Genomic DNA, 72,089 nt, shown 5'->3' on the forward strand with positions numbered 1-72,089 from the left:
CCCTCAAGATCTGGCGTCACTATTTGTATGGGGTTCGGTGTACCATATACACGGACCACAAGAGTTTGAAGTATCTGATGGATCAGCCCAACCTGAATATGCGCCAGAGGAGATGGTTGGATGTGGTAAAGGATTACGATTGTGAGATCCTGTATCACCCGGGGAAAGCTAATGTTGTAGCTGATGCGCTGAGTCGTAGGGCGGAGAGTGCCCCGATTCGAGGCACTTGTATGAGATTGACAGTGATGACTCCGGTGTTGGACACCATCCGGGAGGCCCAGGCAGAGGCCGTGAGACCGGAGAGCTGCAAGAGGGAGCGGGTGATTGGACAGGTACCTGAGTTCGTTACCGATAGCCGAGGGTTAATGACCTTTCAAGGTCGGATTTGGGTGTCGTATGCAGGCGGGGCACGTACCATTCTGCTGGAGGAGGCGCACAGATCGAGGTTCTCGATCCATCCCGGGGCCACTAAGATGTATTTGTTGGGTTTTGAGCATTCTAACACTCCTATGGTGTACATGCAACCCTATAAACCTTGGATCTATGTTTTCTCTATTATACATGCAAATATTAACTATTCCAAGGTTTCATCCTAACTAGCATATTATGAAGCACCTATACTACAAAGTTCTAGTTAGATGACATACCTTTTGATGTAGCTTGATGTCTTCAAGCTTTAAGAGCTTAGCCCCAATAGTGTGGAAGCCTCAAATGGAATCACAAATCACCAAAACATCTTGGAAGAACTTGAGAGAATATGTATGCACACTAAAATCGACCCACTCTTATTTTCACACACTTGTGCCAATTTTGTGAGCCAAGGACCCCTTTATATATTATGGAGGATTAGGGTTACATCCATGTAAACCCTAATACCCATGACCTTTCATTTACATAGGATCCATGGGTTAAAAGCTCCATGGACCATCCATGAAAGCTTAGCCCAACCTAAATGAACTTGGCCCATTCCATATATATAAGAATCCATATTTAATTAGTTCTTTTTGATCACTTAATTAATTCTAAATTAATTCTTGATCAATACTAATTAAATAATATGATTCCATATTAATATATTAGAACTTATAATATATTAATATAAATCATAAATATACTATTCTCAAAAGAGTATCCATATAAATTGTGCCGGTGAAGTGCAACCCAAATGGACCATGCCGGGTCGGGTCAAGTACATACCAAATATAGTTATGGACTTAGACATTAATCCAACAGTCTCCCACTTGGATAAGTCTAAAACTATTATTGAGTATGACTTCAAAACCTAACTGGCAATCGTAGCTCTTAAAGTCGCGGTCGAACTCTGACCTTGTCAATGACTTGTCCATTAGATAAGGGATCATATATTCCTCCATTCTAGATATCATATGGACTGAGACATGGATTATAATCATTCTCTCTGTCCATTTGTTGTTTCCCGATTTCCGATTTATGATGACTGACTGATTGAACAAATCAAATCAGTCCTGGCTTGGCCAAGCACTCACATGTGTCATCGCTAAATCATCGAGGGGCCCACAGATATCGCTTTTATCCCGAAGGTAAAAGGAATGGATAAACTTCGACTCATATGGCTTGTTCTACTACTTGTTGAATCATACACAAAGGCACGTTTTATAACATCGAGTTACAAAATGCGTTTTCGTGCAATCAATGTATAACCAACTCATAGTAACAACTCATATCTCTAGGTTTGAAGAATATAAGATATTATCGTCTCATGATCACTCGTGATAAAATCCATGAAGTGATTCAAATGAGCGCGGGTTGAATCCAATACTCAGAACTTATGAGCACTCATGAGTGTTGTAGCACCACTTTGTCCACCAACTTGGACCTCTACAAACCAACCCATGACAGTCTTGATTCATATCTACTTCCAACATATGACCGACTGTGGATGGTTTGAATAACTTAATCATTCAGGAAGAGCGACTTAGTTATTTTGGAAGTCAAAACATGCAAAGTGAAACACAAGAATAAATGAATCAAATATGGTATCAAACCCTATGAATATAAATAAACACTTTTATTTATCACCATACTGATTACTCATTATTCATTGTTTCGGTTTTATCAACTTTATACTTGAATTAAAAACACTAGTTGTCCCATGCTCCAAGCATGTACACTATGTTTTTCTTAAACAATAGCTTTGCCATACACCAGGTATGCACTCTATGTTTGTGTATGATCCTTACTTTGTGAAATAAAATAATTGAACATAATTTCAATGATTCTAATTTCACACTCCCAAATCCTTATCGAAAAATGTGAGAATTTCAAATTCCTATCATTTATCGAAATCTGTTTAGATTTTAAACTTATATGCACTGACCCTCCTGTAATGAATATGTACAAAGTCACAAAGACTTGTCAACAATCATTATAAGGTATTCCAATGGAGATCAACTCCATGGAAACTAAGTCTCATATTCAAAGTACATTGCTTTGGACATGCTTCTTGCATTAAGTTTTCTAATCTTACACAGATAACTTCCACCTATGGAGACAACTCCATATTCTCATTTTGACTATCACTTCTGAATAAGAGATGCCTCTTTTCAGAATATGTCAATATGGTCCTTCCAAAATTAGCACTATACTTCCAACTGTCCCTGAGCAACCAATCTTTGGTAAACCTCAGATTGTCCTCGACAATTGCTTAATCATTTTAGTCATATCCAATTCTAGACCTTTTCCCTTCTTAATGCCTCTGGGCATTTGGAAAAATTTAGAAATGACAAATATTATAGCACATGCAATCGATCCTGTACCCAAAGCAAATGGTACACGATTCATGATGTCTCACATACAGACATGATTCTAGACCAGTCTTTTGCTACAATATTTTTATTTGCCATGTTTTCAAAATTTGACTATGAAGAGGGATGCCGTAATCATAATCGAATTTTGAGAACGCAATATATAGAATTTCCTTAAGTTGAACCAATCCAACATGAAATTCATATATATATTCTTGACTAAGGATGATTAAGGTCTCAATCTAAGCCTTTAGAACTGAAATGAAGTATATCCTCTCCCTTAATTATAGCAAAACAACTTTTTAAATCCCTGCAGTCTCACGAATTGAAACTTTTGTTTTCTATAATTAACATTGCTAACTTGCAACACTAACAATAATTATCATGCTCCCACTAACATGATGATTATTAGCATAACACTTATGCTCCCACTAGCTTTGACATGTACTTAGAAATCAACTGGACTTCTAGAAATCAATACTTTATTGACTTTCTTACCAAAGTTCAGATTTCTGATACGAGATGCTTTGATAAAACTTTATCAAAATCATACACCTTTCCTTAGATAGCATGCATGTGTATCTAAACAATTTCAGAACTATGAAAAGGGATGCCGTAATCATAGTCTCAATTGTTTAGACCTTTTGCCACCTGCTTCAAATCTACTTGGTGGAAGTGTTTCCTCACCATCATTTTCATGAATCGGAGAGAAACCTTATGACCCTTAGATTTTATGGTGTATGTGTTCTTATCCATGTGAATCGTCAAAACCATAGTCACAAGACAAGGATAATGACAAATCCAAACTCATATGGACTGAACTTATGCAATCTTAACTTCTTGCCACCTGGCAGTACAGGGCCTGCCATTGCTTCCAAGTTGTTATGCAACCAATTGAGAACTTTCAGAACTCCTATGCAAAGCCAACTTTAACTGGAATGGGCACAAAATATGTCAACACGATAGGTTATAAACCTCAAGTCGTGTGCTAGTGAAGAACCTCAGGTTTTATTCTTGATTAGTTCTTGAAATTCTTTTTAGGATCTTTAAGACTCCCACTATCCTCTTGACATATAAGACTATCTTGCCAAATATTCAAGAGATAATGCGGATTCTTTATCAAGACAAACACTTCACACAATTGGCCTTAGTTGGTCTTTGTTTTATCCAAAACATCACAACTTACCAATTTCAAATGTACAAGAGTAGGACACTTTTACTCTTACATTTGACAAGTGTTTTAAACCTTTCTTTAAGATATGTCACTCAAGTTACAATCTTGGAGTATGACTCTAAGAATTGTTTTGGAACGAAGTATGACTCATCTTCCTGATCTAACCATTTCAACAATTCATGACTCCTCTTCTTAGTCATAAGAATGCACTAAGATGACCTTTAGAGGACTAATTGTGATATGATTTCTAAATCATTAAGATGATCACAAACATGATACTAAAGTACTCTCCCATCTTTTCAGATTTGAGAAACTTTTATCTTTCTGCCTAATTTGATTCTTCCCATTCGTTCTGCCATACATTGAGACTTTTCCAATGTTTCAGAATTATACTTAAACTTGTAAGTATAACCATATTTACTAAACTTTAGTAAATAAAATAGTCTTAACGAGCTTTGTGTTGGACATGACCAGTGCACAAGAATGTGTACTCGATCCCTTTAGTCCTTCACTTGACTCACACATCCATGTGAACAAGTAATTAGTCTTGATTTTCCAATGCTTGAAAGTTCTCATTCATCATACTATTCAACTTGCATGATTCCAAGTTTCGGTCCAATTGAAACTTGGGTGATGAGGAACTTTCCTGATTTGGTAAATTTAGACACTACCACAAATGAAAGAATCAAATCCATTTTCCAATATTGCTGTCAGTGGAATCATATAAGCAACAATTTTCCACAAATGCCATTGTAAGGATACTTCAAATAAATAAAATTAAACAATTTTCTTTTATTTTAAAACTTTGCGGAAAAACTTATCCTTACAATCCACATGGAAAATTGTTGTTATCTATTCCTTAGCAATATATCATAACTTCTTAAGCAACTGCTCAAAATTCTGATGCGATCGAAATCCACCTTCGCGATCAGAATCAGCATATACTTCCTTTAAGATTTCTCTCTATTCTTTGATTCTTAAAACATCAACATGTGACCCAGTCACATCATGTAATGAGGATCTCAGAATAGAACTTAACAGAGTTAGATAATGGGCTCTACCTGATGTAGAGTCAAACTTATTGACTTTAACATCCTTAGGTAAATTTGGCAGCTTTGCAATCAACGCCCCTTCCTTTGGCAAAATAAACATATGGACCCTTTGGTAATGAGACTATCTCAGACTTAGCCTTTCTATTTACCATTTGGTCAACCGGGTTGACTATGACCAATCCCTTTCCATTAGGAAGAGAAGGCTTTTCTAGATATCCAATGTTACCATTGTCAATGTCCATGGTAGTTTGGGAAGTTGATCTACTAATCAAATTTGCTCTCCCAGTGCTCCAAATTATTGCTGATTCAGCAGCACCAAGCAAATAGATAAGATCATTAAGGGTCATGTCATAGTCTGTTTCATAGTAGTCCCAAAGGAATTCACTATGTGACTTAGAAAGTGATTGAACCACCAACTTTCTCAAGAGTTTGACACCCAACTCTCCCGGCTTGTCAATATGTGACTTCATCTCTAAGATGCGATCACACATAGACCTTGCTTGCCAATAGGGCTTGAGTGACCTTGAAGTTGTGGATTAGGGAGAATAATTGGAGGAGGTGGAGGAAGTGAAGTTCCAAGAGATTTGGGAGGATCATAGATGTCTGAACCAGACATCTTTTTGGGAGATATTCAAGATAGTTGATCTAAAGTCCTTAATATAACACCCAATATGAAATATTAAAGCCAGGACCCAGCAAACTATTTTATAACTTGGAAGAGGGACGCCGTAATCCAAGCTATAAAATATTTGAAGGTAGGTGAATGACGATTCACCAATTTCCACCAAAATAAACGAAATGTATTATTAGGTTTTAATTGGTTTTGAAACTCCTAGATTCTTTTGAGATTCATTGAACTTTTCAAATGCATGTTTCAATCTCGAGTGTGTCCTTCAGGTTTTGTGAATGGGATGCCGAGGATCACAAAACAAGGTGTGAATAACCATGCAAATATACTTGGTAACCTTAATATTTACCCCTCAATCGATGTGCCGGTTAACCACACACGCTCCACCGATACTATGATAAACATTAAGTTACCCTTTGCCTACCTTGTTAAATCAAGCTAGTGTGCCGGTTAACCACACACGCTCCACTAACTGACTTAAGCAAAGTGCAAAGTGTAATTTCATGGGTTAGCACCAAATTAACATTTTCCTAAGTAACTAAGATTGGGTATTATTAAGAGTTTAGTTACTTAGTATTTATCATTAATACTTTTAATGAAAGGAGAATTATAGTCCTTGTCCTACCCGTTCGGCTAACGACCCTCCACCGGTCAAGGAAGCGGTGGGTGAGAATAGACACCCATTAAACTGCCATTTTATAGGCAGTAACCTTATACCCCCCCCCCCCTTATAGACCGGCTTCATGAATGATGTCTACTATTGGTAAGACGACTTGCTCTTATACATATAATATATTAAACTTTTAATATTATAATAGTATAAGGGTGTATTTTAGACATTTAAAATACTTGGTGGTTTAATCTATTAATTAAACTAAACTTTTAATTTAATTAAACTCTAACCATATCTTTATTTATGGATTTAATAATACTCTTTTAATTAAACACTTTAATTAACTATTAATAAAGTCCATAAGAGTTAATTGAATTATTCAATAAAAACATCATAATTCCAATTATTAAATTCAAAATTAAAACCATTTAATTAATTGTTTAAGTTATGAACCCAAGAGTTTTAGAATTCAATTCTTTTTTTTTTTCATAAAAAGCTTTTTCCAAATTCCAAAATTTGAGGGCAAGTTTTGTAACTCTTGAAAACCTTTGGATTCCATAACTTATGGAGTTAAATACTTGTTTTATGATGAAACTTTTCATGTTCCATAACTTAAGAACAAGTTATGGAATTCTTTAAAACATTAACTCCAAATTTTGTAACTCCATAAAAACTTTAAATCAATTTTTTTTTAAAAAAAAACTTTCATATCCATAACTTATGGAGGTTTCAAAACACTTAAGATCACAACTTTAAAAAAAACTTTTGAGCTCCAAAATTTTATGACAAAATTTGTAACTCCTTAAAACATTTAGATCAAACTTTTAAAAATAATAAAATAATCATATCATTTTATCTTTTACTAAATTTGACCTAATTCAACTCATATAGCAAATGATTCAAATTTTACAAATAATTAGTTTTTCACACAACAAGTAATTATCTTAAAATTTGACAAACGTCATGTTTTTTTTTTCCTTTTTTTTCCATCTTTGAAAATAAAACATTTGCATCAATATAACAGAAAACAACCTGGCTCTGATACCACTGTTGGGTTTTGAGCATTCTAACACTCCTATGGTGTACATGCAACCCTATAAACCTTGGATCTATGTTTTCTCTATTATACATGCAAATATTAACTATTCCAAGGTTTCATCCTAACTAGCATATTATGAAGCACCTATACTACAAAGTTCTAGTTAGATGACATACCTTTTGATGTAGCTTGATGTCTTCAAGCTTTAAGAACTTAGCCCCAATAGTATGGAAGCCTCAAATGGAATCACAAATCACCAAAACACCTTGGAAGAACTTGAGAGAATATGTATGCACACTAAAATCGACCCACTCTTATTTTCACACACTTGTGCCAATTTTGTGAGCCAAGGACCCCTTTATATATTATGGAGGATTAGGGTTACATCCATGTAAACCCTAATACCCATGACCTTTCATTTACATAGGATCCATGGGTTAAAAGCTCCATGGACCATCCATGAAAGCTTAGCCCAACCTAAATGAACTTGGCCCATTCCATATATATAAGAATCCATATTTAATTAGTTCTTTTTGATCACTTAATTAATTCTAAATTAATTCTTGATCAATACTAATTAAATAATATGATTCCATATTAATATATTATAACTTATAATATATTAATATAAATCATAAATATACTATTCTCAAAAGAGTATCCATATAAATTGTGCCGGTGAAGTGCAACCCAAATGGACCATGCCGGGTCGGGTCAAGTACATACCAAATATAGTTATGGACTTAGACATTAATCCAACAGTATTTGGACCTGAAAAGAGAGTATTGGTGGCCCTGTATGAAGAGTGATGTCGCGTGGTTTGTTGAGAGGTGCTTGACCTATCGCAAGGTTAAGGCCGAGCACCAGCGCCCGCATGGCAAGTTGCAGCCACTTGAGGTTCCCTAGTGGAAGTGGGAACAAATTTCTATGGATTTTATCACCAAGTTGCCGAGGACCGCGAGGGGCGTCGATGCAATTTGGGTGATAGTCGACCAGCTGACTAAGAGCGCTCACTTCCTTGCTATCAGTGAGAGCTCTTCTGCTGAGAGGTTGGCAGAGTTGTATGTGAGGGAGGTGGTATCGCGTCATGGAGTACCGGTCTCGATTGTGTCAGATCGAGATGTACGTTTCACTTCCAGGTTCTGGAAGAAGTTCCACGAGGAGTTGGGTACGAGGTTGCATTTCAGTACCGCCTACCACCCCCAGACGGACGGACAGAGTGAGCGGACGATTCAGACGCTCGAGGACATGCTCCGAGCATGTGTGTTGGACTTCGGGGGAAGTTGGGACACGTATCTGCCGTTGGCTGAGTTTTCCTACAACAACAGCCACCATTCGAGTATTGGTATGCCTCCCTTCGAGTTGTTGTATGGGAGGAGGTGTCGGACTCCCATTTGCTGGGGAGAGGTAGGGCAGCGTGTGATGGGTAGCACTGAGATAGTGCTTCAGACGACAGAGCAGATACAGCAGGTTAGACAGAGGTTATTGACAGCTCAGAGTCGTCAGAAGAGTTATGCGGATAGGCGACGATCCGAGCTTGAGTTCCAGGTGGGAGACTTCGTACTCCTGAAGGTATCTCCTTGGAAAGGAGTGATCCGATTCAGGAAGAGGGGCAAGCCGGGGCCCCGGTACATCGGCCCGTTCAGGGTGACTGCGAGGGTGGGTAAGGTAGCTTATCGGTTGGAGCTACCTGAGGAGCTGAGCCAGATTCATGATACATTTCACATGTCTCAGTTGAGGAAGTGTATAGCCGACGAGTCGGCGGTGGTACCGCTGGAGGATATTCAGGTGGATGCGAGCCTGAATTATGCTGAGAGACCAATCGCGATCCGGGATCGGAAGATCAAGGTTCTGAGGAACAAGGAAGTGTCCCTGGTGCAGGTCCAGTGGCAACATCGGAAAGGGTCCGAGCTGACCTGGGAGCCGGAATTGGAGATGCGGGAGCAGCATCCAGAGTTGTTTGCCGAGCGAGACTTCGAGGGCGAAGTCTGATTCTAGTGGGGGAGAATTGTAACATCCGGATTCCCAGGTATCTTATTTTAAGTATTTATATTGAATTTTAGAGAGGGACTCGTCGAGTAGGCACTCAGACTCACCGAGTGGGATCGCGCATTTTTGGTCTGATTTAATGAAGGACTCGACGAGTCGATGCGTGGACTCGGCGAGTCCGCGCTGTTAAGTGAAACCCTAATTCTCGGGGCCTGTGCCCTATTTAAAGGCCTTTATAGCCTCCATTGCGGACACTTCATCCCAGAGAAACCCTAGAGAGAGAGAGAGAACGTTTGTGGTGCAAGAGGAAGGCTAAATCACCATTTCTTGTGTGTTTTAGAAAAGGAGAAGTAGTTTCCAACAAGAGGAGGTCAAGGGAGCTGTGGATCTAGAGTTTTCAAGTTCAGATCTACACTATTGAGGTATCAAATCGAACTTCCCTTCTATTTTGGGTTGAGATCTATGATTTAGGGGTTTCTATAAACCTTTTAAGGCTTGAAAGGTTGAGTTCATGGTCCCTTGCTGGGTTAGACCTCAGATCTGGACCCATAGAGGTCCAGAGAACCTTTCCCATTCTGCTTTATGCTTGTTCATGGAGGATTGGAGACTAGGTTGCCATTTTTAGAGTTATTTCTCCATTTATGACTTGATGTGGGTTGCATGCACGTAAAGGTTTCACCTTTACGTGACCTTTGAGCACTTGAAGGCCAGATCTATAGTTTAGAAAAGCAGATCTGACCTCAGAAGGTCTTTTGAGAGTTGTTATGGGAGCAACTCGCCGAGTCCATAAGTGGACTCGACGAGTCGAGTCGGGGTTGCCCCACGATTCGTGACAGGTGTAACCCGTCGAGTAGAAGGATGACTCGACGAGCCAAGAGAGACTGAAAGGATTCAGAGGACCCGCATGGACTCGCCGAGTCGCCCTTGTGCACTCGACGAGTCGGGTCAAAGTTGACCGTTGACTTTCGTTGAATTTAGGGTTCTGGTCAAGACTGATTCTAGAGAGTTCAGGGAAGGGTAGAATGGCCTTCTACCCAATCTGTAGAGATGTGATCATGGGAGAATATTGATCGGAGATGTTATCTGAATAATAGGAGGAGGCTAAGTCGGGAGGTTGAGCACGAGAGTTTATCCGACTTCATTGAGGTGAGTCTTCTCACTATACTGTACCTGGAAGGGTACCTATGTGTGACCGGAAGGTCTTGTATGCTATGATGTATGTGCTACATGCGGTTATGTGATATGTATGTGCTATGTATGTTATGTATTGTAAGGATCGGAAGGTCAGGATGATATATATATGTATGTGCTTTGTATGTTACGTATGGTAAGGACCGGAAGGTCAGGATGATATGGACCGGAAGGTAAAGAGGTTACGGACCGGAAGGTCGATACGGGTAGGACCGGAAGGTCTACCGGGACTCGGGACGGAAGTCCCCTGAGACACATGGATCGGAAGATCCTACAGAGTTATGGCCTGGAAAGGCGTATGCGTGGGTTGTGGTATTTTGGGGAACTCACTAAGCATTTATGCTTACAGTTGTTATGATATGTGTTTCAGGTACTAGCGAGGATCGCGGGAAGGCGCCGACATGATCCGTACATACTTATGGAGTTTATGTTATTGAGATTTTGGGACATGTTTTGTTATGACATAGTGAATACATTATGTTTTATGATTATCGTGTGATTGAAAGTATGTTTTAAAAATGAAAAATTGTTTTGAAAAATTACGTTGTTACACAGTAGCAGGTAATAAGCTCGACTATGAGATCAAGTGGTGCGACTTCAAGAAATTTTACTTTCTTACTTTTGCGTAACTGATAAAATATGTAAACTATGTAAGTGTGTATTTCGAATGTATGATGTTTGGTTGCTATGTTTCATTCATATTCAATTGTTATGATACTGTACACGAAGTCATCCGCCCCCGGACGTTTCCTCCGTCCAGGTTCGGGGGTGTGACAAAGACGAATGATTATTGAAGACGAAGGAAGAGTGATATGTGCGTATGACGAGCAGAAAACCATCCATGAGACACAACCAATAGAAATTGGTGGTGACGAGTACATGGATATGAGAGCAGAGATACATTGCACTGAAACATTTCATAATCTTCACGTGGACTTGGTGGAACACATTTACGGGATTCAACACATTAACCTCAATTTGGATCTACCGGATGACTCGGAAGACGAGTTCTCGGAGGTCGACTTCATGTAATACGTTTTAGTTATTTTATTTGTGTTTTTTAAGTTATTTTAATCGTTTCATGTGTATTTTTTTATGTTTGTAAGATTTTTTTAATGTCATGTTTGTTTTTTTTTTTTTTTTTTTTTTTTTTTTTAATTTTAAGTAATGCAATGCAATGTATTTTTTTTTGAAGTAATGAAATTTTATGTTTTTTTATTATTATTAAAAGTGGAGTTTTATTTAAACTAAATTATTAAAAATAAGTATGACACAATTTCTTGGGTGTGACAAGGAACCACACTTTTGTGGTAAAAGTTAACGTGTCGCTTATGTGATAGTGAAGGAGTGCGGTTTTTATGACACCACTCCTTCCAGCCTTAGAGTTCAATGACCATGAACATACATATGCCTTACATTCTAGTTTAATATATCTTAAATATAGTACTAACAGTCATGTCCTGTAACATGACAAACCGCAATATAGTCAATACGATTTATTTTACATATATTTTTAATAGGGCTTTTGACATAAAAGTCCTTAAGTTTGTTAGGTTTTGTTGGTTTTGTCCCTATGGCGATTTTTTGTTCGTTAATGTCCAAAATTTGCCAAGTTTTTTTCATTTTTGTCATTTCTATAAATCTTTTATGTTTTTACCCTAAGTATATTTTTCAAATTTGCAAAGAAACCCTTAAGTTTACAAATCTTATATGTTTTTATCCTAATTATGTTTTCCAAATTTGACATGAAAGTCCTTAAGTTTGTTAAATTTTGTCGTTTTTGTCCCTGGACACCTACTATTATAGGTAGCAAGGGCAAAAATGAAAAAAACTTGACAAATTTTGGACATTAATGAACAAAAAATCGTCATAGGGACAAAACCAACAAAACCTAAGAAACTTAAGTACTTTTATGTCAAAAGCCCTTTTTAATATCTCAATATCCCAATCCTTTATTATAATAATATTTCAATACCTTGAAATCCTTGATATTACTTTGTTTTTGTATCACATTGTTGTATTGAGTTGGTACTAAAAAACAATGCACTAATAGAAATAAGTTAGAGTTGAATGTTTGTTATATGAGTTATTGTAACTCTAACCCAACAAACTTTAGTATATTGGTTTAAATGGTCTTTTATAACTTTTTTTTGCATTTGAAGGACATGTACTTGTGTTTTACCGATTAAAAAAAAGTATTTTTACCCATTTTAGTAGGTATGCTTGCTTAGTCACCTGCCAAGTAAGCACTTCCAAAATGCAACCATCGTCTCCACTGTACTCCTCCATTTTTTTTTTCTTTTTGCAAAACATTGAACCTAGAATATATACAAACCCACAAACATAAATTAGCAATGGTAAAGATGAATCGGTTTTTTTGGAAATGAAGCAACCATCGATTTGAGTTTCAAGATGTACTCTTCCATTCACCTTCATTATCGGCGCTCTCCTTCTACCACCAAACCGACACCACCGCTAATATGTTTCTGCCCCAGACCATCTCCTTAGTCATCTACAAATCGATACCACTGACTCCATTACATAGAACTGTTTCTGATTCAGGAAACATTTCACGAATTCTAGCCCTAGTTTTACCAGATCTGAAGGATGGAAACAATGGCGGCGATGGCACAGACAGCAGCAATGGTTGTTGATCCACCACAGACGAAAAAGACGACAGTGATGGTAGTTTTTGTTCCGTCATAGATGGCAGTCTCTAAGAACTTGATCATGGTCATAGGTATTGAAAGTTTAATTTTCGGTTCACCCCTTCTCTTCCAGACAACTATATTATTGGATTAATTTTTGTTATAAATGGTGGTGGTTTGGATTGATGTTTGATTGACAGTGGTTTATTAGATTTTCAAGATGTGTTCACAACGGTTGGTGGATTTCGAGAGATGTAGGTCGAAGGTGGTGGGAGATGTAGGTGTCCAATGGTGGTGGTGACCGGTGACCTTAAATCTTTCAGGTGCAAATTGATTCTGCTACAAATCTTCTGTGTCCTTCCTATAGAACCATTTCCGATTCTAGATTTTGCTGCATATTGATTCCAGTTTGTTGTAGATTGATTCCGGCCGGTTGCTTATACTTTTGAAGAATACGCAATGGTGGTTGTTCAGGCAGTAAAATTCGTTTGTGACCAGAACTCCGTGAAGCATCCTGTGATTTGCAACGAGAGAGGTCGTACCATCGTCTCCCACTATTCAATTCTGATATTCGAGGCAATTTCTTCCAGCAACTACACAGTTCCAACCATGTCCTCTCACGACATCCAACATTTCATCGAGCAGTTCCCTGAGGATTCTCATTCCGACTACAATAACCTGTCACAATTCTCCCCTATCCTTCCAATCCACCGACTTTCCAATCGCCCATCATTTTTTTAAAAGGACTTTTTAGGAAGGGTGACCCCTTCATTTTTTTAAAAGGACTTTTTAAACCCTAAAAACATGAATTGGTACCCGCAAAAATAAGTCATGATGGACCATTTAAACCAATATACGAAACATTGTTGGGCTATAGTGACAATAACCCTTGTTGTATTAGTTATTCATAGTAACATGTTGTCAATTTTTACATTATAACATTGAACTTCTAGTTTTTACATTATAACATTGTACTTCTGATTTTTTTTTTATTAAGGTATTTCTTCCTTTCCCTAACCCTCTGGCTGGATGAAAGAAAGTCAGAAAGTGTGAAGATGACAACATTTGGTGTTTATGGTACCCGAAGATAACCAAAAATGGTAAGTGTTCTAGTGGAAAGAAAAATGCGACGTATAGGGTAGAAATGGTGGACCCACAAAAACGTTAATAGTAATAAATTTGAGTAAAAAATGTATTGCTGGGCCAAATGATATTTTTAGCAAACTTAACATACCAAAATAAATTCTTAATATACGGACCAAATCTGTAATCAAACCGAAGCAAAAGGAATCCTGTAACTTTGAATTTTGAAACATTATAGACAATAGCAAAAAACAACATGACTAAGTTTACAATTTACTAAAAAAACTATACTTTAGACATCACGATATATGATTATATGTCCCATTTAATATAAAACTTTTGCCAAAGACATCTATATCTGAAATTTTCAACCATCATGTTCAGCTACATTTTAAATTTTCAGCTAACCTTCAAACTTTTACTTGACTTCTTTGGCACGCAAACTAAAGTGTTACTATAATCCTTTATCTTTCTTTCTATATTTATAACACAACATAAAATAATTTGGAAAGGATTAAAAAGGTTTCTGTTACTTCGTTTGGTCGATATAGTTTTTTTTTTTTTTTTATATTATTTCAAATTTCTTCTACATGAAGGAAAAATATAAATTGGTGGTGTGGGGTGGGGGTGGGCGAGGTGGGAGTGAGATGTATGGATATGATGTCTTAGAAATGTTGATAATTATTTTGGTTTGGTAATCATGGCCAAATAAGGAGGTGAGAAAACATTTTTTTCTTTATAATTAAACAAAATGAATGTAATCTAAGATCCTTGTTTTTAACTAAAGAATGATCAATTCTTGCACCGAAATTATATATAAGATATTAACAAAATAACCATTTTTTAGACTATTTGTTTTAGACCCATTTTTTGCATTTTACTGAAATGACCTCTGAGTACGAAATGAGGCATTTCAGACTAACTGTTAGAATCAATTTTATGCATCTTTTATGTTAGTTTTTATTAGTGTTTTGTATCATGTTTTATGCTTTTTCATATGCATTAGTTTAAATAATGTTCAACTCATGTTTTTCGTCAGAATTCTCGTACTATTCATGTTTTTATGTCATTTTCAGGTATTTCGAAGGAAGCAGTATTCTGGAAGTTTTTGGAAACAACTTGTATGCATTATAGGAGCTTGATGGAGCTAGAAATCGATGATTGATGTTGAGGAATGATCAGAAGCTGCCTTAATCGAAGAAATAAGTCCATACGCCGCAAAGTATGAAAAACACGATCGTGTTTTCCATTTACACGATCGTGTAAAGGCTTCAAAGAATTTTTATGGACGAATTTATGTAGGGCTAATGTCATACAAACCCTCAAGTTTTCAAGGTTTTGTCGGTTTTGCCCAAAGTTGAATTTTATGTCCGTTTTTACTCTAACATTTTCCAAAGAATGTTCGGTTTTACCCTTTTACCGGTGATAGTGTTTATCGCATGCGGCATTTTTCGACTTGGAAATCCTCGAAGAACTTACATGATCGTGTTTCTCCATAAAGAACAATCGTGTTTTTGGTAAAAATGTCTGAAATAGCAACGTACTTCATTAAACGCAAAAAAATGGGACTTCGAAGAAAAAACACGTTCGTGTTTCTTCATAAAGCACTAACTAATAGTATACAACGTGTTTTTTTTCCTCATTTTGCACCAAACATTTTTAAGTAAAATTATCTCAACTAAAGTTCATTTTGAAGTGTCTAATATTATATGGGTTTTAATAAAATGTTGCATTTTAAGCCCTTATAAGGTATCTATTTCTTTATGTTTCTGTATTTTTTTGTTAGATTTCAGTAAAAAGAACGAAGTTTTTTTCTCAAAATTCCGAAATTAGTCCAATAAAAAGAACGAAGTTTTTTCTCAAAATTCCGAAATCAGTCACTGGACTTTGGATTTTTTCTTGAAATTCTGAAATAATTTTTGTTTTCTGTCCGGAAAAATAACGGTGTGAAATATATGTATACTTTTAATATAATATAAAATTAGTATGAAATGTCCAAAATAACTTACTGCAAACAAACGAGATTACTTTTCCAAAACCCAAAAATAACTTTTTCATTTTAGTTAAATCGTCGAATTCTTAGTTGATCACTTTGTAGATATCCGTTGATATATTGTACTCGTAAAAAACTTTGCTAGAATCCCTCTCTATTTTGACTCCAAACAGAGTTGATCCAAACTCCAAAATAAAAGATAATCTTTATGCACTAATATATGTATTTTAAGCGAAGCCATATATAAATCTTACAAAAAAAATTATACGTCTAATACTTTCGGCTCTAGCCTTCGTATATATATCTTCAATTTTCGGCTAATCTTTTAGCCTTTAATAAAAGTTTTTTTGTCAAACAAACTAAGACATAATTAGCTGTATATTGCTTTCTATTCTTAAAATGCAACAAAAAGAACATGTGCACTTTCTTTCTTTTTAAAAAAAAAAAATAAATAAATAAAGAAAAAACATTAATTTTTTTTTTCGGTTAGTATCATATATTATCATTATCATACATATTGAGTATGAAAACATCCATAATAAATAATTTAATAAAAAAAATTAAACGAAATAACTTATTTAACTCAATAAATTAAGCTCTATTATTACGATGCCATATTACATTCCAATGACTATTACTCTTAAAAAAGTTATTTAATTATTAAATGTCATTTTATAAAATTCAATAAAAATTTCATATAATTAGATAAACTAAATGAAAAGTAAAATAATGATTTATCAATCAGTTTAATGCATTGCCGATTGTCTAAATTTTAGTCTACTACTATTACGATGCCATATTACACCATATTACAGTCCAATGACTATTACTTTTAAAAAAGTTATTTAATTATTAGATATGTCGTAAATTAGATTTTATAAAATTCAATAAGAATTCCATATAATTAGATAAACTAAATGAAAAATAAATAATGATTTATCATTTAATTCATTACCGATTGCCTAAATTTTAGTTTAATAGATGTTAGATGCAATACAAACATAAAGTCATTGACATATCAAATACTATACAAACAATACATTCCAGATTAACTTATAATATCTCAATCCTTTATTATAATAATATTTCAATACCCAACCAAAATAAAGAAAAACCAAGATCCAAACTATTAGTCAAACAAAACAAAAACATAAGAGTTAATATAATCAAAATATATACACCAACACTATTTACTTCCATTTCTTAAACCCTCCTCCAAACTTTCCCTTATGCTTTCCAAACTTTCCATGCTTCCCCTTCCCATGCTTTCCATGCTTAAACTTCCCACCACCATGCTTCCCATGTTTCCCCCCACTGAAATGTCCCATGCCCATGCCTCCCATCATGCCATGTGATGATGATGTATGGCCTCCATGCCCATGAGATGATGTTAGGTGGTGGGCCCCATATGCTGCAGCAGCAGCTGCTGCTCCTCCCGCCAGCATACCCATTCCAGGCTTATGCCCTAAACATATAAAAATGATAATCAAGTAGCGAAAAAAAAAGTAAATAAAAAGTATGAATTATTGTTGACCATGTCAACTTACCTCCTGAGCTATGTGGAGCAGATTGACCAGGGTAACCAGCAGGCGGATAGCCTTGGGGTGGATAACCCTGTTGTGGGGGATATCCACCGCCAGAGGGAGGATATCCTTGGGGTGGATATCCTCCCTGAGGAGGATATCCGCCGCCAGATGGCGGATATCCTCCTTGTGGAGGATATCCTCCACCGTGCTGTTGAGGAGGATACCCTCCATGTTGCTGAGGAGGATAACCACCACTACCACCATGATTGTTGAATGCAGCTCCAGCTGCGTATCCAGCTAGATTAGACATCAACCCTTTGTCTTGATTGTTTTGATGTTCATCTCCTCCACTCATCTTGTTTTAAATTTAGTATTGCTTTCTTTATAACACCTGCAACCATTCATGTTATTTTCAATTTAGCACCAATTGAATGTTACAAGCTATATGCTTAAAAATGGGAAGCTATGGAACATGGGATTTGACTTTTGGGTGATTAGCTATATGGATAATATGCACAAAGAAAATTCACATAATTGTCTGTGGTAGGGCCTACAAAGTGTTTTTTGTTTTGATTAACTATTATGTTTGTTAAATTGTCATTAAGTGTTTAACTTTCCCTTTGCCCATTAAAATTGACTATTCATAATCTGATGAACAATATGATAAGTTCGTTTACCAAATTTAGGTAGGAAGCTAAGACATGGACTTATTCTGATAACTCCAGGAAGAAATAAAGCAAAACAGATGATATATCCTTTTTCACGCATCACAATTCACATGATCTAAACCTAATTTACTTCAAATTCCATAAACAAATCATCAGTATTGCAGAATTTAAGCAAGTTGCCTAAACAATAGCATGATTCATGACGAAGTTAATACAGATACACGTGATTTCATATTCAATTTCACAATTCAGATTCAATTTTATAAAATAGGTGTTTAAAGGGACAAAATTGGGGATCTAAGACATTTCGAATCGTACGTAGTTGAGTGCCATCCTAACATAAACTTATTATAAAACATATAAAATATACACAATCCATGATTCGGAATCGAAGATATGCATTATGCACAAATCGTGTAAAAGAGTAGAGTGATCACGCAATTATAGTCCATCGAGTAACATGTTAACAATAATTAACGCATTCGATCATCAATTTACATAGAATTATAATTTCTGATTCGCAGCAAAGAGATTTAGATAGAAAGAGAAAGGGATTTAAAGGAGCTAACCAGATGCTTTGATTTGAGATTTTGCAGGTTTGAAGTTGAAATGGATGAACGAAGAGGTCTGAAGTAGCGTGAGGATATCAGAATACCAGATAAGTATGCGAGGGGTGACATATATAGACGACGTGCAGTCGACACGTTGTGCAAGGACGCGTTTACTTGGATACGCCCACGCGCTCCTTCTGATGTATTCGCTTGAACGTGTATATGTTTATGGATTTTTGCGAATAATATTGTTTTCTAAATAAAGTCACTTTTATTTAAATTAGGATTTTGTCTGCGTAGGTCTGTTTTATAAGTTATCTTTGACTTTGATGATACAAGTTAGATAACATGTAGATAAAAATAAAAAGTCGGTATCACTTATAAATTACAATATAAACCGTCAAATGAAAAAGTATTATATGTGACAATTTATACGTAAAAAATACATTAAAAAAAAAAGCAAATAAGTTTTTTAAATTTATGTTAGGATGGCACCAAGGTCGGACCTGATATATATTGGGCTTGGGGCGAAAATAAAAAAAGGGTCTCTTAAAACCAAAAATCGAATATATTAATGATGCAAAAGGTATATCATTTACAAAAAGTCATTACAAATATCATCAAAAACACAAATATAGCCATAATATTTAAAAAAACACTAAATTTAAAGGAAAATACTTCAAGCATTTTAGATGCAAAATCAATGTTAAACTGATCAATTCCACATATCTTTTCGTGTATATAATACAACCATTGAATTTTTCTTGTAATATTAATGACCTTAGATAACTTTTCAATAACTTCAGTTTTGAAAAACTCTTAGTTGCGGATAGAAGAACAATATGAATGATTAATAAGATGTTAGACGCAATAAAAATATTTGGGTAGCAATCCACAACATTAACAAAGTCCAAAAAATGAATTAAATTGAAACAAACATCATAATATTTGGAACTTAAAAGTTCTAATTATACAACTACATAGAAAATCTGATAACCTAAACTTTTGATTAACATCTTATCTTATCAAGTCAGAAATCCGATACTTTGAAGACTGAATGAATCAAATTGAAACACACATCAGAATATTTGGTACATAAAAATTCTTATTAACCTGACCGTAATAATCTGAAACCCGATTAACCCAAATCCGACTAAGCTGTACCTTAATAGGGCCGGGTTTCGGGTGAATATTTTTTCTGGAAAAACTCGACTAACCCGATCCGTTTTAACCCGAAACCTGATTGGGTTAACCCGATTAACAACCCTAACTGTAAGGGAAAAGACTATATGGTGATTCAAGCAAGAAACGAGAGTAGATGACAATTCTTGAAGTTGAGTTATGATATCGAGGTAGCATACGTCAGCTTGATGTCAATCACGAGTTCACGCCTGACGTAGATGGCGATTCAATTTTCTATGACGTCCGATTCGATTCGCAAGGCACCCTAATTCCTACTTTGGAGCTTCTTTTGTTCATACTCTTCCCAGACGGGCATTAAGGTAGCATCGATCATCATGCCAATTTGTTATTTTGTTGGGCTTCTGAGTTTGGGCTAAACTGGGATTTAGGCCCCTAAAAAATATGTAAATATTTTTTTGTATATATATAATATATAAATATATAGACTAAAATTTTTGGGCACTTTAGATATATGGGCACTAGGCAACTGCTCGGATTGCCCACCGTCAGGGTCGGCCTTGGGTGGCACTCATTTTTAAGTTTAAAATGTTTTTTTATTTATAGGCAATATGGTCAGATTATATATACTACGTGGATAAACAGAAAAATTACAAAATACATGGGGTGAAAATGATATTTTACAAAATTTAAAATCGAGAAGTCACAGTCATATTTTAAAAATGAGAGGGTTGAAATATAACATTTTATAAAATATTTTAAAAATACGGGTCAAAGTAAATTGTTAAAATATATAGAGGTAAAAAGTGTCATTATACGAAACAGATTTTAAAAAATAAATATTGAAAAGTGTCATGCTTAAAAGTAGAGTTGCAATTGTGGATATAGACATCACCCGCAAATTAATATAGATATAATAAAAGTAGAGGGGTTGCAATTATCATATTATTATATTATTATATATATATATATATATATATATATATATATATATATATATATATATATTAAAGTTATGAAAAGTTTTAACAAGTGACATATTTTTTGTCAATTTTGGTCCTCCAACTTACAACATTGACCCTTCATCTTTATGCTTTTGTTCACAAACAACTCTTTCACTTTGGTTTGAATTTTTCATAACCCTCGTCTTTTATTACATACTGTTGGCAGAAATTATATATATATTAAAGTTATGAAAAGTTTTAAAAGTAAAGTGCCACCTTTTTTCTCAATTTTGGTCCTCCAACTTACAACATTGACCCTTCATCTTTATGTTTTTGTTCACAAACAACCCTTTCACTTTGGTTTGAATTTTTCATAACCCTCGCCTTTTATTACATACTTTTGGCAGAAATGGTCCCTCATCATTATTATTATTATTGTTAGACAAGATTACACGATTGGTCCCTATGGTTTACCAGATTTAACATTCTCTTTTTGGTTTTAAATTAATGTTTTATTTATTAGAAAATACTCACCCAATACCATAAACCCACCCACCATCTGCCATCACCACCACCACCACCACCGCCAAAATTACATAAATGGTCCATATGGTTTACCCATGGTGACAAATTCAGTCCTTACTACCTGAAAAGACCAAATTACCCTCACATTAACGGACAAAAAACAACCAACATGCTACTTTACTTTACAAAGCAATACCTTCCGACCCCGGCAACGCCGGGAAATCTTTTCTAGTATATATTAAAGTTGTGGAAGAAAGGAATAGTAAACTTGGGATACTTTGTCCAAGTTTGGTCCCTTGATTTACATATCCGGTCCCTGTACTTCTTTAATTAATTTATTCATGTCCTTTTGTTTGTGTTCCATTCAACTTCCTATTTTTTTGGCAGAATTGGACCCTGTATTATTGTTGGAAGTTAGGAATACTAAATTTGGATGTTTTTTGGCAACTTTGGTCATTATTCTTTACCCATTTTGACACTTTTGGTCCTTGCAATCAATATTTTTACACTTTTTTGGAACCTTTTAATATTTAAAGTTTGGTCACAAAACTTTAACGTTTTGACAACTTTGATCCCTTTTCTAAAAAGTTGCTAATTCCTACCCCTTTAATTCTTTAGCCATTTTCACACTTCTGGTCCTTGCAGTCAAAACTTTTATATTTTTTGTCCGGGGCAAAGCCCGAACTTTTCATCCTTGCACTTTCTATGTTTGTCATATTTATCAATTCAGAAACAACATTGAAAGCTTCTGGCCCCCCGCTACGCGGGGTAACCTTTCTAGTTTTTAAAAATTGTATTTGCCCAATTTTTGTTAATCATTTTTCATATGTTATAAGTATTTATTTTAAAAATAAATTGACCATATCGCCTATAAATAACAAAACATTTTAAACTTAAAACAAGTTGGACATATATCCCTAACTATCTTAATCCTTTTGTGCATATGATCTCTAGCTCAACGGGGTGATGCACCCATGCTTTCCCCTTATGGGGTTTTCTCCTGGAGGTGGCGGGTTCGAGCCTTGCTCGGACCAAAGTGGTGAATTTAGGTATGTGGAAAAGGCGGTGATTCCAAGCTGCCAAGTCTATCGGACGGCCTGGTCTAATACGCAATTTAATATAACTCCACCGTTTCCAAAAAATAAAAAAAATAAATAAATAAAAAATAATAAAAAAAAAATCTTAATCCTTTTGCAACAAAAAGATGTGAGGAGGTAAATAGTTTTCTTTAAACTAAACAAAGGGGTGTAAATGAAATTTCTGAAAAAACATTCCAAAAGTATAAAGAACTGTCGTGGTGCACACTTTTAACCACAGAACCCGCAGGGGAAGAGATATGGTCTTGCCTCCGTGTTTCAAACCCCTGCCACTGCCATCTCCACCGGGAATTCATCTTCCAATATCACGACGGTTCTCTTGCACCTGCTCCGCCGTCGTTTATCGGGAATCTTCTTCATTATCATCGTCTTCAGTCGCTCAGCGTCCCGCTGTCATTCTTCCTGTAAGTCATATCTCGATTTATGTAAATTTTGCAGCTTTTATCATGTGTTTTCGGTTTGCCTTTCTTCCATGCTTGTGAATTCACTGTAATCGATCCTTAATCGTAAACGCTGATGTTCATTCCGGAGACATTTGGCACTAGCATTTCGCTATCGGAAAATTGCAATAAAGGACTGTAAGCGTATTAGAAGTTCAGATTATTTGGATTTTCGACATTGACAAAATAGGTTATATTTCAACAAAAATCGATAAAAAATTTTATTACCATCAATATTGAAACTTTAAATTCAAGCGAATTGACCTCAATCGCTTCAGTATATACTTGTTTCACTGGAAAACAGTGAGTAAAGAGTTCGATTTTGTTGATTTCTACTCAAATCCTCCAGATATACGACATCTTTTTGTTTAGATGTTAATGAAATTACAGTAACGCCATAAGATCAATGTTTTCCAAACATAAATACTTCAGTTGTATGAACAAAAGCATAAAACTTATATTGATTGTTGACAGGGGTTGGGGAATAATACAGGTGACTATGAGAAATTAGCTTTGACCTTACAAGGATATGGTGTTTCAACTGTGGTTGCTAATGTGTCAAGAATCGATTGGCTGAGAAATGCTGCTGGTTTGGTTGACCCTAATTACTGGCGAGGCACCCTCCAACCTCGCCCTGTTCTTGATTGGTAATTTGGTTTTACTAAGCTTTTTGATGCCACATCATCAAACAAAAATGAATTTAATATTAGCATAATAGTGAACAAGCTCTATGGAAATGAGTTTGGTTTTAGTAGAATAGTGAAAAAGTGGTTGTAAATTTACAAGCAAAAGTGAAAAAGCTCTCGCAATAGCTTTTTTTGACTTTTTGTAAGCTTATTTGACCTAATAAGCTCCTATTGTGGATGCTCTTAGCTTTATGGATTGAGTTTGTTAATTAGTGAATGTCATTAAAGCTAAATATACTGTGGTCAGGTATTTAAATCGGGTTGATGAGGCTGTTAATGAAGCTTTGAAACAATCTCAAGGTCTGTAGTTTCTCTTTCTATTAATCATTGAATATATTAGAAAATTTATGTGCATTATAAATATATTACTTAAAAAATCTATAGAACACAGACGAAATTACAAGAATTATAAAAATGCATCTTTTATATCAGTCATTATAAATTTACAAATGGAATACATAAACATTTATAAAAAATAAAAGACATGGTTAGCATCATAAAGGATGGTTTGAAAAATCAATAACACAACCAGTCTGGATTATACTAGGTCAAAGTAGATAAGCCTTTTGGGGCTATTTTCAAAGGGCATTCACGTCTTTTTCACAAATGAGAGATTGATAGCGAGTCCATGTCCCACCTTTTTAGGCGGGACAAAAAGTTACCATTTTTGTTTCATTGACAATCAGTCATGTCAAATACAGTACAACTTGTTCTGTCATGTCTTGTCCTGCGTAACATCAGTTCAATTGTCTTGCATAACATCAGTTCAATTGTCCTGCATAACATCAGTCCGGTCAAATGCAGTACAACTTGTTATGTCTTGTCTTGTCCTAAGTAACATCAGTCCAGTCAAAAGTCCAGTCAAATGCAGTACAACTTGTTATGTTCTGTCTTGTTCTAAGTAACATCAGTAATGCAGTACAACTTGTTATGTCATGTCTTGTCCTGTGTAACATCAGTCTAGTCAAAATGCAATACAACTTGTTCTCTCCCCTTACACCTTTTTTAAAATTTACATGAATCATCATTTGTATACATCCTTATGATTGTTATTAATTATCCTCATGCACATTTGTAGGTGGTTCGTTGTCTATTATTGGACACTCTGCAGGAGGGTGGTTAGCTCGGGTATACATGGAAGAGTTCACCAATGCAAACATTTCTTTGCTTCTCACTCTTGGATCACCTCTTCAGTATGTATTACCGAATAAAACTTGCTTCAAAGACTAAAAATATAAATATTTTAAACCTTCGTATCTTTTTTATATGTTAATTTTAGGCCACCACCAAAAGGGTTGCCAGGAGTTATTGATCAAACAAGGGGTCTTTTGGATTACGTGGAGAAAAACTGCAAGAAAGCTGTTTATACTCCAGAATTGAGATACGTATGTATCGCAGGCAGGTATACTAAAATCCATAAACAAGGGAAAACTTTTTAGGGCTATTTTTTATGATGAGAATGAGGAGGGTATTCGCGTCATTTACACTAGTAATCAAACATTTGGTAGCTTTGTAGGTATATTCAGGGAAGTCGTTTCTTTGGTAACTCAAATTCTCCAACAACTATTCCTATTGCCATTGAGCAATCTGTTCCTGAGGTTGCTATTGGAAATAATCCAAGCACCTTAACACCAACTGATGCTACATTTCGCACTCGCTTTGTTGGTCAAGGATACAAACAGGTATATATTTTTTACTATGAGGGTATTTTGGTCTTTTGATAAAAAACAAAAGAACGGAATTGAATTCCTTCCTTGATTCCATCCTCTCCTACGAATAGTACGAAAGATGAAAGATTCCAACAAAATTAAGTTTTATTCATTTGGACGCCAAACACACAATGGAACATCGGAATGGAATCACGGATTCCGATTCCGATTCCACCGAAATCAACAAACGAAACACATATTTCTTTGCTTTAGGTGTAATGGTAGTATAATAATATATCAATTTTTAGAGGGTATTTTGGTCTTTAATTAAAAAAAGGAAGAACGAAATTGAATTCCATCCATCCTTCCCTACTGTTGGTGCAATCTATCAGATATAGAATTTGAAGGATTCTGAAGGAATGGAATCGGCAACCAAACACGTCATGGGAATGGAATTGAATCCTAATTCCATCGGATCCTATGAGGACATCTTAGTCTTTTTAATACCATCCTCTCCTACAAATGGTGAAATCCATCAAACATGAAATATGAAAGATTCCAAGAAAATTGAGTTCCAATCGTTTGGAAGGCAACACGCAACGGAACATCGGAATGGAATCATGTATTCCGATTCCGATTCCGACGGAATCAACAAACGAAACACATGTTTTTTTTTGCTTTAGGTGTAACGGTGGTTCTCGTTTTTCATAGGTATGTGGGCAGGCAGATGTATGGGGTGATGGGGTGGTCCCAGAAATATCGGCTCATCTTGAGGGTGCGTTAAATATTAGTTTGGATGGAGTCTACCACTCGCCTGTTGGCTCAGATGATGAATCAAGGCCATGGTATGGATCACCAGGTGTTGTTGACCAATGGGTACACCATTTACTTAACTAGTTGTGCATATATATAATGTCCATATTATTTTGTATGAGAATTTGTCATATTGACATTGTAAATCCTACATCATTCACCACAAGTTTTAGTTTTACTTTTACACCCATTAGAGTTCACTTTGTTATGTATATGGACTTGCTTTTGAACAAGTCATTTTGAGATGGAAACTACGACATACTACTTCAATGTGAATGTTAAATTCCAATAGAGTTACAATTTAAACAAACATACATGCTTGACCATTGGGCTTTTAATGGGTTGCAAAAATTCAAATAGGAATGATGCTCAACTAGATTTTAATCCGGTTTTTCTTAGACAAGACATTTAGGGGCTGTTTGATAAAGTTAAATCATTTAGTGTTGAATTATTCAAATCTTTTAATAGTTTAGAGAAGATAGGGTTCCTTGTGATTTATGGTTGTTCAAGATTATATCAAATATATGTATCAAATGTTTTGAATTCTAATAGATTTAGATGCGACTTATGAATGGTTCAATTCAAGAGGTTATCAAACAACCCTTTAGACTTGTTGGATTCTTTTTATTTTTATTTTTTTTGCCGTTTAAACTTGTTGGATTCTTTTTATTATTTTTTTTTTTGTGCTTTTTTGATTTTTTGAAGTCTAGTGGTTTGAGAAACAAAATTTCATATATGATGATCCAAAGTTCAATCCTTGACATGCTTCGCTAATGTTCCATGATCGACGTCTGGGCCTTCATGATAGGTGAAATGAACGACTAAGATTATGTGTTTTGCCTTTTTTTTATAAATCAATAATGTTATTTTTATTTTTTTTGTGTGAATTTTCAAAAGGAAAGTAATTCGTACATAACAGTTTTTCTTCATACACAACTATTTATGTTTTATATGATTGTACAATACGATACTTTAAATCATAAATTGTCAGGATACAAATCACATCCATTTTCAAAAATATTAGAAGTACGGACCTAATAAACAAGGGCAACCTGTATAGGATCCGGATCCATTATTTGGTCCAACATTTTGTCAAGGCCCCAATATAAAGACTCCTGAAAAACAATTCATGAATCAATGGGTAAAAACCAGCCAATTGTGGGCATCTTTTAAGATCAAAAGCCACTTAAACATATTTTCTTGTTAACAGCAGCAAGATTCAAATGTGGGTAAAACTATTGTTCTACAGCTTTGAAATAAAAACCTTATATTTGTCATATGAACCTAGAACTACATACACGGCCTAGTCTTAAAACTGGAACAATAGCATTAAGACTGCTTTTGTTACACAGGATTGGACAAACTTAAACTTTCTATGGATTTTTTTCATGTAAAAGAGGACGAGGAATTTTTGTACAAAACATTAGACGAGTCTCTGTACCACATTTTCTCGATGTGGCAAAAAAATGCACCTAGAAATTTCACTACACTATTCAACCCAGGGAAAAAAATACTGAAAGTGGAAAAAAGTACAACTATCACTGCACCATTTACAACTAGTGCCAGGAGCAAGAAAATAGCATTCAACAAGACATGTTTTCTCAACACCCTACACCACTTACCCAGAGAAACATAGAAATGAGCAATCAATTTGCATACAAAATAAACTCTGGAAGCTTCAGTGCACTCCTAAATTCAAAGGAAAATATGAACTTCAGAGTGTCATGTTCTAACTAGTCTTGACAAAATGAGGAGCAAGCAATTTGGCAATTTCTAGAAACCCAACTCTGTCTCTCCCATCAAATATTGTCTTGAGCTTTTCATCACAAATTATCTCTCGCTTGTTTTCTGGATTCTGCACACAAAAATTCCCCATCTTAGAACACAACAATAGGGAATATACTTTATTCGTTTTATCAAAAAAATGTACACATTACATTGTGTAATGAGCCACTTTTGTCACTAATTCACAGAAGGTTTTGATTCTAATCCACTAACCACAAGGCCCTCGATTGCATAATCAGGTTATAAAGTAAAACCTAGCAAACATTTCAGGTGTATTCTCTCATTTTCTTCATGATCACAGTCTTAGGGTTTAACAATATCATATTTAGAAACCAAAACCGATTAATTTTGTTGGATTCAAGTCATACAACCAATATAAGTAGAACACATGATTGACAGCAATCAGAACTAGTTCACTTGGCTTTCAAACAACTAGGTGACTCTAATTTCCCCAAACTCATTTCGATTAAAATGCGTAATAAGCGAAAACCTAAAACCGATTTCAAAGTTACTAGTATATTTGTTGATGTTTACAGATATCATGTAAGTTGAATACGTAAAGATAAACGCATTTACCGAACAAATTGGGCGAAGAAATGTGAAAATCGAAGAAAAATGAATTAATAACTCGCCTGAAGCTCATGGAGCTTGATGTGCTGCCAAATCTTCTTAACGGCGTCGGTGCGAGGGGATTCAGAGACACCGAGGAACTGAGCAAGGGCTGGAGAAATCGGAGTTGGTTTCAGAATGCCAACAGGTTTCAACGATTTTTCAGCAGAAGCTGGCTTCGGTTTCTTCGCTGGTTTGTCTGTTGGTTTTTTGACGGTGGTTTTCTTCTTTGCAGCGGTGGTGGTGGTAGCGGCAGCGGTGGCCGTGGATTTGGGAGTGGCGGACTTTGCTGCGGCGAATAGCGATCTGCAGCCGTTGAAAACCCTAGCACCCGAGGCCATTGGAGTGATTATTGCAGTGGATGGTTCGAGTGTTGTGTGTTGGCGAATGGCGACGGAAATATAGCAGGGCAAGACAATAGTTTGAGAGAGCGATGAAATTGGTTAGGGGATATTAGTGCGACGGGAGGTCACATAGGGTTACTCGATCAGTGACACGTGGCAAAAACCAATTTTTAGCGATTCAGTTTTAATAAAAAAAAAACACAACCAAATAAAAAAATGGATAATGACTTAAAATGGTACTATATTCTTCGATTTGTACACATTTGGTCACTGAGTTTATTTTTTGTTCACATTTACCCATTCAACTTGTTAAACTGTACACATTCAGTCCTTATTACCGGTTATTTCAGGTTCACCGGTAAAAATGTCTTAATAGGTAATATATTTTTCATTTTGTATACATTTAGTCATTAATATTTTTGTATACATTTAGTCTTTAATTTTTTTTGTTGCAAAATAATTTATTTTTGTTTTTGTACTCATTCAATACTTATGAATGTTTTCTTTAAGTTTTTCTCACAACATCTTACATGGAACAATCATTAACAAGGTGTTTTAGGCTTTTGATGCTTATGTCCATCGCGATCTCGACTACTTGGTTGCTTAGGTTATGTGTTTTGAACGTCATAACTTTTTAATACTATCTCGGATTTTAACGATCTTTATATCTATGCGTTTGTATTTTAGTCTACTACAACTTTCGTTTAGATTACTCCATTAAAAAGTAATATATTTTTTAATTACGATCTTTATATCCATACGTTTTTTATGAATGCATGTATGGATGTTTTTTTTTTATAAAATCGTAAGTAAAAACATATTATATTTTAACGGGAGTAATCTTAACGAAAGTTATAGAAGACTTAAAAAACGAACACGTAGATATAAAGATCGTTAAAATCAGATATCGTATGAAGAAGTTACGACGTTCGGAATACAAAACCTAAGCCAAACCACAAGACATATGCAACCAAGCAGTCGAGACCGCGATGGACATAAACATCAACAGCCCCAAACATCTCATCAATCAGGGACGGACACATGATTTGGTAGTCGGCGTTGCCGGTCCGTAGAAAAAGAAAAAAATATCGAAAAATTTACACTGCGTACAGAAAAAGCAGGGGTTGTCGGTGCCACTGCGGGCATCCAAAGAGAACCGTCCCTGTCATCATAGTCCCATGTTAGATGTCGTGAGAAAAACGCTAAATAAATCATTCATAAGTACTGAATTGGTACAAAAAACAAAAAATGTCTTATTTTGAAACAAAAAAAATATTAAGGACTAAATGTATACAAAAATATTAAGGAATAAATGTGTACAAAATGAGAAATATATTACCCTAATAAGTCATTTTTCCCGGCTAACCTGGAGTAACCGGTCATAATGACTGGATGTGTACAGTTTAACAAGTTGAAGGGGTAAATGTGGACGAAAAAAAAACTCAGTGACCAAATGTGTACAAATCGAAAAATATATTACCCTTTTAAGTCATTATCCCATAAAAAAATATATTCATACGCAAAAGCATTAGCATTATATATATATATATATATATATATATATATATATATATATATATATATAGAATTAGGTTCATTTGAGACCAATGATATTTTGTGAGACATGGAACAACATCTTAGCTTTTGATCAAAACTAATCTGATGGCTCATAAAGAACGTGATTAACACTAATTAATGTACTTGATTAGTTAATTAGGGGCAGATTAGTCATTAGGTTAAATATAACATCTTTAGCAGATCTGATAGATTATTAACGTCATGTTCACGTCATCAAGAACATCATCATCTGCTTCGATTCTTCTACCAAAATCAGCACTCATATACAATCGATATTCCTTCATATTCATATTCATGTAATTAATCTTCATCTCCTAAAATATTCACTTCTTTCTACTAGTTCGTCCTGGTATTTGAGATCACCATTCACCGGTCGATCAATGATCCTTACCTGTCGAAATCACAAGCATTAAATTTGCGATTTTTGTGATTTTGGAGTTCATCTTCTTCATTCTTCTACATTTTCATGTGATAATCTAATTTATTGAGGTTGATTTTCATATATCGACATCAGGAATTCATCCCAAGATTGTGATTGACTTTTAGTTCTGTGATCATCAATTTTCATCCAAGGTAGAGGTTCAAGTGTTTAGTGATTTATGTTAATCTTCATCTTCAACAACTGTTTACGCTCTTTCAAGCTATGATTTATTATTTTGTATCGTGATTTCATCAGTTGTTCAAGGCTTGAATTTTCATCACTTTTATTGTTACTTCTGTTTAACCTAGAACAACAATATTCAATTTTTAATGTTACTTGCATGTATCATATTATGTGTTTGACCTATTAGCATAAGATGATTAAATCTTCAAGTGACTAGCGATTCCCTAATTCATCTAGGTCTCATTCGTGATTTTAGCAATCAACATCATATTGATTGATTGAATCTATTTAACCTAGAACACAAGTTAACCTAGAATATGTTATTTAACAATACATCATCTGTTTCAAGGTTTAATTTTGTAATTTTATTCAATCAATATGTTTTTCAGCAATTTGTTGTATGTTTCAATGTTTGTTTTTCATTAACATCATCTTGTTGATAAGTTCATGTTACTGCATATTATTCTTATAGAATATTAAACATACATTTATTAATATCAATTATGATAACATGTACATGCTAAATTGTGGTGTTTTATGATCATATTCATATGAATTCACATTATCCTGTTTATATGTTAAGATGGTGGTATATTCTTTTTTGTAGTTCAATGTTATAATGTTGCAGCATAAACTAGTTTTTGCAAACAATTCATTGGATCTGATGGTTCTTTGTTTTAGATTCCAGATGTTGAATCTAGTTTGATACCTGTTATAGGTAAAACTTTTAAAGAAATTAGTAACGGTATTAAGTGGTATATAGAGTATGCATCAAGATGTGATTTGTCATTAGAAAGTCAACAAAGAGGAAACAAGATAGTAGAATTATGACTGCAATATATTTGGTTTTGCATATGGTGGGATTGCTAATGTACTTTCATTTATTAACCAATATAATGTATGTACAAAGCATTTTGCAATTTATCTGTAAACTGAAAAGGTATGTACAAAGCAATTATTATTTTTGAGAAAAATCTCTTTAAACTATACATGCATTCCTCCTTGATAAAAATCCTGAATGAACAAAGGGTCTAATGTATCATTCCTCCTTCCCACAACAAAAGACTTTTTTTAAGAATATAAGTATATTTCCAAAATATGAATCATAGTTGGTCTAAAACAATGTCATGTTGACTACTCTTACTAATTTACAATATTTTTTAACTATATTTTTTTTCTTCAAACACAGAATGTTGGTGATGTCTTTTTAGCCAAGTTTTTTTTAATATGCTCTTGTTAAGTTGCAGGAAAGGGTTGTGATAAAGAAAATATGATATACTCTTAAATATGTTTCTAGAATATGATCATTACCATGGTTTTTTTTTAAATCTTTTTTTCCTTAAAACAAAAAGGTTAGATATGTCTCTTTTAGCAATATTGATTATTCTTGTGCGGTAAAGGGTTGTATGGAAAACGATTATTAGATTTAGATTATTTTTTTACCAATATTTACATGGTGTGCTGTATGATCAATTACATTACATAATACAATATTTCTGTTGTATTATCAATTACATTTGTTATGACACATTGACTTCATTTTCAAATCTTTGGTTATGTAATCCATACTCGATTCTAACTATTCTTTAATTTTTGGTTGCAGAGAGTTTTAGCTGATAAAACACAACTTGAAAGGAACTTAAATATTCCAAGCTAGAAGTTTTTAACTATAAGTGTCGATATTAATGAATATGTAATAGATTTTATAAGTTGCCAACATGTGATAGAGTTTTATGGTACAAACTTAAAATGTGGTTTTCAAATTATCAGTGTTTTTCTACTCATCGGGATTGTAACATCCAAAAATTTTACGCCAAATTTAAACTTTTCAAACATAAATAAAACCCAATAGTATTGTTTACAAAAATGTTTTCAATTCATTATTCAATCAGAGTGTCCCAAAAGCCAGATCATAAGGATGAGGAGCGGTACAGTCACGCCTTCGCCTTGCCATGAACTCTTGAAGTACCTGAAAAAATAAACTAAAAAAACTGTAAGCCCAAGGGCTTAATGAGCTACCCCCCCTCCCCCCCCCAAAAAAAAAATACCAATACCACACTGATAATACCATATCCGTAATAATCAATCAATCAACATGCATACTGGGCCATCGGCCTGACTGGACCACCCTACAGGGCCTACAGTCCAACTAAATCTATACCGAGCCTTCGGCATGACTGGACCGCCACGTGGGCCTACAGTCTTCCCGGACCGCTCATAGGGTGTGTTGGCCTTCAGTACAAAGCAGGACCGCCTCAACCCAAGCAACAAGCAAGTAACCATGTGCGCATAACTAACATATACTGGCATATACAACCATCAAACATATCTATCTCACTGAGCATCAAACATAGCAATCTCTTATAACTAGAGCATTGACCTGGCAGGTCACTAACACATCAATCCCTACGGATCATAAGAGCATGACATACTGTCTATCCTGATTCTGATCTAACAGATCACATCCACATGTAGCATACCATAACGATAACAACTAAAAGGGTCGGCCTTGGTGCCTTAGAGCCTATCGATATAGTGAGGATAACTCACATTGCAGATGTCGACTCGGTAGATAAACTTCAACCCTCGGATCACTGCCACAAACTCCACCACCTATAACCATAGTATAATCATACCCATAAGCCAACTAATCAATCCTGGTCAAAGTCAAAGTCATCAGTCAAGGTCAACAGTCCATGTTGACCTCGACTCGCCGAGTACCCCCGACTACTCACCGAGTTCCTTGAAGTACTAATCCACTCGCCGAGTCAACCGAGTGACTCGTCGAGTTCCTTTGGTTTACGATCGAGACCCTAAGGCCACTCGTCGAGCTTCCTTCTTACAACTCGAAAGTTACCCGCGCATACATAAGTTGGGGCAACCTCATCCGACTCGCCGAGTTGTTCATACACTCGTTGAGTCTACGACAATCTTCATTGGACTCTCCGAGTTGTTCTTCCAACTCGCCGAGTTCATGCCTATCTTCATATGACTCGCCGAGTCGACCATGCGACTCGCCGAGTCCCTTCAGTCCTTTTTGCCATACAGACTCATTTGAGCCATGCAGCGGCTCCAAACTACAGATCCAAGCTTCTAAGGCATGCTTTTCACGTAAAGTTGCAAACTTTACGTGCATGCATAGCTACAAATGCTCTTAATGTCAAATCCAAGCTTACAATGGGGGTTTCATACTCAAAGAGGTTTCATTCACGCCCAAACCAGAAACTTTATGACTCTAGGACTTAAGAAGGGTCCAGATCTGAAGTTACAACTTTAGATCTAGCCCATAGTCCACCTTATCAACTCAAAGATCCATAAAAGCCCCAAACTCAACCAAAAAGAGGTCTAGAAGGGAAAAGAAGTAAAGGTGGCGACTTGATACCTCTGGAAGATGCTAACTGAGGTAGATTCTGATTCCCACACTTTCCTTGCTCCAATTCCCTTGCCTTCGAAGTTCCTCTTCTCCAAAGATCTTCCTCCCAAGCTTAATACACACACAATAGAGCACCACACGAATTAGGGTTTCTCAAGAGCTCTCTAGAACTGCAAAGAGGCCAAAGGAGGCTTATGCTTCCTTAAATAGGGTGCAAAACCCCGGGATTTAGGGTTTCCTCTGCCAGCTCCTACTCGTCGAGTCCCTTCATGGACTCGGCGAGTAGGTCACTAAACACGCGTACCAAACCCGTTGCTACTCGACGAGTAGGGCAACCAACTCGTCGAGTAGGCCTTGAAACCAATTAAATTCTTATTTAAACAATACTTGGGAATTGGGGCGTTACAATTCTCCCCCACTTGAACTAGACTTCGCCCTCGAAGTCTGCTGGAATAAACAATGTCGGGTAATGCTTCCGCATTTCCGCCTCCGGTTCCCACGTCCACTCGGATCCTCTCCGATGCTCCCACTGCACTTTTACCAAAGGTATCTCTTTATTCCGCAAAATCTTCTTCTTCCTTTCCAAGATGGCTACATGCCTCTCCACGTAATTCAGGCACTCATCGACCTGAATATCATCCATCGATACTACTGCCTCCTAGTCCATAATACACTTCCGCAATTGCGAAACATGGAACGTGTTATGAATTCGGCTGAGCTCCTCCGGTAGCTCAAGCCTATAAGCTACTTTGCCAACCCTGGCAATAATCCTGAATGGCCCAATATAACGGGGACCCAATTTTCCCCTCTTCCTGAAGTGGATCACACCCTTCCAGGGCGAGACCTTCAGAAGTACCATGTCACCAACCTGAAACTCTAAATCCGATCGACGTCTATCAGCGTAACTCTTTTGCCGACTCTGAGCGGTCTGCAGCCGCTGTCTGATCTGCTGGATCTTTTCGGTAGTCTGCAAGACTATCTCTATTCGACCCATCACTTTGTGTCCAACTTCACCCCAACAGACCGGGGTTCTACATCTCCGACCATACAACAGCTCAAAAGGCGCGGAGCCAATACTGGAATGATAGCTGTTGTTGTAGGCGAACTCTGCCAGCGGTAGGTGAGAATCCCAGCTCCCACCGAAATCAATAACACATGCCCTCAACATATCCTCGAGGGTCTGAATGGTCCGCTCGCTCTGACCGTCGGTCTACGGATGGAAAGCTGTACTAAAGTGTAGCCACGTACCTAGTTCCTCGTGGAACTTCTGCCAAAAACAGGAAGTAAACCTGACATCCCGATCGGAGACAATGGAGACTGGAACCCCATGGCGAGAGACAATCTTGCTGACGTACATATCGGCCAATCTCTCGGCCGACGAACTCTCCCGTATGGCCAAGAAATGGGCACTCTTGGTCAATCGATCCACGATGACCCATATAGCATCAAGCCCCTTCGCCGTTCTCGGCAACTTGGTAATAAAGTCCATCGTGATCTGTTCCCATTTCCACATGGGTATCTCCAGGGGCTGCAGTTTACCATGTGGCCTCTGATGCTCGGCCTTGACCATCCTACAAGTCAAGCACCTCTCGACGTACCAAGCGATTTCTCGCTTCATGCACGACCACCAGTACCTCAAACTCAAATCCCGGTACATCTTGGTGGCCCCCGCGTGTATAGAAAAGTGAGACTTATGAGCCTCCTCCATCACTGTCTGCCGGATCCCTCCGGACATCGGAACCCAAACCCGACCGTGTCGGGTCAATAATCTGCGGCTATCCTGAACAAACCGGGCGTTCTCGCCTTAATCCGCTCCATCTTCCAGTTCTCTGGTCTCATGCCCTCGACCTGAGCATCCCTAATCAAGCTCACAAGCGGGGAATCCACCGCTATCCTCATACACCTTGCCGGGGTAGAAGACCCAGCTGACTTGCGGCTCAAAGCGTCCGCAACCACATTCGCTTTACCAGGATGGTAAAGGATCTCACAATCATAGTCCTTGACTACATCCAGCCACCTGTGCTGCCTCATATTCAGGTTCGACTGATCCATGATGTGCCTCAAACTCTTGTGATCCGTGTATATAGTACATCAGACCCCGTACAGATAATGCCTCCAAATCTTGAGAGCAAAAACCACCGCTCCCAACTCAAGATCGTGCATAGGGTATCTCGTCTCATGCGGCTTCAGCTACCGTGATGCATAGGCTATCACCCGTCCCCTCTACATGAGGACCACCCCCAGAACTGCGATGGACGCATCACAAAATACTACGAAATCCTCGACTCCCTCGGGGAGCGTAAACACTGGTGTCTCACACAAACATCGTCGGAGGGTCTCAAACGCCCTCTGCTGCTCAGGGCCCCACCGGAAATCCACCCCCTTCCTCGTTAGACGAGTGAGGGGTACTGCAACCTTGGAAAAATCTCGAATAAATCTTCGGTAATACCCTGCTAATCCCAAGAAACTCCTGATGTCGGAGGGAGATTTCGGAATCTCCCACTGCATAACCGCCTCGACTTTGGCCGGGTCGACCAAAATCCCCTCCTGGTTAACGAGATGTCCGAGGAACTGGACCTCTCGTAACCAAAACTCACACTTCGAGAACTTGGCATACAACCGTTCTCGTCGCAGAACCTCCAGCAGCTCCCTGAGGTGCTCCTCGTGCTGCTCTCGGGTCTTGGAATACACCTAGATATCATCTATGAACACAATGACCGAGCGATCGAGCATCGGCCTGCAGACCCGATTCATCAAATCCATGAATACTGCCGGTGCGTTGGTGAGCCCAAACGGCATCACCACGAACTCGTAATGACCATAACGAGTCCGAAACGCGGTCTTCTCCACGTCTTCCTCCCTCACCCTGACCCGGTGATACCCGAATCTCAAGTCGATCTTGGAAAACCAAGATGCACCCTGCAGCTGATCGAAAAGATCATCTATCCTTGGGAGTGGATAACGGTTCTTCACCGTTAGCTCGTTCAACTCCCTGTAGTCGATGCACATCCTGTGCGAACCGTCCTTCTTCCTGACGAAGAGGATCGGTGTTCCCCATGGGGAACTACTCGGACGAATAAACTGCTTACCCAGCAGCTCCTGCAACTGAGATGACAACTCCTGCATCTCTGGCGGTGCCAGTCGGTACGACGCCTTAGCGATAGGGGCCGCCCCCGGCACCAGATCAATCCTGAACTCCACCTGCCTCTCCAGAGGCACTCCGGGTAACTCATTTGGAAACACGTCAGCAAACTCTCTAACCACAGGGACCTCTGAAATTGAAGTCTGATCCCTGACCCGCGTGTCCACCACACACGCTAAATAACCTGCACATCCGTGCTGAATATACTGCCGAGCCCTGGCGGCCGAACAAAACCCTGATCCTACTCTGGTGCCCTCACCATATACCACCAGTTCTCCCCCACTTGGGGTTCAAACTACTACTCGCTGTCCCTCACAGTCGATCATGGCGCCAAACCGACTGAGCCAATCCATCCCTACGATCACACATACTTCCCCCATGGGAATAGGAATCAAATCTATCGAGAATGATACCCCGAAAATCTCCAGCTCGCATCCCCGGTAAACTGAAGAAGCAGAAATCCCATGCTCGTTGGCGATCGAAACTCGCAACGGACACTCAAGCTCATCTACCGACACACTGAACTCTCTACTGAAAGTCTGAGATACAAACGACCGACTCGCCCCCGAGTCAAATAAAACCAATGCAGGCAAAGAGTTTACTAAAAGCGTACCTAAACACAGGCACCAACGATAAGCAGAACATAGATAAAATGACTGAAACATAAAATAGAAACATACCAGCATCCACATCCGGTGCTGCCTTGGCCTCCTCGGCCGTGAGCTGGAAGGCACGCCCCTGAGCCTTCGGAGGCTCCGCCTTGACTGGCCTCCCATCCCCAATCCTCAAAGTAGCCGGTGTGGATTCCTGTGCCGGCTTGGCGGCGAGCTGCGGGTAGTTGGTCTTCACGTGACCAACCTGATGACAATGATAACAAATCCTCATATCTGCTGGAGGGGCGGACTGGCGACAGTCCCTGGCATAGTGCCCCTCCTTGCCATATTTGTGGCAACCACCTCCTGCTCGACAAATCCCTGAATGACCCCTGCCACACTTTCCGCAAGTGCGACTCTCCTGACCCCCGGTCCGAGTATCAGCGGTCTTGGACTGCTTAGGTGCCGGCTGAGACTGTGCCGGAACCTGACGCTGCTCTTTCAACTGCAACTCTATCTCCAAATCGCACCGCCTCGCGGCTTCCTGAAGATACAAAAGAGTCTCACAACGTTGCGTAGCAACAAACTGTCGAATATCAGTCTTGAGCATACTCAGATAACGAGTCATCTGAGACTGCTCTGAAGCAAACTCCGGGCAGAACATAGCCCTCTCCGTGAACATACGAGTGATCTCCATCACTGACTCCCCATCGTGTCTCAATGTCAAAAACTCCTGAGCAAGCCGCTCCCGCTCAACACGTGGAACGTAGCGGGTGTGGAACATATCCCGGAACTGCTCCCAAGTAACAGCAGCTCGCTGATCATCCGTGTACGACCCTGTCGTCAATCTCCACCCGTCCTTTGCCCCAAGCCTCAACAGGTTCAGGGCACACCTGACCTTCTGGTCAGCAGGACATGAACACGTGAAGAAACATCGCTCCACGTCAAATAACCACCTCATAGCCCTGATCGCATCCTGTGTACCATCAAACGTCGGGGGCTTCGTATTATCGAAGTCCCGGTACTGGAAAGCCCTGCTGGCTCCTCCTCCAACCCCTGCCGCAGTTACAGCCGAAGTGGCTGCAGCGGCAGCTGTCTCTGCTAGAGCTGCATATTGCTCATCAAAGTACTCGACCATCGCGGTCTTAATCGACCCAAACATCTCTGGCAGCTGCGCTCGGAACGCTGCAGCAATCTCGTCGTGCATAATCTCCCGAATCCTGGCATCCAACTCCTCGGTCCCTATCTGTACCACGGGCTCAGGTGCTATCGGCACCTCTGACCCTCCGTTTCCTGATCCTGATCCTGATTCGGATCCAGTAGCAACACGTCTCGTTACCACCATACTGAAATACATATTCAATTCATCAGATAAATAACATAATATCGGGAGACCAAAACCCACAAACCCTAGGGGTTGCGACTTCCTTGCTACGCGTATGGGTCCTGTGCTTTCAGTAGTACGGGCCCATACTACCTTCCACACCTACCTATATTTGTCTCAAGTATCACCACAACACCCTAACACTATCATCAACATAATATGCACTCAACCCTTACTCCTAGGGAAACATCGCCTATCCCACAACTGATCTCACAGCTCCTCACAACCCACACATCCATGAAACTTTCATCAACCCCTGCAGTGCTAGTGCAGGCTAGTCGCACATAACACTGGACCCAATAGACTTTCGAATATCCGATCCTATCCGTAGACTGGATCAAACATTCTCAAGCTATAAGATCTTGATTACGCATAGCCGTGACGCCTACACTAACGACTACAGTAATGATGTCAATTCCATATACAAGAAACCCTAGGCTAGTAGGCATCATATAATCATGCAAGTCTATCATGCGATTCCTGAAGATCCCTAGCCTAGCACTAGCATGCTGTTCTAACATATCATAATAACTGTATGGTATTTTGGGGTTTACTTACAGGCTCCGGCTGATCGTACCCTCTGCATCCTCCATCCTTTATTTTGAAAACCATTTTAGAATTTATTCCGAAAATTTCCTTGATTTGAGACTGGGTTCACACGTGTGTTTCCCCCAATTCACTCAAACCAAGGCTTTGATACCAACTTGTAACATCCAAAAATTTTATGCCAAATTTAAACTTTTCAAAAATAAATAAACCCCAATAGTATTGTTTACAAAAATGTTTTCAATTCATTATTCAATCAGAGTGTCCCAAAAGCCAGATCATAAGGATGAGGAGCGGTACGGTCACGCCTTCGCCTTGCTATGAACTCCTGAAGTACCTGAAACAATAAACTGAAAACTGTAAGCCCGAGGGCTTAGTGAGCTACCCCCCCAAAATACCAATACCACACTGATAATACCATATCCGTAATAATCAATCAATCAACATGCATACTGGGCCATCGGCCTGACTGGACCGCCCTATAGGGCCTACAATCCAACTGAATCTATACCGAGCCTTCGGCATGACTGGACCGCCACGTGGGCCTACAGTCTTCCCGGACCGCTCATAGGGTGTGTTGGCCTTCAGCACAAAGCAGGACCGCCTCAACCCAAGCAACAAGCAAGTAACCATGTGCGCATAACTAACATGTATTGGCATATACAACCATCAAACATATCTATCTCACTGAGCATCAAACATAGCAATCTCTTATAACTAAAGCACTGACCTGGCAGGTCACTAACACATCAATCCCTACGGATCATAAGAGCATAACATACTGTCTATCCTGATTCTGATCTAACAGATCACATCCACATGTAGCATACCATAACGATAACAACTAAAAGGGCCGGCCTTGGTGCCTTAGACCCTATCGATATAGTGAGGATAACTCACCTTGCAGATGTCGACTCGGTAGATAAACTTCAACGCTCGGATCACTGCCACAAACTCCACCACCTATAACCATAGTATAATCATACCCATAAGCCAACTAATCAATCCTGGTCAAAGTCAAAGTCATCAGTCATGGTCAACAGTCCATGTTGACCTCGACTCGCCGAGTACCCCCGATTACTCGCCGAGTTCCTTGAAGTACTAACCCACTCGCCGAGTCAAACGAGTGACTCGTCGAGTTCCTTTGGTTTACGATCGAGACCCTAAGGCCACTCGTCGAGCTTCCTTCTTGCAACTCGACAGTTACCCGCACATACATAAGTTGGGGCAACCTCATCCGACTCACCGAGTTGTTCATACACTCGTCGAGTGTACGACAATCTTCATTGGACTCGCCGAGTTGTTCTTCCAACTCGCCGAGTTCATGCCTATCTTCATATGACTCGCCGAGTCGACCATGCGACTCGCCGAGTCCCTTCAGTCCTTTTTGCCATACAGACTCATTTGAGCCATGCAGCGGCTCCAAACTACAGATCCAAGCTTCTAAGGCATGCTTTTCACGTAAAGTTGCAAACTTTACGTGCATGCATAGCTACAACGGCTATTAATGTCAAATCCAAGCTTACAATGGGGGTTTCATACTCAAAGACGTTTCATTCACGCCCAAACCAGAAACTTTATGACTCTAGGACTTAAGGAGGGTCCAGATCTGAAGTTACAACTTCAGATCTAGCCCATAGTCCACCTTATCAACTCAAAGATCCATAAAAGCCCCAAACTCAACCAAAAAGAGGTCTAGAAGGGAAAATAAGTAAAGGTGACGACTTGATACCTCTAGAAGATGCTAACTGAGGTAGATTCTGATTCCCACACTTTCCTTGCTCCAATTCCCTTGCCTTCCAAGTTCCTCTTCTCCAAAGATCTTCCTCCCAAGCTTAATACACACACAATAGAGCACCACACGAATTAGGGTTTCTCAAGAGCTCTCTAGAACTGCAAAGAGGCCAAAAGAGGCTTATGCTTCCTTAAATAGGGTGCAAAACCTTGGGATTTAGGGTTTCCTCTGCCAGCTCCTACTCGTCGAGTCCCTTCATGGACTCGGCGAGTAGGTCACTAAACACGCGTACCAAACCCGTTGCTACTCGACGAGTAGGGCAACCAACTCGTCGAGTAGGCCTTGAAACCAATTAAATTCTTATTTAAACAATATCTGGGAATCGGGGCGTTACAGGGATCCTTTGATTTAGTTTCATCTGACTCTTTTGACTTTTGATTTTGCCATTTTATTTAATTTATCTACATAAACAAAATTAATGTTGATATTCATAATTCAATAACAATATTATGAAAGTTATACCTTAATAAAAAACACATTAATAATTAAATTAAGAACATTCTTATTGCATTAATTTTCAATTTTAGAATATTACATATTCTAAAATCAGAATGACACCTAATTTTAGAATATTTCACATTACTTTATTGTTAATCAAGTACTATCACAACACTTCACAAAAAGATTAAAAAAAAGTTCTTTCCAACAAAAATAGAATGTCTAAAATCATATATTACATATTATTTAACAAAGATATTTGAAGTAAGTTGTCTCCAACAAATTCAGAATATCTAAAATTATAATATGACACATAATTTCATAATATTTCACGTTACTTCATAGTATATGAAACACTATCAAAACATTATAGATTACTTTAGCAAAAAGATTAAATCAAGTAATTTCTAACAAAATAATTCGTCAAATCAGAATATTTATAATATCAAGTTATCAAACACAGATTTATAATACTAGAATCTTACATTATATAAGTTGATTTTACACATTACAATTAATTTTATAATATTACACTTTAATATCAGAATATTACATACAATTTCGGATTATTACATCTTAACAACAAAATATTAAATACTTAACATCTAGAATAACTAGAATAATAACGTGTTAATGAGTGTTAAAAAAATCTAAGTTTAATTAGACATTGTTCTATTAGAATATTCTACATGGAAGTCAAAAAATCTTGAAACATTATAATATTAGAATATTGTACATGTAACTTATGAAAACAAAACATATTATGATGTATATACACATTAATTTAAAACTCATGTAATATGTGGAAGGTCTTATTAACATTACACACTATCCATACAATATGTTACAGGTCTCATAAAATTACTATATTAGAATATTATACATATGTATATTAATTTTAAAATATTTACTATTCTAAAAAATCATTACCTATATACATATGAAAACAAACAATATATAAATTTATTCTACTAGAATATTCTACATATATATAAACTTATAATATTAATCTGTTAGAATACATAAACTACTAGAATATTCTACATATATATAAACTTATAATATTAATCTGTTAAAATTTGTACAAATCATATTTCCAACAATACATAGTGTTCAACTAAATATTGACCAATCATTTAACCATTCAAAAGATAACTATTGTCCATACACACTTTGTTTAAAATACATAAACTATAAGAGATAAAATGTATGAATGTCATTCACAACCACATATTTCCAAACTTTCAACAAATCTACTTTAATATCCCTTTCAATGCGTTCTTTGCATCGATCCCTTTCATCATCGTCTTGCTCCAAGTTTCTTTATCAAGATTTCCAAATTCCTTAGCTTCTTTTTCTTATTTGATCTACATCAAAACATATACCAAACTTTGTTAAAACAAAAATAAAATAAATACATTGTTTTCACAACCTAATATAAAATCAAATATCCAAATTTTATTCATTTTTCAGAATGATCAACTTAATGAAAAGTAGAATATAACACTTCATAATAAGTTAAGTTAGAATATTACAAATCAAATATCCATATATATTATTGCGCTTAATGTTACACCTTTGTCGTTTCTTTCACATTCTAACAATGAGCTATGTAACGCCCGTATTTCTGGGCTAAGCATTAATGTTGTTGTAATAGTCTAGGTTAACCTTTGTAACCCATTTTGAAATAATAAGAATGTATTATTTGAGTATTATGTGTTTTATGCTTAATTGCTTAATTGTGTGGCTTAAATGAATTAAGAATAAAAATAAGCGTCAAAATGAAATGTTAGATAAGCCCGATATCTCTACATGAACTTGTAGTGGTCGTGGCAAGGTTTCCAAAAATATAAAGAATGCTGAAATCTGAGTTATAACGAAGAAGTTATGACCTGTCGAAGTTTCGCGACAGAACCGGCACGACGCTGAAGGACGTAAAATACGAATTTAAGATAGAGCGATATCTAGCCTTAGTAATCTAAACGGAAGTTGTAGAATATGTTGAACCGAGAGCGTGCATAAAAAGAACGTCTAAATCTGACTTCGTATGACGAAGTTATGATTTTTCTAAGTTTCAGCTTAGCAGTATGCAGCCTGAAGTTCGATTTTGAGATCGAGTGATTTTTAGCCAAAACAATCTAAACGAGAATCGAAGATCTCGTCATTAGTAGTGCAACGGTGAAAAGACAGACAAAAACGGACGTCGGATGAAGAAGTTATGATTTTATAACGGAATTTTCCTGTCCCGGCCAACTAAAAATAATATAATAAAAATAAATTCAAAATTAGCCGACGGAGTCTAAACGAAAGTTGTAGAGCATAATCTCACCTACGCGTGGATATAAAGAACGTCGAAAACGGAGCTCGTATGCGAAAGTTATGAATTTTTGAAGATCGTGGCACGCATACCAAAGCATATCCGAAGCGTACGCCCAACGTAGCGCTTAGTACGCCCAGCGTACTCCGAAATTACGCCCACCGTAATCGCAGGGATCAGCCCCTATAAATAGAACTCAAGGGCTGCCGAGTTTTTCGCTCAAAATCTTTCTTTCTCTCCTATATTTTCCTTGATTTTCGTACAAGAGATATCCCGAAGCCCCGGTATCATTCCCGAGCCCCGAAGCAAGTTCTGAAGCCCCGAGGATCCCGAGAAGTGAAGTTTCCGAGCCGAAACTCTGTCCGCGAGAAGCCCGGTTTTCAAGAAAAACGTCCCGGTTTTATCGGAAAAGTTTATTTTAAGAGACGAGGTGCTGTCCGATCATTTTCTTATCAAGTGAGTGTATATTCGTTTTCTTCTAACACATAGATACGAAGTATTCTTTATAAAAATACGTGTAATGTGTTTATATATTAATTGTTTATTTGAACTAGTTGTTGAATGGATGTTTTGTATAGGTTTTAAGCTGTATATAAATGTATATATTTTATCTACTAATATGTTGGGTAGAACATGGGTAGACAGTTGGTGTGTGATGAAATAAAATGATGAGAGACCTCGATGTCGTTGTTGATCTAGTCATCTAGCGGAGTATGGATGACGACCACAGACTCATTCTAGACAGTCCAGTGGAACACTAGCAGGCTCATAACCTGTAGGTGTTGTGAACGATGTGTTCACCGGTGTACTCTATCCCCCTCATGGTTGCCTTTAGGACATCTATTTCTAAGGAAGCCCCTTTGCAGTAATGTCCGTCCCGATGAAAATCCTAGATTAGGTCCCTTGTAATAGTTGTTGTTTTAGGGACATAAAGTGAGGATAACGGGAATGGGTAATCGGGTTATTGTTGGTTGGTGAAATTAAATATAATTATTTATTGTGGGTTGAAAACCCTATATGCTCACCAGGCTCCCAAGCCTGACCCACTCAGTTTCTTTGTATTTCAGGTAGTGGCGCAAGGGCATAAGTTGGATGACTTTGTCAAGATATTTTTGGATTATAGACCTGTTGTTATATGTAATTGTTGCAAGGTCTATTTTGTATTGTTTAAGCTTTTGGTCTGTATCGGAACATGACATCCCGAGATTTTGTTATATAATGAAAAATACATTTCTTTATGATATGCTTTGATAAATTTTTATCATATTTTGTTTTGGGAACAAATTCCGCAACTCTTTTAATCAAAGGATTACGTTGATTTTATTTAAAAGCATAAATGAAACCGGTCTTTTCTGGCCGTGATTTTGGGGATGTCAAAGTTGGTATCAGAGCATTAGTTTAAGCGAACTAGAAATTTTTAGGATTTCTAGACTTAAACTTAGAATGCTAAGTGAAGATTGTGAGATGAGTGTCTGTTATATTTAAGACACGAGCACTAGTTTATTTTAGTAAAATTGCCTAAAATGCTTTTATGTGCTAAATGTTATATGTTTGCCATATATGATATTATTTGTTCGGATCTATGGTATGTTGCCGACCGGATCTGGAAACCTTATGTGTTTAGGATTCTAAGCGTGCGACTACGGAATTAGAACTAGCATGTAAACATTTCAGAGCGATTTGGATAATTATCTATTGTGAAGGAGGATCTAAATTCACCTTGTTCGGTGTATAGATCAACGATGGCAAGAACAAGAAGTGGCGCTGGAAACGCAAACGAAAACAGGAATCAACAACCTGTAATCGTGCAAATACCTGTTGTAGCAGCAGCACCTGAGCTGGTAACAATGGTTGGTGTGCAAGTGATGATTCAGGCGATGTTGGATCGTCAGATGGAGGAAACTAGACGCCTGCTTCGACAAAATCGTGAAGAACTTTCAATCCAAGTTGAAGAGCCCGAAGTGAATGGAGGGTCGTCGGAAGGTGGAAACTTCAGTGGTACCATTGGTCAAGCCAACCCACCAAGTGTTAGACAAGAAAATCGTGATGTAGGAAATGATGGAAGAGGATGTAAATACAAGGATTTTATGGCATCCAAACCACCGTGTCTATCTGGAAGCCCGACGCCGGTGCAAATTATGGATTGGGTCTCCGAAATGGAGACAATGTTTGAAAGTTGCGAATGCAGCAACAGGCAGAAGACCGCTCTTGCGATCCCTTTGTTAAAATCTGGCGTGTTGAGTTGGTGGAAGCTGTTAGCTGACTCTATGCCCAAGGGAGAAGCGAGCAAGATGTCTTGGGAAGACTTTGTGGAACAACTGAAACTGCAATACTGCTCCGATCAGGACCTTCTGGAAATCAATAATGAGTTTCAGAATCTGAAAAAGGAAAAAATGAGCGTTACTGAATACGCTGCTAGTTTCATAGAAAAGATGAAGCTTATCCCATACCTAGTTCCAACAGAACTCTCAAAGGTCAATAAGTTTGCCCTCGGACTACCAGCGGACTATGGTCCAATGGTTAAGCAAGCAACCACGTTGAAAGCCGCCATCTGGGCTGCTAAGAATGTTGAGACTCAGATCAGGGAGAAGGGTCTGGAGAGATCAAAAGTTGGTCAGAAGAGGAAGTTGGATGGGCCTTCAGGGTCCAACAAGAAAAAGAAATTCTCAAAGTCTAATTCGAGAGGAGGAGGAGGCGAAGCGAAGTGGTGCGACAAATGCAAAAAGAAGCATCATGGGAAATGTGATGGGGAAGTCACATGCTTCAAATCTGGAAAGCTAGGGCACTATGCCAACGAATGCACCCTCACCAAGAAAGTCTGCTACGAGTGTGGTGAGGAGGGGCACATCTCGAAGGATTGTCCGAAAAAGAAGGAGGCAGCAAAACCCAACATTCCACCAAAGCCGAAGGCGAGAGCCTTTCAGATGACACTGGAAGCTGCTAAAGAAGAAGCTGATGTCGCTTCAGGTACCTTTCTCGTAAACAAATTGTCTGCCCAAATTTTATTTGATTCTGGAGCCAACTACTCCTTTAATTCGCATGAATTTGGTAGAAAACTAGCTTTGCCTGTCGATAGACTAGATAATGCTTTATTAGTCGAAGTTGCTAGTGGCAAGTTTGTACCTGTTAGCCATCGTATGAAAAACATCTTAATCGACCTGAATGGGAATAAGTTCCACGAGGAATTGTTGCCTATCGAACTAAATGGTTTCGACATCGTGCTGGGAATGGATTGGATTAGCGCCAATGATGCCGAAATATTGTGCAGAAAGAAGATAGTAAAAGTAAACCCGCTAGGGAAAGAGTCGTTTATGGTGTGCGGGGACAAACGCAGGGTAAATTCTGGAATCATTTCTCTAATGAAAGCCAGGAAGTGTTTGGCCAAAGGATGTACATCATATTTGGCATTCGTGATTGACGCAAAGAAGGAGAAAAAGGAGATGAAGAGCATTCCTGTCGTGGGTGAGTATCCAGAAGTATTTCCTGAAGATCTTCCCGGATTACCTCCTGATAGACAAGTGGAGTTTAGAATAGACTTGTTACCAGGAACCACACCAATAGCAAAGGCACCGTATCGATTAGCGCCAACAGAGATGAAAGAGCTTATGACACAACTTCAGGAGTTATTGGACAAAGGTTTCATTAGACCTAGTTCATCACCCTGGGGAGCCCCGGTGTTATTTGTAAAGAAAAAGGACAGGAGTATGAGAATGTGCATTGACTACAGAGAGCTGAATAAGGCAACGATAAAGAATAGATATCCATTGCCGAGGATTGATGACCTATTCGATCAACTACAAGGTTCAAGTTATTTTTCAAAGATCGACCTAAGGTCAGGATATCATCAGCTGAAAGTAAGAGAGCAGGATATCGAGAAGACTGCATTCAAAATGCGGTATGGACACTACGAGTTTTTGGTTATGTCGTTTGGACTAACCAATGCTCCAGCAGCATTCATGGATTTAATGAACAGAGTTTGTAATCCGTTCCTTGATAAATCTGTGATAGTGTTCATAGATGACATTCTGGTTTATTCGAAAAGCCAAGAGGAGCATGGAAAACACTTGCACGAAGTGTTAAAAGTTTTGAAGAAGGAGAAGCTATATGCTAAGTTCTCCAAATGTGATTTTTGGATCCGAGAAGTCCAATTCTTGGGTCACGTGGTCAACTAAGAAGGAATAATGGTTGATCTAGCAAAGATCGAAGATGTGATGAAGTGGGAACAACCAAAAAGTCCCACGGAGGTCCGAAGCTTTTTGGGATTAGCCGGGTACTACCGAAGGTTTATCCAAGGCTTTTCTTCGATCGCTACTCCATTAACAGCTTTGACTCACAAAGGAGCTACTTATGCTTGGAGTGATAAACACAAAGAAGCATTAGAGTTGCTGAAGAAGAAACTATGTGAAGCACCGATTCTTTCTTTACCCGATGGAGTTGAAGACTTCGCTGTCTATAGCGATGCGTCCGGTGTTGGATTGGGTTGTGTGTTGACTCAAAGAGAAAAGGTGATAGCATATGCTTCTCGACAGCTGAACGAGCATGAAAAGAACTACCCCACTCATGATTTGGAGTTGGCAGTTGTAGTATTTGCTCTGAAAATATGGAGGCATTACCTCTATGGCTCGAAGTGCAAACTTTTCACTGATCATAAGAGTCTCCAATATCTCTTTAATCAGAAAGAATTGAATATGAGGCAGCGACGCTGGCTAGAATTACTTAAGGACTACGACTGTGAGATACTTTACCACCCCGGTAAAGCAAATGTTGTCGCTGATGCTCTCAGTCGGAAAGTCAATCTTGAGAGAAAAAGGCCAAGAGCGTTGAGAATAGAAGTTGTCTCTACAATTGTGGAGAGTATAAAGAAGGCTCAAGAAGAAGCTTCTGAAAAGAATGACCGAAAGGAGGAACGTTTGGGCAAAACATTAGTGTTCGGTACAAACGGTCATGGACTGAAGGTATTTCAAGATCGTATTTGGGTACCTAAGTCAGGAGGAATAAGAGGTCTTCTGATGGAAGAAGCTCACAAAACCATGTACTCAATTCATCCTGGCAGCACTAAAATGTATAGGGACCTGAAACCTTATTACTGGTGGCCGACGATGAAGCTCGACATTGCGAAGTATGTGGCGGAGTGTGTGACCTGTGCGAGAGTCAAAGCACAACATCAGAAACCATACGGGAGTTTAGAACCTTTACCTGTGCCTATGGTTAAGTGGGAAGACATCACTATGGATTTTGTCACTAAACTGCCCAGAACAAAGAATGGTCACGACATGATTTGGGTGGTCGTTGATCGCTTCACTAAGAGTGCGCATTTCATAGCAGCCAATGAGAAATGGTCTATGGATAAGCTCGCGAATTCTTACGTGAAGGAAATTGTGAGGCTTCACGGTGTTCCGTTAACGATTGTATCAGATCGTGACAGCCGTTTCACCTCAAGATTTTGGAGAAGTCTACAAGAGGAGTTGGGTACCAAGTTGTGTTTGAGTACAACTTACCATCCACAGACTGATGGTCAGAGCGAAAGAACGATACAAACACTTGAAGATATGCTGAGAGCATGTACCTTGGAATTCCAAGGTAACTGGGACGAACATTTACCTTTGGTAGAATTTTCCTACAATAATAGTTTCCACTCGAGCATTAAGATGGTACCTTATCAAGCTTTGTACGGACAAAAGTGTCGTACGCCGTCTTGTTGGCTTGAGGCTGGGGAAAAGCAGTTTATGGGATCGGAGATAGTCCATCAAACTGCTGAAAAGTTGAAAATAATTAAGGAGAGAATGTTAGCAGCTCAGGATCGTCAAAAGAGCTATGCTGACAAGAAAAGAAGACCGATGACCTTAGAAGTTGGAGATTGGGTTTTGCTTAAAGTCTCGCCGTGGAAGGGACTTATAAGGTTTGGAAAAAGGGGAAAGTTAAGTCCAAGGTTTATTGGACCGTTTAAAGTTCTTCAGAGGATTGGGAATCAAGCATACAAGCTCGAACTATTAGAAGAACTGAGTGGAATTCATAACACTTTTCATGTGTGTTATTTGAGGAAGTTCACGGGAGAAGTTCCCGACATGATTCCACTTTCGGAGTTGAGAATTGATGAGAACAAAAGGTTAATTGAAGAACCGGAGGCAATCGTTGACCGAAAGACTAAGAAGTTACGACGTAAGATGGCCGAATTAGTGCTTGTTCGTTGGAAACATGCGAATGGGCCAAATCTCACCTGGGAGACGGAGAGTGACATGATGAGTCGCTATCCGCATTTGTTTGTTGATGTGTGATTCCGGGGACAAAATCATTCTATGATGGGGAGAGTTGTAAGGCCCGTGTTTCTGGGCTAAGCATTAATGTTGTTGTAATAGTCTAGGTTAACCTTTGTAACCCATTTTGAAATAATAAGAATGTATTATTTGAGTATTATGTGTTTTATGCTTAATTGCTTAATTGTGTGGCTTAAATAAATTAAGAATAAAAATAGGCGTCAAAATGAAATGTTAGATAAGCCCGATATCTCTACATGAACTTGTAGTGGTCGTGGCAAGGTTTCCGAAAATATAAAGAATGCTGAAATCTGAGTTATAACGAAGAAGTTATGACCTGTCGAAGTTTCACGACAGAACCGGCACGACGCTGAAGGACGTAAAATACGAATTTAAGATAGAGCGATATCTAGCCTTAGTAATCTAAACGGAAGTTGTAGAATACGTTGAACCGAGAGCGTGCATAAAAAGAACGTCTAAATCTGAGTTCGTATGAGGAAGTTATGATTTTTCTAAGTTTCAACTTAGCAGTATGCAGCCCGAAGTTCGATTTTGAGATCGAGTGATTTTTAGCCGAAACAATCTAAACGAGAATCGAAGATCTCGTCATTAGTAGTGCAACGGTGAAAAGACAGACAAAAACGGACGTCTGATGAAGAAGTTATGATTTTATAACGGAATTTTCCTGTCCCGGCCTACTAAAAATAATATAATAAAAATAAATTCAAAATTAGCCGACAGAGTCTAAACGAAAGTTGTAGAGCATAATCTCACCTACGCGTGAATATAAAGAACGTCGAAAACGGAGCTCGTATGCGAAAGTTATGAATTTTTGAAGATCGTGGCACGCATACCAAAGCATATCCGAAGCGTACGCCCAACGTAGCGCTTAGTACGCCCAGCGTAATCGCAGGGATCAGCCCCTATAAATAGAACTCAAGGGCTGCCGAGTTTATCGCTCAAAATCTTTCTTTCTCTCCTATATTTTCCTCGATTTTCGTGCAAGAGATATCCCGAAGCCCCGGTATCATTCCCGAGCCCCGAAGCAAGTTCTGAAGCCCCGAGGATCCCGAGAAGTGAAGTTTCCGAGCCGAAACTCTGTCCGCGAGAAGCCCGGTTTTCAAGAAAAACGTCCCGGTTTTATCGGAAAAGTTTATTTTAAGAGACGAGGTACTGTCCGATCATTTTCTTATCAAGTGAGTGTATATTCGTTTTCTTCTAACACATAGATACGAAGTATTCTTTATAAAAATACGTGCTATGTGTTTATATATTAATTGTTTATTTGAACTAGTTGTTGAATGGATGTTTTGTACAGGTTTTAAGCTGTATATAAATGTATATATTTTATCTACTAATATGTTGGGTAGAACATGGGTAGACAGTTGGTGTGTGATGAAATAAAATGATGAGAGGCCTCGATGTCGTTGTTGATCTAGTCATCTAGCGGAGTATGGATGACGATCACGGACTCATTCTAGACAGTCCAGTGGAATACTATCTGGCTCATAACCTGTAGGTGTTGTGAACGATGTGTTCACCGGTGTACTCTATCCCCCTCATGGTTGCCTTTAAGACATCTATTTCTAAGGAAGCCCCTTTGCAGTAATGTCCGTCCCGATGAAAATCCTAGATTAGGTCCCTTGTAATAGTTATTGTTTTAGGGACATAAAGTGAGGATAACGAGAATGGGTAATCGGGTTATTGTTGGTTGGTGAAATTAAATATAATTATTTATTGTGGGTTGAAAACCCTATATGCTCACCAGACTCCCAAGCCTGACCCACTCAGTTTCTTTGTATTTCAGGTAGTGGCACAAGGGCATAAGTTGGATGACTTTGTCAAGATATTTTTGGATTATAGACCTGTTGTTATATGTAATTGTTGCAAGGTCTATTTTGTATTGTTTAAGCTTTTGGTCTGTATCGGAACCTGACATCTCGAGATTTTGTTATATAATGAAAAATACATTTCTTTATGAAATGCTTTGATAAATTCTTATCATATTTTGTTTTGGGAACAAATTCCGCAACTCTTTTAATCAAATGATTACTCTGATTTTATTTAAAAGCATAAATGAAACCGGTCTTTTCTGGCCGTGATTTTGGGGATGTCACAAGCTATGTATCATTAATTTTCTTAATTTTAGTATAACAACATGTTTTGATATTGAATGAGTCATTCTTGTCATTTGATCTACATCAAAACATATACCATACTTTTATTAGGAAAAAAAACTAGAAAATTCACGTTAAGTACCATAAACTAAAATTATTCAACACGTTTTGCTCTTAACTTGGTCATTCTTGTTAACTGATATGCATCAAAATATATACAATACTTATATGAGAAACATTCACATTACATACCATACATTAGAATAATTCATAAACTTGATATATATATATATATATATATATATATATATATATATATATATATATATATATAAAATTACTTAACAAACTACAATATTGATATCATAAAGCCTAAACTACACAATTTTAATATTAATCAGCATCATTTCACTCTACTAATAAAGTATGACATAAGTTATTATAAAAGAATACTTAGAATATTAGAATATTATACATAAAAACATTAATTTTACACCATAAAGTAAGACCAATATATGAGTACATGAATTAGCTTTCTCTTATCAAATTAGGAAGTAAAGTCTAATTGATCAGTAAAACAACATTTTAAACCAAATTATGAACTAACATATGACTTATCAAATTAGAATACCAAGACTATTAACTCATCAAACACAATTTTACTAAATTATTTTCACAAGATCATCTAATTGCTCAAACAAAATAAAATTTGAAATCAAATTAGGAAGTAACATTTGACCTACAAAGTCAGAATACCTAGAATATCAAGTTATCAAAAACTATCATACTAAATTTTTACTACATCATCAAATTAATTAAACAAAATAACTTTTGGAATCAAATTAAGAAGCAACATTTGACTTATAAACTCATAATATCTAGAATATCAAGTTATCAAACACTATTTTACTCAACTTTTACTAGATCGTCTAAAAAAATTAAAAAAAACTAACTTCAAAAATCAAATCATATTCTAAATACCTGAAATATTATTTAGATTCAAAGCTGAATCAGATCACATTGGCGTATTTTTGATGATATCGTTGATATAAAACCCGAATCAGAGTCATGAGATTCAAAATCAGATCATTATCATCTTTCTAGGGTTTTAGCTGTAGAATCTGAATCAGAATGTGTTGAAGAAGTCGTTCCTGATGATAGATGTTGGGTAAGAAAGCTAGAAAACGAAGTATTTTAGTCGGATTCGAGGTAGATCAGTACGATTCAGATTTAGGGTTTTTGTTTCAATTTCTAGATAAATATATAGATTTCTAGGCGTAACATCCAAAAATTTACAACCAATTTAAACTTTTCCAAAACAGCCCATATTCATTAAGTTATTACAAAAAGGTTTTCAATTCATTTATTATCAGAGTATCCCAGAATATCAACATAAAACTGAGGAGCGGTACGATCACACCTTCGCCTTGCCACGATCTCCTGAAGTACCTGAAACAATACACTGAAACTGTAAGCCCGAAAGCTTAGTGAGTTACCCCGAAAATACCAACCACAATACCATACACATATCATATCATATCATAAACATAACAGCCACACACATCGGGTCTACTGTGTGATTGGTCCGCCCGCACCGGTCCTTCAGTCCACCTGGTCCACCCTACGAGTCTAGCCATGTACATCGAGTCTACAATGTGATTGGTCCGCCCGCACCGGGCCTTCAATCCACCTGGTCCACTCTGAGTCTATAGTATGACTGGTCCGCCCGCACCGGGCCTTCAGTCGGCCTGGTCCACTCTCCGAGCCTCGGCATGTCTGGTCCGCCCTCTTAGGGCCTTCAGCCTATCCGGACCGCTCGCTGGGCCTTCGGAATGTCCGGTCCGCCCTGGGTATGTTGGCCTACAGCACAAAGCAGGACCCGCCTCACCCCAACCCCAGTCCAACAGCCATGTGCACATAAACATATAATCATATACAATCCTCAACCAGACACAGTCTAACAGATCACATAGCATATCAATATCCTAACCAGGATTCCGACCTAACCGGTCACTAGCATAACATTACCCTATATCCCGGGTATCGACCTTAACCAGGTCTCTAGCACATACCATCCTAACTACCAGGATGCAAACATAGCAAAGCAATAACATACCAGCAACTACCCGGATTTCCATCCGATAAAGGGCCGGCCTTGGTGCCGTAGACCCTGTCGATATAGTGAGGATAACTCACCTGCAACTACCGACTGAAGAAATAAGATCACGCTGCTCCGACCACCGACGCGAACTCCACCACTGAACATAACCCATTAACCAAAACCAATAAATACCAATAATTACCAAAATGCCCCTGGAAGTCAACTGGTCAACTCTTGGTCAAAGTCAAAGTCCTCAGTCAAAGTCAACCTTCCTGGTTGACCCTACTCGCCGAGTCAACCCGTTGACTCGTCGAGTCCATATACTCAGAAACTCCCAATCACGACTCAACTCACCGAGTCACCCCCACGACTCGCTGAGTCCAACAATCTTCGAGTCTCGTCCTGCTCAACTCACCGAGTTGTCCCTCAACTCACCGAGACACCGCTTAATCAGAAAAGGTCAGGGTTCCACGACCAGACTCGCCGAGTCCAAGAACAGACTCGCCGAGTCCAAGGCAAACTTCAACAGACTCGCCGAGTTGTTCTTCAACTCGCCGAGTCCATGCACATGAAATCTTCATTCAGACGATTACAGGCCATTTCATTGCTTCCAATACATAGATCTGGACTCCTAGGGCCAGATTCACACGTAAAGTTTCCAACTTTACGTGCATGCAAGGCTCAACAAGCTCCAACCAAGCTACAAGAAGGTTTTGGGACAAAGGCACTCTCAATCAAGCCCCATGGCTGATGCTTTCTGCCCTCATGGCTCCAATACAACCTAGATCTGAAGTTGCAACCTCAGATCTAGTCTCTATACCCAAAAATAGATCTCAATCATGCTAAAGAATCCCCAAAGCAACCACCATGGATGGCAATAAGGAAAAAGGCTTAAGGAGGTGACTTCTTACCCCAAAGATGAGTCTAAACTGATGTAGACTTCAGATCCACAAGCTCTCTTGATGCTATCCTCAAATTCCTCCAACTTCTCTTCACTAATTTATTCTTCCAAGCTTCACTCTTCTCAACAATGGAGTCTCTCACGATTTAGGGTTTCTCTGGAACACTCAGGGAAGATAGAGGCTGAAATGAAGGCATATCATTCTTTAAATAGGGTGCAAACCCTGAAAATAGGGTTTCATATTCCAGCACCGACTCGCCGAGTCTAGCCCCGACTCGCCGAGTCGGGTCACTTATTCACGCGGTCCAGAGTCGCGACTCGACTCGCCGAGTCTATCCATTGACTCGCCGAGTCGACCTTCCTTATTTACACTAAGAACCCTGAACTTGCGCTTCTAAACTCGGGGTGTTACAATTCTCCCCCACTTAAATTAGGCTTCGTCCTCGAAGCTTGCGGCAGCACACAATTCCAGATACTATTCCCACAATGCATCTCTTGGTATCAACCGACCCAGGTTCCTCCAAACACTGCTATCAAACCCCCATAAATTCCAACTCTTTCTTACAGAGTCACGACAACTGCTTCAAACCGACCACTGACTTCTTTCTCTGATAACAACACTTATCAACCAATGATCACCCGATGATACTTCCATCCTTCCAAATCACATAATCACTTGACTTTTACAAAGGTAGATATCATCCTGAACCACCGGGTCCTGACCCGGTACTAACTGCTATCCCTTTCCTCGCTTGTCATAACTTTATCGAATTTACTGCTGGGGCTTATCCCGCTTCCTTTCCGAATCCAACTCTTTTCCTTCCGTGCTGACAGGATGGCACATCCTTCAAATTCTGAGCAACTCCCATGGGCTCTCCCCTGCAATCACATACTCATGCTGAACCTGCTCTACATCCTCGGGTTGGAAAACCCGACACACTGACGATACCACCAGACATTCCCAGGATGAATTACCGCTACATACATAACTTCCTGATCACAATCATACTGAAAATCCAAGGCTCCATCCTTGCATCCCTTCCGAACTCCTCCGGTTCTACACTACCGGAAATTCTCCCGTAACCTCAGCAGACACCCAAACCGGGTGTGCTTCCATACCACTGGCATACTTACCAAGCTCACTAACCATAATTGAAATACTTACAATCATCCATTTTCACTACTGCTTTCACTTCCGTGAACCAACACTCCCTCTCAGAGCTACATATCATACCCTTTCCTTATCCAAGGGAATCTACTTGCCAACCTTGCCACTTCAAACAAGTACCACGGTGCTCACACCCCACTCTACACTATCCCTTGTAGAGTAACCGCTACTCCATGTATCGCACATGCTTTGAATCTGCTCGCAAGGACTCTCGGGTCCATGCACTGCCTTCCACTAACAAGATCAATACCCGGGGCCAGACCCATATATTGCATCACAACATACTCAATCCATCTCCTCATGCAGATCTATCAACACATACAAAGTCTTCAGCATGACTGGACCGCCTTACCAGGCCTTCAGCCAATCTGGACCACTCTCAGAACCTTCAGCATGTCTGGACCGCCCTCTAGGGCCTTCAGCCTGTCTGGACCGTTCTCCGAGCCTTCGGCCTGACTGGTACGCCCACCCACCTTCAGTCTCCCCGGACTGCTCAAACTATCATACATCATCCCGAACTATCTTTCCTGGGAAGCTGTCCCGTACATACCGTTCTAGCCCTCTAGGGGTTCCGAACTCTAACTCCATTTCATCTACTCAGATCCCGGCGTAATCCTAGGCCTCACAACAACCAATCACCTTTTCCGAAAACCTTGGTCTGTACCCCGCCCCATTTGTCTGTCACTTACTCATACCAGCCCACACTCTTGGCTGACTGAAACACTGCTGAATTCCAAACAGCTAATCAACCTTAAATACTTGTCGATCCTCCTGAGAATTTTCCAATTCTCCCCACTTAGAGCATTGACTTCCCACCACCAGTGACTCATCCGTTATAAATCAGTCATCCCTACTCAACATACTCCTCTTATCCATGAACTGATTTCCTCTGAAACGAGCAACCTCCACAAAATCACCTCCCGGCATTCGCACATCACAAACCCTAAGGGAGTTCGACTCTCCGCTGAACGCTTCTCAAATCGCAATTGCTATTCCCGACAACAAGACCATACAATCAAATTCTGACCAACAATCCCTTGGATGCTAACCGTCTACAACTCCTAGTTACTAACACTCCCAACCAAACCATGAAACTCGCAGAACGGCGAATAAAATACAACACCACAAAAATACCAAGATAACCAGGCAACAATGAAACGAAAACATACCCGCAACTGCATCCGGCTCTGCCCTGACCTCCTCTGCTGTAAGCTGATAAGCGCGTCCCTGAGCCCTCGGAGGCTCCGCTCCACCCTGACCCCCGCCAGTGATCCTCAAAGTGGCCGGTGCTGGAGCCTGCACCGGTCTGGCAACCAGCTGTGGACAGTTGGCCCTCATGTGACCAACCTGATGGCACTGATAACAATTCCTCATATCCTGAACCGGGGCTGACTGACGGCAATCCCTAGCGTAATGCCCCTCTCTCCCACACTTGCGGCACACACCACCGGACCTACAAACTCCGGTATGACCCTTCCCGCACTTCTCACAAGTGCGGCCGCTCTGACTGCCCAACCTGGGATCAACGGTCTTGGACCATTTCGGCGCCGGCTGTGACTGCACCGGGGCCTGCCTCTGCTCTCGCAACTGTAACTCAATCTCCAACTCACGCCGCCGAGCGGCCTCCTGCAACTCCAGTAAGGTCTCGCACCTCTACGTGGACACAAACTGCCTGATATCCCTCTTGAGCATACTCAGATATCGGGACATCTGAGCCTGATCTGAAGCAAACTCAGGGCAAAACATCGCCCTCTCAGTGAACATCCTGATGATCTCCGTCACCGACTCCGAATCCTGCTTCAGTTCCAAGAACTCCTGAGCCAATCTCTCCCTCTCAACCCGTGGAACATAACGGGTACTGAACATCTCCCGGAACTGATCCCATTTAACCGCAGCCCGCTGCGCATCTGAATAAGATCCCGTAGTCAACCTCCACCAATCCTTTGCCCCGAGCCTCAAAAGGTTCAGAGCACACCTCACCCTCTGATCCGCAGGGCATGAACACGTGAAGAAGCAACCCTCCACGTCTGACAACCATCTCATAGCAACGATCGGATCCTGAACTTCATCGAAAGTAGGGGGCTTCGTATTATCAAAGTCCCGATACTGAAAACCTCGACAGGATCCTCCCCCTGCCACTGCTACAGCCGCTGTAGCTGCCGTGGCAGCTGCCTCCGCAAGAGCTGCATAGCTGTCACACCCCCAAACCAAGGATGGCGGAAACGTCTGGGGGTGGAGGACTTCATGTATAGTATCATAACAACAATTGTAATAGTAATTCAAGCAAACACAACCAACATATATATAATTGAAAAAGTTACATCATTGTATGAATTACATGTTTACGAATCAATTACAATATGTTGACAAAATATGAAATAGTAGACGCCTTAGCGTCCCATCCTCAAAAGCACTTGGTTACCTGTTTAATGATTTCCTGAGAATACAAGTTGTTTGGAAAAGTGTCAACACAAAGGTTGGTGAGTTCATAAGCTTTTGTTTGGTATTATTAAAAGCCTTTCGTTTGTAAAAGTAGTATTTGTTTTAGAAAATCCAATATTTTCCTTAAAATGTATATGTAGTCTTAAATTCAAAGACCGAAATGTATAAGTAACTTTTCTTACTTATAATAAATAATGTAAGTTTAAATCGACATAAACTCGTTTAATTTTAATGAAGTTCCCGTAAATTCCAATATTTATTAATACTTTGTGTGAGTTTATTATAACCATGCTATGACCAAGGTTGCCTAAAACGACGTTCTTCGGGCGTCGGAAATGTTATGACATTTGTCACCCCAGACCTATCGGTCTAACTGTTGCATGCAGTTTAGGTGTGGGCTTGTCAAACCCAATATAGATCTATACACAACTATCACGCTCTCCCTCAAGGAGACTCTGGTTACAATACAGGACTTAATGGTAATTTGAAGTAAATGTCTCACAAAGTCATTAACGGAATTACGTGTTATGAAAACTTGGTACCGTATGGCCGTACCTTGCTTAATGAAAATATCCTTTGTATAAATGTACCCTTTTTAAATGTATGTGTTATGTAATGTATCATAAACTATACCTATTATAGTTTATCAACCAAGGGTAGTACGTAGTAATGTATGCAAACTATATTCAAAATAGTTTATTAAATGTTTGAATGTATCGGTTGTACTTTGATTATAATCACTTGTTATTCTTTATATTTTATATGTCCAAATCCATTTGTAAACTGATGTGTGTCTAAATATTAAGATAAAATGTCATATATTGTAATAACATATAATCACATAAAGATATACACCTTGCTCAACATGTTACAAGGTGAAATGAAATTGACAGCAACTTTTTGTTGTATACAGTTTCTGTTACTGTTCTTAGAAAATTTATAGAAAAATCATCAAAGCTCTAAATCCAAATCCGCAAATTCTGAGAGTTTGAAATATGAGTCTAGTTTGTTCGTAAATTTTATCATGATTTTTAGTGATCTCTAACAGAGGTGAAAATGTTCATAATTACAGACTGGTCCGGGTTTGCCTCTGAAATGATAGGCAGTTTTGTAAAAATCACCATAAATTGTAGAAAAATCATATGGAGATGTGCAAGTAGCCATTTTAAAGCTAAGCGTTTGAACTACTTGCACCTGGAACAGTTTTGAAAACTAAAATATTTAAGTTGACCAAAACAGTCCGTGATCGAAGTTCATCTTTTCTGATGTAATCTGATAGAAAAAGTTTAATTGTGTTCTTGATGATTTTACTTGTATTCCCCCCTTAAAACTTAAGAAAAACATGTAAATGTAGGGGTATGAACTCACCCTATGTGGTTTCAGTAGATGAAAGTGAGAGAGAGGAAGTGTTCAACCCAAGAACACTAAGAAGATGTCTTGATGATTCGAGAATCTAACATCGAATAAGATGGAATTTGTGTAAGATATCAATGATTTGAGTAGAATGGAGTGTAATAATTATATGAATGATGAAGATACTTACTAATTGAAGAAAGAAATCCCTGAAGAAAGCCTTGAAGTTCTTGAAGTTGAGAGAAAAGATGAGAGAATTTTGGAGAGTGTCCTTTGGTTGCTAAGTGTAGAATGAAAGAACTTTATGGAGAATGAGGAGAGAGGATCAATCCTCCAGCTCTTAGAACGTGGGAAGAGCTGGAGATTGGGTGTAAAGGTCCACTAAGGTGACAAGGAGTAGTGGAAAGAGTGGCTGATCATAGAGTGAGGTGGTGGTGGTTTGCTTTTGCCATAAATTAAGGAAAAGCAAATATTCCCTCAATAATTAGTTCAACCACTAATTCTTTTAATATATTTTTATAAAAACCCTGGAGATTTATATATTTTGGGGCCTTAGTTTATAAAATAAAGTTTTGAGTGAAAATCCCACGTTAAAATAATGAAAAACGGAGTTAAAACGAAATCGTAGTCGAAAAACCGGTAAAAATAGGCTGTCTGCGAGACCTCTCGGATGGGGGCCGAGACTTCGGATTCGGACAAGGACTTCGGTCTTGGGGCTTCGGCCTGAGAGCTTCGGATCCTGCGAGCTTCGGATCCTGATCCCTTCGGATGAGAGGCTTCGGTCATGAAGTTTCCGTTTTGGGTCCTTAAGGCTATTTTACCCGTTTTTACCCCGTTTCAAGTGGTTTTTGACCCGGTTAAGGGTCGGGATGACCCGAATGATTCCAAAAAGTTATGGGAACTTTTAAGAGAGATTTGAGAGAGATTTCAAATAAAAAGAGATAGAGTGAAAACGATTTAGAGAGGTTTCGTTTGTGATTAATTTGAGTGTCCGGCTTCATAACGCAAGGTTCGTAAACCCCGTTAAACCGTGTTTTAGTGTCGTACACACTCCCGATGAGTGTGCAATAATGTTCTATCGTTTTGGTTCAATGTTTATTGCATTTGAGACTTAGGAAATTCAACACACGAACTTTCCAAATGATGTTTCTCTCATTAAAATATTGCATTGTACAGTAATTACATAGTGTAAACCCTAATATACAAGGGTTACTTGAGTCGATTGGTTTTGACTTGTTGACTTTGTTTGACTTGGACTTGACTCAATTTTTGACGGTTGTCACATCATCCCCCCGTTAGAAGGAATTTCGTCCCGAAATTTGCATTTGACTGGGACATCAAGAGTTTGGGAAAAGATGTGGGTATTTTTGTTTCATTTGATCTTCGCGTTCCCAGGTGAACTCAGGCCCTCGTTTAGCGTTCCAACGGACCTTCACGATGGGAATACGACTTTGTTTCGTTCGTTTGATTTCCCGATCCATGATTTCGACTGGTTCCTCCACGAAGTGGAGATTTTCGTTAACTTTGATTTCGTCGAGTGGTATTACGAGTGTCTCATCAGACAAACACTTCTTTAGGTTTGACATGTGAAATGTGGGATGTACTTTTTCGAGTTCCTGAGGTAATCGAAGTTTGTATGCTACTGGCCCAATCCTAGCAAGGATTTCGAATGGCCCGATGTACCTTGGATTTAGTTTCCCGCGTTTGCCGAATCGTATCATTCCTTTCCAAGGGGAAACTTTTAGTAGTACACGATCACCCACCTGGAATTCCAAGGGTTTGCGTCGTTTGTCTGCATAACTCTTTTGCCGATCACGAGACGCTTTCAGTCTTTCTCGAATTTGAACGATCTTTTCTGTGGTTTCCCTTATGATTTCAGGGCCAGTGAGGGTGCTATTAGAGACTTGCCCTCTAGCTAGCTGTGTATCCCCCACCTCAGCCCAACACAGGGGTGATCTGCATTTGCGACCGTAAAGAGCTTCGAATGGAGCGACTTTGATGCTAGTATGATAGCTGTTATTGTAGGAGAATTCGATAAGCGGTAGATGGGTATCCCATGCTTTACCGAAGTCTATCACACAAGCTCTTAACATGTCTTCCAACGTTTGAATGGTTCGTTCGCTCTGTCCGTCGGTTTGTGGGTGGTAGGCCGTACTCATGTCAAGCCTAGTTCCCAATGATTTTTGTAGAGACTGCCAAAACCGTGAGGTAAATCTACTATCTCTCTCGGAGATAATGGATATCGGCACACCATGGAGTCGTACAATCTCTTTGATGTACGTTCTAGTCAGCTTCTCCATCTTGTCGGTTTCTTTTATCGGTAGGAAGTGTGCTGATTTGGTCAATCTGTCTAAGATTACCCATATGGTGTCAAGCCCGCCCGATGTCTTAGGCAGCTTGGTTATGAAGTCCATGGTTATTCGTTCCCACTTCCACTCAGGTATATCCGGCTGTTGTAATAGCCCGGATGGTTTCTGGTATTCGATTTTGACCTTGGCGCAAGTCAGACACTTGCTCACATAGGTAGCAATCTCAGCTTTCATGTTCGGCCACCAGTATAATTTCTTGAGGTCCAGATACATCTTATCTGACCCGGGATGGATGGAGTATCGAGTCTTGTGTGCTTCATTCATGATGATGTCTCGGAGTCCATCGAACTTCGGTGTCCAGATTCGATTCATGAGATAACGTACTCCATCATCCTTGACTTCTAAGTTTTTATCCATTCCCCTTAACGTCTCTCCTGCCACCTTTTCTGGTTTCAAAGCTTCTAGTTGAGCTTCCTTGATTTGTATGGTCGTGTGGGAATGGATCGTCATTGTTAAGGATTTTACTCGGCGGCCCGAGTACTCCTTCCTGCTTAGAGCATCAGCCACTACATTGGCCTTGCCCGGATGATAATGAATTTCGCACTCGTAGTCATTCAGCAACTCTACCCATCTCCTCTGTCGCATGTTGAGCTCTTTCTGATTGAGGATATGCTGAAGACTTTTGTGATCAGTGAAGATAGTGCATTTCGTGCCGTAGAGGTAGTGTCTCCAGATCTTCAAAGCGAATACCACTGCTCCTAATTCCAGGTCGTGCGTAGTATAATTAACCTCGTGCGTCTTAAGCTGTCTTGATGCATACGCGATAACCTTCCCTCTCTGCATGAGCACACATCCGAGGCCTTGATTCGAAGCATCACAGTACACTACGAAGTCTTCGGTTCCCTCTGGGAGAGACAAGATCGGTGCGCTGCATAGGGCTTGTTTTAACGTTTGGAAAGCAGTTTCTTGTTTATTTTCCCACTTGAATATCACACCTTTCTGTGTCAAGGTGGTGAGTGGTTTCGCAATTTTGGAGAAGTTTTGTATAAATCTTCGGTAGTAGCCAGCAAGCCCAAGGAATTGTCGAATTTCGGTTGGCGTCTTGGGTGCTGACCAATTCTCGATTGCCTTGATCTTGGAGGGATCCACATGTATGCCTTTCTCACTTACCACATGGCCAAGGAAATCCACTTCTCTAATCCAGAATTCACACTTAGAGAACTTAGCATAAAGCTTCTCCGCTCTTAGTGTCTCTAGCACTTGGCGTAGATGTAGGCGATGCTCTTCTTCGCTTCGCGAGTAGATCAAGATATCGTCGATGAATACGATTACAAACTTGTCTAGGTAGGGTCGACACACTCTATTCATTAGGTCCATGAATACCGCAGGTGCGTTTGTTAAACCGAAGGACATCACCACAAACTCGTAGTGCCCATAGCGAGTTATGAATGCAGTTTTGGGAATATCTTCTTCTTGAACTCGTAGCTGATGGTAACCTGACCTTAGGTCGATCTTTGAGAATAAATTTGCTCCTTGGAGTTGGTCGAAAAGGTCGTCGATTCGGGGTAGAGGATATCGGTTCTTGATGGTGAGTTTGTTTAGTTCCCGATAGTCGATGCACATGCGAAAGGATCCGTCCTTCTTCTTTACAAAAAGGACTGGTGCTCCCCAAGGTGAGAAGCTTGGTCTGATGAACCCTTTGCTCAAAAGCTCGTTCAACTGACTGGACAACTCTTGCATTTCTGTTGGTGCGAGGCGGTATGGAGCTCTGGCTACGGGGGTAGCTCCGGGTATTAAGTCAATTCTGAAATCGACTTGTCGTGCGAGTGGTACACCAGGAAGATCTTCTGGGAACACATCCGGGAAGTTACACACTTCGGGGATGGCTTTGATGTCTTTCACGTCTTGTTTCTTGTCTACTACGTGGGCCAAGAAGGCGTGGTACTCCTTCCGGAGATACTTTTGGGCTTTGATGCATGAGATGATTTGTAAATTCGCACTAGGTTTGTCACCATAGATGAGAAGGGTTTCGTCATTTGGTAGATTGAGGCGAACGGCCCTTTCGTAACATAGAATGTCGGCACGGTGAGGAACTAACCAATCCATCCCGATGATTACGTCGAAGCTTTTTATGGTGACCGACATCAGGTCAATTTTAAATGTATGGTTGTCTAGAGTGAGAGTACACTCTGAGTATATATCGCTAGTGCGTTCTACTTTCCCATTTGCCATTTCTACTACATAAGTATCCTTTAGTGATTGGGGATTTTGTTCAAGTAATTGTTTATATTGGTGGCTCACGAAACTCCTCTCCGCTCCATTATCGAATAGTACGCATGCATAAGAGTTATTGAGGAGAAACGTACCGGTAACCACCGTGGGATCCTCGACTGCTTCCCCATGTCCTATTGCTAGGACTCTTCCTACTCCACCAGCATTAGGGGCTTGTGCTTTGGGGCAGTTTCTTTTGAAGTTACCTGCTTCTCCACAGTTGTAGCAGGTTCGGGCTGCCCTGTACTGGAGACTTGGTTGATTGGTCGAGCCGGCGTTTTACAGAAACGAGCAGTGTGTCCCTTCCTGTCGCAGTTGTTACAGTGCATCTCCCTACAAGTACCATTGTGGTGAAAGTTACACTTGTTGCACTTGGGTAGGGTTCCAGCATATGGCTTCGGTGGTGCAGTAGTGGCAGCATTAGTGGCAGCATGGACAGCAACAGTTTGTTGCTTCTTAGCGGGGTCCTGTGCTGGTTGGCTCTTCTTTTGGTTCCAGAACTTCCTTTTGTTGTTTCCACTTTTTGATTGATCAGTGGTGGTGGTTGTAGTATTATGACCGGCTCGATGGTCAACAAGTTGTTGTGCCAGCTCCCTGGCACTGTCAAAAGTAGTTGGCCTTGAAGCCAGGACACTACTTTGCACTTGGGGAGACAGTCCCCAAAGGTATCGCTCCACTTTTTTCTCCTCCGGAGTAACCATTGTTGGGTAGAGGAGAGCCAATTCATTGAATCGGGTGGTGTAGGTTTCAAGGTCGGAGCCCGTCATCCTGAGGTTCCAAAGTTCTTGTTCCAGCTTTTGAATCTCACCTCTCGGGCAGTACTCCTTCATCATCAACGTTTTTAGTTCTGCCCAGGTTATGGAGCTAGCCACTTCGAGAGTAAGTGAATTAATCCGGCAGTTCCACCAAGTAAGGGCCCGGCCGGTGAAAGTGAAGGCTGCGAACTTAACTTTGCTCGCTTCGGGGCAAGAGCACACCTGAAAGACTACTTCGGTCTTTTCAAACCATTGCATTAAAGTGATGACTCCCCCGCTCCCATTGAAGTTGTCGGGTTTACCATTGGTGAAGTCTTTGTAGGTGCACTCTCTTGTGCGCACCCATCTGTCGCCCTGGTTAGAGGGTGTAACACCTGGTCCAGATCCACCATTTCCATTAGAGACAATTTGGGACACAGCTGCCGCTACTGCTGCTGCTATTGCAGCTTGGAGTATTGTTGGATCAAATTGTGGAAGTGGCGGTAGAGGTGTTGGTGATGGTGGTGGAGGTGTCGGTGATGGTGATGGTGGTGGAGGTGTCGGTGATGGTGGTGGAGGTGTTGGTAGTGGTGGTGGAAGTGTCGGTGATGGTGTTGGTAGTGGTGGTGGAAGTGTCGGTGATGGTGGTGGAGGTGTTGGTAGTGGTGGTGGAGGTGGTGCTGCGCTGCTAGATGGTCTAGTCTCCTTCCTTGGCGGCATGGTTCTGTCATAAGTTGTAAACCAATGTACTTTTAGTACAAGTATATTTATAGGAAGAGAAATCTTTTATACATAAAGTATATTATTACGTTGTTTTCCGATATGTTTACGATACATACGATTTTATACTTTTAATTGACCCAATACATTGGGCTATGAGGTAAAACGAAAGTCTAAAATATTTTATTTGAGTTTCCTTGTTTCCAAGTATATGACCATTTGTAAGAGTTTCCCATATACTAATTTAGTCGGGACATAATTAATATATTTATTATAGTAACACAAAATACTCCTATAGTATTTGTAAATATTTAGTTTTGAGTTCTTAAAGTATCCTTTGTAGTGTGATATTAGGTTGTTAGATTTGTTGCCCATCCTGACCATCCCCCGGTATATGCAAGTCAATTCTCGGACAGATATAGTTGATCAGGCTATATCCTTCCCAGAATTAATCCACATATACTAAGGCATACTCAAAATGTTCAACTCTTCTTCTTTTGCTTTATGTTTTCTCTAGTCATGATACCATGCGAGCATGTAATGTATGTATGTATACTTTAATCAAGAAAATCATTTATTTTCTAAAAGTATATTTATTTGAAAAATGCACAAATCAGAGACTATTAGTCCCAATTATGTTTATAGTTTGTATATCTTATGTGGTTTGATATACTTAATTCACTATAAACTGTGCTCTGATACCAATCTGTCACACCCCCAAACCAAGGATGGCGGAAACGTCCGGGGGTGGAGGACTTCATGTATAGTATCATAACAACAATTGTAATAGTAATTCAAGCAAACACAACCAACATATATATAATTGAAAAAGTTACATCATTGTATGAATTACATGTTTACGAATCAATTACAATATGTTGACAAAATATGAAATAGTAGACGCCTTAGCGTCCCATCCTCAAAAGCACTTGGTTACCTGTTTAATGATTTCCTAAGAATACAAGTTGTTTGGAAAAGTGTCAACACAAAGGTTGGTGAGTTCATAAGCTTTTGTTTGGTATTATTAAAAGCCTTTCGTCTGTAAAAGTAGTATTTGTTTTAGAAAATCCAATATTTTCCTTAAAATGTATATGTAGTCTTAAATTCAAAGACCGAAATGTATAAGTAACTTTTCTTACTTATAATAAATAATGTAAGTTTAAATCGACATAAACTCGTTTAATTTTAATGAAGTTCCCGTAAATTCCAATATTTATTAATACTTTGTGTGAGTTTATTATAACCATGCTATGACCAAGGTTGCCTAAAACGACGTTCTTCGGGCGTCGGAAATGTTATGACATTTGTCACCCCAGACCTATCGGTCTAACTGTTGCATGCAGTTTAGGTGTGGGCTTGTCAAACCCAATATAGATCTATACACAACTATCACGCTCTCCCTCAAGGAGACTCTGGTTACAATACAGGACTTAATGGTAATTTGAAGTAAATGTCTCACAAAGTCATTAACGGAATTACGTGTTATGAAAACTTGGTACCGTATGGCCGTACCTTGCTTAATGAAAATATCCTTTGTATAAATGTACCCTTTTTAAATGTATGTGTTATGTAATGTATCATAAACTATACCTATTATAGTTTATCAACCAAGGGTAGTACGTAGTAATGTATGCAAACTATATTCAAAATAGTTTATTAAATGTTTGAATGTATCGGTTGTATTTTGATTATAATCACTTGTTATTCTTTATATTTTATATGTCCAAATCCATTTGTAAACTGATGTGTGTCTAAATATTAAGATAAAATGTCATATATTGTAATAACATATAATCACATAAAGATATACACCTTGCTCAACATGTTACAAGGTGAAATGAAATTGACAACAACTTTTTGTTGTATACAGTTTATGTTACTGTTCTTAGAAAATTTATAGAAAAATCATCAAAGCTCTAAATCCAAATCCGCAAATTCTGAGAGTTTGAAATATGAGTCTAGTTTGTTCGTAAATTTTATCATGATTTTTAGTGATCTCTAACAGAGGTGAAAATGTTCATAATTACAGACTGGTCCGGGTTTGCCTCTGAAATGATAGGCAGTTTTGTAAAAATCACCATAAATTGTAGAAAAATCATATGGAGATGTGCAAGTAGCCATTTTAAAGCTAAGCGTTTGAACTACTTGCACCTGGAACAGTTTTGAAAACTAAAATATTTAAGTTGACCAAAACAGTCCGTGATCGAAGTTCATCTTTTCTGATGTAATCTGATAGAAAAAGTTTAATTGTGTTCTTGATGATTTTACTTGTATTCCCCCCTTAAAACTTAAGAAAAACATGTAAATGTAGGGGTATGAACTCACCCTATGTGGTTTCAGTAGATGAAAGTGAGAGAGAGGAAGTGTTCAACCCAAGAACACTAAGAAGATGTCTTGATGATTCGAGAATCTAACATCGAATAAGATGGAATTTGTGTAAGATATCAATGATTTGAGTAGAATGGAGTGTAATAATTATATGAATGATGAAGATACTTACTAATTGAAGAAAGAAATCCCTGAAGAAAGCCTTGAAGTTCTTGAAGTTGAGAGAAAAGATGAGAGAATTTTGGAGAGTGTCCTTTGGTTGCTAAGTGTAGAATGAAAGAACTTTATGGAGAATGAGGAGAGAGGATCAATCCTCCAGCTCTTAGAACGTGGGAAGAGCTGGAGATTGGGTGTAAAGGTCCACTAAGGTGACAAGGAGTAGTGGAAAGAGTGGCTGATCATAGAGTGAGGTGGTGGTGGTTTGCTTTTGCCATAAATTAAGGAAAAGCAAATATTCCCTCAATAATTAGTTCAACCACTAATTCTTTTAATATATTTTTATAAAAACCCTGGAGATTTATATATTTTGGGGCCTTAGTTTATAAAATAAAGTTTTGAGTGAAAATCCCACGTTAAAATAATGAAAAACGGAGTTAAAACGAAATCGTAGTCGAAAAACCGGTAAAAATAGGCTGTCTGCGAGACCTCTCGGATGGGGGCCGAGACTTCGGATTCGGACAAGGACTTCGGTCTTGGGGCTTCGGCCTGAGAGCTTCGGATCCTGCGAGCTTCGGATCCTGATCCCTTCGGATGAGAGGCTTCGGTCATGAAGTTTCCGTTTTGGGTCCTTAAGGCTATTTTACCCGTTTTTACCCCGTTTCAAGTGGTTTTGACCCGGTTAAGTGTCGGGATGACCAGAATGATTCCAAAAAGTTATGGGAACTTTTAAGAGAGATTTGGGAGAGATTTGGGAGAGATTTCAAATAGAAAGAGATAGAGTGAAAACGATTTAGAGAGGTTTCGTTTGTGATTAATTTGAGTGTCCGGCTTCATAACGCAAGGTTCGTAAACCCCGTTAAACCGTGTTTTAGTGTCGTACACACTCCCGATGAGTGTGCAATAATGTTTTATCGTTTTGGTTCAATGTTTATTGCATTTGAGACTTAGGAAATTCAACACACGAACTTTCCAAATGATGTTTCTCTCATTAAAATATTGCATTGTACAGTAATTACATAGTGTAAACCCTAATATACAAGGGTTACTTGAGTCGATTGGTTTTGACTTGTTGACTTTGTTTGACTTGGACTTGACTCAATTTTTGACGGTTGTCACAATAGCGCTCATCAAAGTACTCAACCATGGCGGTCTTGATCGACCCAAACATCTCCGGCAACTCGGCCCGGAACATAGCAGCAACCTCATCATGCAGGATCTCACGAATCCTGGCATCCAACTCGTCCGTACTCATCTGACCAATGACCTCGGGTGGTACTGACCCATCCTGAGCACCCTCTCCCGATCCTGATCCCGAACCGGATCCTGCCCCGAAACGTCTCGTAATCGCCATACTGCAATACACCAATGAGACCCTTAGACACATCACATATTCACCCGGGGAACTATTTCATAACCGATACCCTAGATAGTTGTGACTTCCTTGATACGCGTATGGGTCCTGTGCTTTCAGTAGTACGGGCCCATACTACCTTCTACACCTACCCATATTTGTCTCAAGTATCACCACAACACTCTAACCATATATACACACACCCGCTCAATCCTCACTCCTAGAGGAAAAGCTGCATATCTCAAATAAGGAAACCCTAGGCTAATAGGCATCACATAATCAGGCAATTCTATCATGCAATTCCTGAAGATCCCTAGCCTAGTACTAGCATGTTGTTCTAACATATCACATAATCAATTAACTTGTATGGTATTTTAGGGTCACTTACTGGCTCTGGCTGATCGTACCTCTGTATCCTCCTCGACTTATTTTTGAAAACCATTTCAATTATACTTAAAAAAAACTCTCCTTGATTTGAGATTGGATTCACACGAATGTTCCTCCAATTCACTCAAACCAAGGCACTGATACCAACTTGTAACATCCAAAAATTTACAACCAATTTAAACTTTTCCAAAACAGCCCATATTCATTAAGTTATTACAAAAAGGTTTTCAATTCATTTATTATCAGAGTATCCCAGAATATCAACATAAAACTGAGGAGTGGTACGATCACGCCTTCGCCTTGCCACGATCTCCTGAAGTACCTGAAACAATACACTGAAACTGTAAGCCCGAAAGCTTAGTGAGTTACCCCGAAAATACCAACCACAATACCATACACATATCATATCATATCATAAACAGAACAACCACACACATCGGGTCTACTGTGTGACTGGTATGCCCGCACCGGGCCTTCAGTCCACCTGGTCCACCCTCCGAGTCTAGCCATGTACATCGAGTCTACAGTGTGATTGGTCCGCCCGCACCGGGCCTTCAATCCACCTGGTTCACTCTGAGTCTACAGTATGACTGGTCCGCCCGTACCGGGCCTTCAGTCGGCCTGGTCCACTCTCCGAGCCTCGGCACGTCTGGTCCGCCCTCTTGCGGCCTTCAGCCTATCCGGACCACTCGCTGGGCCTTCGGAATGTCCGGTCCGCCCTGGGTATGTTGGCCTACAGCACAAAGCAGGACCC

General features: G+C 38.9%; 3 protein-coding genes and 1 long non-coding RNA gene across 4 annotated transcripts; 2 read left to right on the plus strand and 2 right to left on the minus strand.

Annotated features, from left to right (window-relative positions):
• The first annotated feature begins 12,724 nt into the window (after positions 1-12,724).
• LOC145161286 (uncharacterized) lies at positions 12,725-15,619 on the plus strand. Its single transcript, XR_013738449.1, has 4 exons — positions 12,725-13,209; positions 13,318-13,440; positions 13,536-14,217; positions 15,277-15,619. It is a non-coding gene; the product is annotated as an uncharacterized LOC145161286 (long non-coding RNA).
• Positions 15,620-17,241: 1,622 nt separating this feature from the next.
• LOC145161290 (glycine-rich protein A3-like) lies at positions 17,242-19,105 on the minus strand. The gene is made up of 3 exons (XM_079080795.1): positions 18,957-19,105; positions 17,741-18,110; positions 17,242-17,658 (listed from the first exon to the last, which is right to left on the minus strand). Exons 2-3 carry the CDS (start codon positions 18,072-18,074, stop codon positions 17,384-17,386), a joined length of 609 nt encoding a protein of 202 aa, XP_078936921.1. The 5' UTR covers positions 18,075-18,110; positions 18,957-19,105; the 3' UTR covers positions 17,242-17,383.
• A 3,738-nt stretch (positions 19,106-22,843) lies between these two features.
• On the plus strand, positions 22,844-26,542 carry LOC145161298 (alpha/beta-Hydrolases superfamily protein). Its single transcript, XM_079080803.1, has 7 exons — positions 22,844-23,048; positions 23,559-23,731; positions 24,018-24,070; positions 24,849-24,963; positions 25,050-25,172; positions 25,287-25,452; positions 26,131-26,542. The coding sequence occupies exons 1-7, from the start codon at positions 22,884-22,886 to the stop codon at positions 26,314-26,316; spliced, it is 981 nt and encodes a 326-aa protein (XP_078936929.1). The 5' UTR covers positions 22,844-22,883; the 3' UTR covers positions 26,317-26,542.
• A 1,210-nt stretch (positions 26,543-27,752) lies between these two features.
• LOC145161306 (upstream activation factor subunit UAF30-like) lies at positions 27,753-29,073 on the minus strand. The gene is made up of 2 exons (XM_079080813.1): positions 28,650-29,073; positions 27,753-28,087 (listed from the first exon to the last, which is right to left on the minus strand). The coding sequence occupies exons 1-2, from the start codon at positions 28,965-28,967 to the stop codon at positions 27,962-27,964; spliced, it is 444 nt and encodes a 147-aa protein (XP_078936939.1). The 5' UTR covers positions 28,968-29,073; the 3' UTR covers positions 27,753-27,961.
• Between the last annotated feature and the right edge of the window lie 43,016 nt (positions 29,074-72,089).

This window comes from Lactuca virosa, chromosome 1, assembly GCF_052849685.1.
Source record: "Lactuca virosa cultivar CGN04683 chromosome 1, Lactuca_virosa_CGN04683_v6, whole genome shotgun sequence".
In the NCBI taxonomy this organism is placed as follows: Eukaryota; Viridiplantae; Streptophyta; class Magnoliopsida; order Asterales; family Asteraceae; genus Lactuca; species Lactuca virosa.

Coding starts and splice junctions, on each gene's coding strand:
- LOC145161290 (XM_079080795.1), bottom strand. CDS start 18,074: ATGAGTGGAGGAGATGAACATCAAAACAATCAAGACAAAGGGTTGATG. Junction 17,659..17,740: donor TGCTCCACATAGCTCAGGAG/GTAAGTTGACAT, acceptor TTATATGTTTAG/GGCATAAGCCTGGAATGGGT.
- LOC145161298 (XM_079080803.1), top strand. CDS start 22,884: ATGGTCTTGCCTCCGTGTTTCAAACCCCTGCCACTGCCATCTCCACCG. Junction 23,049..23,558: donor GTCCCGCTGTCATTCTTCCT/GTAAGTCATATC, acceptor GATTGTTGACAG/GGGTTGGGGAATAATACAGG. Junction 25,453..26,130: donor TTGGTCAAGGATACAAACAG/GTATATATTTTT, acceptor CGTTTTTCATAG/GTATGTGGGCAGGCAGATGT.
- LOC145161306 (XM_079080813.1), bottom strand. CDS start 28,967: ATGGCCTCGGGTGCTAGGGTTTTCAACGGCTGCAGATCGCTATTCGCC. Junction 28,088..28,649: donor TCAAGCTCCATGAGCTTCAG/GCGAGTTATTAA, acceptor TTTTGTGTGCAG/AATCCAGAAAACAAGCGAGA.